Source organism: Dipteris shenzhenensis, chromosome 8, assembly GCF_047967505.1.
Source record: "Dipteris shenzhenensis isolate YYH24624 ecotype China chromosome 8, Dip_SZ_1.0, whole genome shotgun sequence".
NCBI classification, from domain to species: domain Eukaryota; kingdom Viridiplantae; phylum Streptophyta; class Polypodiopsida; order Gleicheniales; family Dipteridaceae; genus Dipteris; species Dipteris shenzhenensis.
In genome coordinates this window covers 2,456,989-2,529,077 of record NC_141603.1, presented here as the reverse complement: position 1 = coordinate 2,529,077, position 72,089 = coordinate 2,456,989, and the positions used below count along the sequence as shown (strand labels likewise).

At 42.2% G+C, this 72,089-nt stretch overlaps 3 protein-coding genes and 1 pseudogene across 3 annotated transcripts; 1 reads left to right on the top strand and 3 right to left on the bottom strand.

The window, feature by feature from the left end:
* Positions 1 to 4,813: 4,813 nt before the first annotated feature.
* LOC147898958 (uncharacterized) lies at positions 4,814 to 7,914 on the bottom strand. Its single transcript, XM_087378202.1, has 6 exons — positions 7,716 to 7,914; positions 7,534 to 7,617; positions 7,325 to 7,418; positions 7,099 to 7,187; positions 5,370 to 5,481; positions 4,814 to 5,260 (listed from the first exon to the last, which is right to left on the bottom strand). The coding sequence occupies exons 1-6, from the start codon at positions 7,836 to 7,838 to the stop codon at positions 5,061 to 5,063; spliced, it is 702 nt and encodes a 233-aa protein (XP_087234328.1). The 5' UTR covers positions 7,839 to 7,914; the 3' UTR covers positions 4,814 to 5,060.
* Positions 7,915 to 32,150: 24,236 nt separating this feature from the next.
* LOC147898957 (L-type lectin-domain containing receptor kinase SIT1-like) lies at positions 32,151 to 33,938 on the bottom strand (annotated as a pseudogene).
* LOC147898956 (lysM domain-containing GPI-anchored protein 3-like) lies at positions 33,931 to 45,029 on the bottom strand. Its single transcript, XM_087378463.1, has 5 exons — positions 44,308 to 45,029; positions 34,602 to 34,713; positions 34,327 to 34,503; positions 34,198 to 34,229; positions 33,931 to 34,057 (listed from the first exon to the last, which is right to left on the bottom strand). Exons 1-5 carry the CDS (start codon positions 44,996 to 44,998, stop codon positions 34,008 to 34,010), a joined length of 1,062 nt encoding a protein of 353 aa, XP_087234589.1. The 5' UTR covers positions 44,999 to 45,029; the 3' UTR covers positions 33,931 to 34,007.
* A 17,771-nt stretch (positions 45,030 to 62,800) lies between these two features.
* On the top strand, positions 62,801 to 66,681 carry LOC147898955 (pentatricopeptide repeat-containing protein At2g33680-like). The gene has a single exon (XM_087378598.1). It carries the CDS (start codon positions 63,419 to 63,421, stop codon positions 65,969 to 65,971), a length of 2,553 nt encoding a protein of 850 aa, XP_087234724.1. The 5' UTR covers positions 62,801 to 63,418; the 3' UTR covers positions 65,972 to 66,681.
* The last annotated feature ends 5,408 nt before the right edge of the window (positions 66,682 to 72,089 follow it).

The following is a 72,089-nucleotide window of genomic DNA, read 5'->3' as shown; positions in this document are numbered from 1 at the left end:
GAGAACCAAGGAAAAGAAAGCTAGGTATTGCCTTATTTTGTTCTTTTTTTGTTGGATTGGAAAGAGAGAAAGAGATTTAACATCCGAGGGCTTTAGCCCAGCACTCCAAAGGGGGCTAGGGAGGAAGGGAAGGATAGAGGATAGGCAGATTGGAAATCTCTCGAGGAGGGTTGTGTGTAGCTCATGTGGACATGGTTGTATGGGCTATAGCCAACCCAAAAAAGAAAATAGCTAACCGAATAATCCATGAACTTAAGAAAAAAGAACCCCTCAGGGGAGTCATCAGGTTGTCAAGCAATGAATGACATACTAAAGGAACTAAATGAACAAGCAAAGGATAGCAATGAATCTGGGAGTGAAGAATCTGAAGGACCAATGTGTAGAAACAAATCAACATGGTCTAGGAAAAGTTTGGGGAACTCAATGTGCTGATCTCCATGTTGGCTAACTATTGGAACTTGCTCCCCATTGTGCAAATTTCTTTCAAATTCCAATGATTGACCAACAACCTATTAGCTACACCCCTTGCAACAAGGGTGGTGACCAAAACGTTGATCTAGGATGAATTAGTGCCCACGATCATTATCAAAATTTGGAATCACACAATGAAGGGAGTGCTCATCAATGGAGGCTTAAGGGTAAACATCTTTGAACAAATCCAAAAGGAGTTTAAATTAAAGAACTTGAAACCTTCACCATTTAAAATTTGTATGGTAGAGTAGAGGCTGGTGATGCCTACAAGCATGCTCGAGGATGTTTGCATTAAGATTAGGATAGCCTATTTCACGATCACATTCATCATGTTCAAAATGGAGAACAAACAAGGGAACCCAATGCTATTGGAAAGACCATGGTTGAAGGGTGCTAAAGTTCTTTATGATTGGGAAGGAGAGACCCTCCATGAAGGGCAGGGTGTGTCGATATCAATGGGTAGCTACAATCATGATCCAAATGCACTACAAGCCTGAATTCCTAGAGGTGGAAGAGGCCCATGCCTCACATGAGGAAAAGCTATATGCCCTCAACATTATACAAATTATAGTGATTGATGCAATGTAGATAGCAACCAAAAGGCTAGTTGAATATGTAGAGGTCCACATGTCCTTCTTGAAGGGTTCACCAAAGATGATGAAGGACAAAGAAAAGTCCAAGAATAAGTAGCAAATTCAATTAGCTGAGCTAGCATTAGTGGGAAAAACATCGAAGGCTAGGCAATAAGTCAATGTGCGTTTGTGAGATGCACCAACGCTGATGCAAACCACCAAAGAGCTATCAGACAAATTCCTCAAGGAATCCAAAGCACTCTTTAGGGAGTACAAATATGTATTTGCCTAGGAATACATAGATTGAAGGGGGTACTACCAAGTTTGATTAAAAAATGCGTCTCTCATTCCAAAATGCATTCCTCTCATTCCAGATGCAAAACTTGTTCATCCACAAAGATAGTTAATGAATACCACAATTATGCCATGTTGGTGAAGGTCAAGATGTTTAGAGATGGATGCAGTGGGTATAACCAAATAATGCTAAATGAGGAATATACAATGTTCATCTTTGAATGTTGATGCCATTTGGGTTGAACAATGCTTCATGGTGGAAACTTCCAAGAGTACATCAATGAATTTGTTATGATATTCTTTGATTATTTCTCTTTTACAACATGAAGGAAACACACTTGTAATGCTTGTAAGAGGTGTTCCAAAGATGCAAGGAGACCCCTTGATGATCATGGCAGACCCCTTGGGACTTTTGTTTACACGATGATCATGGAAAACCTCAGGGAGAGAGGACCTCATTTCTTTGTGGGCTTTGGGTACTTCTGGTTACATGTAGTGGAGAGAGGACCTATTTACTCTATTGGATCTTGGAAGAATTTCAAAAACCTTTTAGATGATTGTAAGATTCAGTGTAGGGCAACTCATAGCATGTGAAAGAAGAAGTGGATAGATTGATGCAACCCTATCCTTGGATTTGGTTCTTACAAATGGTAGGCCTTATCATTGCTTTATCCTTGGATTTGGTTCTTACAAATGGTAGGCCTTATCATTGCTTCAATTTGGCTTGGCCATTTTATGAGGTTAGGTATACCACTCCAGGTTATAGCGCTTCAACAAGATTTAGATGGAGATGGCTTGGTTCTTGATGTTCATTGTAGGGGCAAGGTATCTAGGTTTAGGGATGAGGATACCCTTGCTGAAGTTGTTTTTGAGCTTGTCAAAGTTTTACATCATGTGGAGTAGTGTTTATTGAGTCCAAGTTGGCACCTAGAACTAAGCTGAAATCACACTTCACTAGACTCATGTATGATTTGGATCTGTGGAGGTGTCCCCATAAAGTATTTGCGGTGAGGACTCGAGGAGTGGGAGTGATTGATGTAGGGAACCATAAGAAGATATTCTACATGTTTAGAAATGCTAAATGGTTTTACCTCTATTTTAGGGGTTGGAATCACATTAAATCTCCTCATTGGGAGAATTTTTAGAATTCTACATTCTTGCAAATTTTATTTGGAGAAGAGATTGGAAACTGGTTAGGAATAGAAAAATCACTATTTTCTTTTATCTTTCTACTCACAAAGAGATTGCAATGACCTATGAAGGTCCACGTTTGGATCAGCCCCTACTTGCCCTTGTTACCTTTCTACTGAGGAATCCATTCAACATTGTTTATTGGATTGTAGATAGTGAAGTTAATCTAGAAGGGGATTGCTAATCTTTTAAGTAATGCCATTCAAAAGATGATGGGGCCAAATAATTTACTTATGATCACTAGAACATGTCAACCAAGACTTATGAAGAATTGTTGATTGGAGTAGTCACACTAGAGAAAAGTGGACATTGCCAAGAAGAATATAGGTTGAAGGGGATGATGATGAAGATGCTTCCTCCAAGACAAACTAGCTAACATCCATACTCAAAGAGACTTTAAAGGAGCTAGGTTATTGAGGTAAGACAGGTTCAAATTCAAAATGCTACAATAAGTGCAAGTAGTGAGGATGAGAGAAATTGGGGTGTTACGCAGGAGGGAGAGCGCAAGAGTGATGGAGTGGAGTGCACTCCTAAGAAACCTTATGTATCACGTGCTTTCAAGGAGTATTTAAAAATCCCCCCGCCCCCCTAAAATAAATTCACCCCTCTTTACCTATGAACTATTGCATTTTCCCCTAAAATTGAATTAAAAAACCCCTATTATTGTAAATACTTGAGAAAATGAAAAAACCCTTTTCAACCAGACACTCAACTATGCCTATGCATGGATTTGCGAGTAGTGATAAGCACACAGGCTATAATCCCTCTTTGTACAAATTGAGACTATCAAGCAAATCTTGATAAGCACGCATGCTATAATCCCTCTTTATACAAATTATGACTATCAAGTAGATCTTGTCCTTGCAAAGAGTAGGTCAATGAAGCCAATACATTGTAGAAGAGAGGAGATAAGTGCCTTTAGAGTGCTCTTATAACTTATGTTTTTATGTCCTAATGGCTCGTCTGATTTCAAAATTTTGTGAATCACAAATTAAACACTATTTCCAAACGAACCAAATGTAATTTTACGTAGAAAGCATTTGGGTGGAGAGGCCTAGGTGGAACGCTACCTCAGAGGAAAGGGAGAGGGTTTAGTTGTTTGCATTGTTTAGGTGGAGAGGCTTGATTGAGCTTAATTTATCATTCATTCAGAGCTTAATCGGCCATCACAATCAATTCCTTCGATACGCTTATGTTAATTTGGCATCATGCTCCCTCCAATTAATTCAAAAACCCATTTTTCCAACATTGTGGGCACCTATTCATGACTATAACATTTCTGTCCACTTGTGGAGAACAAATTAGGCTGCATTGTAAGTTCAATCAACAGTGCCGATGAATAAAAATTCCATTGACACCACATGCATCTTCTCTCTGTATGAACAATTGAAATTCATTGTAAGGGATGCATGTTGCTTAACTTCATGTACACTAACAAAAATATTTTGCTGTAATGTTAGAACAAGCACTTCCACTGTGCTCAAGTATAGCATTTGTGAGTAAACAACGCACATGCATTGTTGCTCCTATGTAAGTAGTCTCGACTCGTTCTAGTACACCTATATGAGGTAAAAGTCAGTAATTCACCGCCCCCCAACAAAGAAAACAAAGGTGTGATTCAAAGAATTTACCTAGAAGAGACCAACACGGAACATAGGATAAGAAGCAAATTGGATACAGTGGAAAGGCCTGACAATCCTTCTCTACACAGTTGAATCTTAATACGAGCAAGAGAAGACAATTTGTCCCCTTATCCCACATAGCTCTCAAAATTTCAGATGAAATTGTCATTGTTTTTGTTGTTGTATACTCCATGTGAGTTAAGATGAGGCTTGACAACAATCGTATATCTAGATGAATCTAGGAACATACCCAAACTCATCCTCTGAAAACACAACATAATGTGCAGTCTCTATCTCCTGACAAATGCTCTCATGCATAGATATCCACACACCCACACATAATTGAGCATCCATGTATACAAAGGTCTTCGTACTGAGCTTTTGTCAACACTCTAGGGCTTGACAACAATTTTGTTGTTGCCAAATGTATACAAGAAGCATCTAGGCTCTCTTGGAGCAGACATTTTAATTTGACTGATCTCATAGACCATTTATAAAATCTCCATTTGAGGAAATATCTCCACATTTACAATGTTTTATTGTAGGCGCTCCACCCCTAACTATTTTTTTGCTTGCCTCAATCACATGTTAAGATTTTCTTGCCACATGAGGCCAGAGAAGTTATTCACAAATATGATATCCAAGATGCTGTGTAAATCTATCTTTTTAGCAACCATTGTAGTATGTTTAAAGTGTGAACATGTTTGAAAAAGCATGCGTTCAGGACAAACCTCCCTTACGTGCACACAAGAGTTCACAAAAGGAGAAACCTACTTATTCCTCTTGTTCAATCGTAAATCTTTCCAAAATAGATAAGAAGCTCCATACATGCAACGAATAGGAAAGTTCTGGTGACTCTCATTGAAACACTTTTAACATTAAAAAGCTTGCCTCAGAAACAAGCATAACATTAGCTCAACAATGAAGTTCCAGATGCTTTCTTGAATGGATGGCCTCTCTTGTTTATATCATTCATTGCAAATGGCTTGGCAGTAGCTTTAAGAAATTCTGGTCCTTCTGTGTCTATCCTCTTGTGAAGAGCCTCGTAATTCTCAAGTACCTCTTTCAACTTACCCTTCATCTCACCCAATTCCACCTTTGTGGCATGCACTGGAAAAAATATTTAAAAGTAAAACAAGCTCAACATAAAACTCTGAAGAAAGTACTCAGCATTGAACATCGGACTGAACTGTAAGGGGAAAAAAGCCGCTCTACATACCATCCTCTAAATCAGCTGCACTTGTTCTCATTACGCAAAGTGTAAAATTCAAACGCTGAAGCAGTTTCATTGCCAATGCTTCCACGACATCTATTTTGTTTCCTAAATCCTCCTGCATGAAAGATTACCACCAACTGTCAATATGAAATCCATAGACAAGCTTTTGATAGAATAGTGTATATGCCTAAAATTCAGCATCTTTAAACTGTGGTGCTACCACCAGCAGGTAAACACCACCAATCAATGCAACCCTCGTGCCTTATCTCCGTCCCCTCAAACCCCCTTGTACCTGTCACATGCTATGACAAGACAATCATGCGATAGGGAGGAAGCAGAAGACCTGTTGTAGACCCTCTCTCCTTTGTCCAATTGTACCACTAAAACAATTCAATACCTTTTCTCCATTTTCAATCTGTTCATCCCTCTCTCTCATCTGTACACCCTTTGATTGCTCTAGTTGGAGATTGCAAGATCCTTCATCATAGCCAACAAAACTCTGGCGGATTTTATTCCTCCTTTTCCTTCTCAATGCCACCATGTGTAGAAAGTTTTTTTTAAAAGCATGTCAATGCTGCCATGTGTCACTACCCAGCCACTGCCTTTCCCATCCAACGCTATCAAGATTGTTTCTAACAAACTTCTAACTTATGCATTAAAATTACATGGAGGATCAGCTCTCTGCAAGGGCACTGACAAGAAAGAGAGACCAGCTGCTTTGCAGGCTGCTTCTCAGAGTTTCGGCTCACTACCTAACGTAACCCAAGAGAATGTGCCAACAGCCAGTGTGGTGGACTATACAATCAATCTTTTCATTGATCCGTGAGCATATCAAAGATACGTGTAGGCCAACCCTTGCAGTAAATTGACAATGCTCCGTGGTCGTGCCTCCCATCAAAAGGTTGCAACATGCAACCTAAATATGCACTGCTGTGACTCCAGCCATTATCTCCCAGACATCGTATTCTGGCAGTGATGCGAGACCCTCATGACAGCTTGGTTCTCTTGGCATGCAACTCTCTGTGAACTCAGGCCCTTGCCAGAACTTATACTGTAGAACATATGTGAAGACTATAGAAGCACCAAACCTCTCCCAGCCTATAGCAGTAAGCAATGCATCAAACTCTAGGAAGGACTCCCATCCTGCCCAAAGTGTCCCATCCTGTGCCATAGGCCCTCTCTCCAGGCATCTAAGATGGTGCCTCAGTCTCCTCTATACGTTGTTTTGCTCCTTTCACATGCAACAAGGCCTTGTGATGCCCCTCAAGCAGCTGACATACTCTTGTCCATGACCCCCAAGGACATGGCTAAGCCACAATCCCACTATGCCCAACCAATGTACTTCTTGGAACCAAAGATGACAGTCAGGTGCCGTATCACTGCCTCTCTATCTCCTCGCTACACCAAGATTTATGGCTTTAGACCTTGTGGGTAACTGTCACGAAGTTAAAACTAGGCTTTGTGTCAAGGAGGCAGGAAGGCGTTCTCATGCCCTGAAACATACATGTGTCCGTTTTTGAAAGGTAACTCTCAGTAGGTCAGTGTCGCTCGCTTCTTATACTAAAAATAGAGCCTGGCTGCGAGCTCATGTACACAACGCACGTAGGTCTCACTAAATATCTTCATCTGATGAAGGAATATGAAAACTCGTCTTAAACCAAAGACCCCCATGATTCAAAATAATACCGCCAACATTTTCTGCACAATAAAAGTGGCAATATGTCAGAGCTACCTGATTTTTGTTAATCTTTTCAGAAGTGACTCTCTGCCACTCCTGATACAAAGTGAGTAATGATGCTGTAGTTGTTGGGTCCAGAGAACCTGTACATTAAAAAGTAACGTACAACCTCACACGCAGTCGAACCACCAAATAGGCAATACGGATTGAAAGAATTACCAAATGTTGGTATGGTTATTCAAAGACTGTAGGGTTAATGAAATCAAGCCCAAGAATGTACCGTATTCACCAGCATGCGTTTGTGACAATGGGCGTCTTAAAAGCAAGTTGTTCAGACTATTTTCGATTGGAACCGATTTCAGAACAGGTGCAGCCTGGAAAAGTCTTGTGCATGTCACATTTCAGATTGCTAATGCAAAATCTTATGAGAGTTAAATTAAGAAATTATGTTCGGCTTTTCCCATCTTGCAAGGCAGATTATATACTTACAATTTGTAGTGTTTTCAACTTCTCCAAGTGAACATTGATTTCTTCAGCCTTATCGGTCACGGTTGTGATGCCATCGGCAGAACCCTGCCATGCCACAATAAAACGAATAAATAGTGCGACCACTCATGGCCCATTTCACTCGGATCGTTCCAAGACAAGTTCACATTCTTGCTTCTGCATACCGATTCAGGAGGGTTGAACTTCGAATCCGTGATGCCCATTCTGTGTAACTGATCGCTGCTTGTGGACTCACTGGAGTTGTAAGTCAGCGAATAAAGCTCATACTGTAATGCCCACAAAACCATTGACCCACCAGCTTAACAATAAAAAGTAGCTCCCTGCCTTTATTAGCATGGCTCTCCTTTAGGATGGTGTTGGGTGGGAGTTTTGTGATTATTCTTAGGTTTTAAGGAATTTTTATTAGGAATTTCTAAAATTTTTAACCTCTACTTTTAGATGGCTATTAGGAGCCTTTAGCTTGTGTGTGCTTTTAACCCCCCTCCAACATGGCTATAAATCAATTGAGTGGCTCCACTCTCCCTTCATGCTTGAGCTTTCCCTAAAATGATTGCCTTGGCTTCCTCCAACTCTTCAAATGACTTCAAGCTTTCCGATCGCTCATCCAAGTCTCACGTGTTCGTTTGTGAGCAAGGCGCTAAAGCCGCTTGTGTGTGCTTTTTACCCTCCTCCAACATGGCTATAAATCAATTCAATGGCTCCACTCTCCCTTCATGCTTGAGCTTTCCCTAGAATGATTGCCTTGGCTTCCTCCAGCTACAAGTCTTCAAGTCACTTCAAGCTTTCCGGTCACTTATCCAAGTCTTGCGTGTTCGTTTGTAAGCAAAGCACTAAACCCGATTTGCTTGTTAACTGCTGAAGCCATTGCATGAAAAAAAAATTGCTGTCCAGAAAGCCGTTTGCCAAAAAAATAGGTTCGCCTGTTAAAAAAAATTCATTTTCTTATTGAAAGGGCTTTATGCCAACCAAACGGGCTTTATGCCTACCTATCGGGCCAACCTTGGCAAAGCCTAATGGATCTTGCGAGTCCTCAAAGCGTTTCTTTTTTATTATTTCTTACTAAACAACCTTCTTCTTCCTATTCATGTGCACAATCTTTATGGGTAGGGTCAAGAAAGTTATAAACTCTTCAGGCATGCCTCCATTTCCTAGGTCCATGTCATCATTATCTCAATTGGATAATTCTTTCGTTCCCTCTTCCTTCAACTCAAAGAATTATCAAGGTCCCTCCTTAGTGAATGCATCTAGTTCCTCTTCCAATTTAGCATCTTGTACTCCACAATGTTCAGATAAGGTTCAATTGATGCTTACATGTTTAGAACCTCTAGCCATGTTGTCATTACCATTGCACTGCCCTCTACCCTCCCTAACGTTCAAGTGCATACATCTCCATCTTTTGCCTTCAGAGGCTACCTCAGCTGCAAAATTGTAATAGGAGATGAGCAAGCATAATCTGCGACTATATTCATTGCCCTACCAACCCACATGCATTATATCTAGAGTGGATTCCTATTAGATGGGCCTAAGGGGTAGATAACAATTGTCCTAAGTTAATTGCCTCATGGTGGTTCTCTAACAGGTGACTACCGATGCACAAGCAAGCATCTTTTTCAAAAATCAGCTGTTGCAACAAGCAATGAACCTCCTCCAAGGATGGGTGATAATTTGCGAGGATTCGGGATTTAATTTGCATGACAATGAACTAAGGTCATTGCGTGGGCACCCTTACCCCATTGTCAAACACCTTGCCACATAGAACATTATCAAATTGAGGACCATGTGTGACCATGATCTAAGGATGAGCTGGCTAGTTGTCTCCTAGCTGTACTATGCCATTGGAGGACTTGCCCTTGGAAACTTGGTTTTGTATTTTAAAACCTTCATAGCAAGTGTTTTGCAAATCATAGCTAGTGGTGTCTAAGGAAGGGTTAATCTTAACCCTATTTAGCTTATGACTTGGGATCTTAAGAGTCAAATACTTGTCTTGATTTGTATGTAATCACCACAATAGACTGTCAATAATTTATAGAGTGACAAGTTCTCTGAGCATCCACTTCTCAAGTGTGGTGGTGGTGTGTGGATACCACATAGTCACCAAAATAATCATTTACAAATTTTCAGCCACCACAAGTTTAGCATTTTAAATTAATGAAAACATTCTTTTTGGAGAAATATTTCATGCCTTATCTATTTTTTAAAACTATGTTTCATCACTAATAATCATACTTTTGCCTTCTTGTTGAGGGATATGTGGATTGCTCTGATTATATAATTGTATATAAGCTTAGACAAGAGTAGCTATTTAGTTCAAGCCCTGCTTCTACCTTGTCAATTGGCCATGAGGGAATATGCTTATTTGACCCCAAGACTTAATGGTAGGAGTATTAAGAATGGATCAATGGTGTTGATAAATATGAGACATCATAGATTATGTAAGCATGCATTGTTCTACAACTAGAGGAAAAACATGATGACATGACTCAAATGCCAAATATAATGAACTAGGTGATGGATGTTAAGAGTGTAAGTACATGTTCTTATGAGTGGAGAATAGCATGTGATTTTTGTTGTAAAAGTGGTCTTTAACTACCCTAGTGTTCTTAATATAGGAGTGTCTTTTTATTGTTCGTGCTTATGTTTTTGTTATTTTGTAGATTGTCATACTAGATAAGCTATCCACTATGGAATGGGTAGACCAAGCCCCTGCGGGACACTTTATGAACTTCTCTGCTCATTTTCTAGATGAATCCATGAGCAAAAGGAAGGATCTAATTTGGGGTTTATAAGATATCTTTCTTATGATATGATTGGAGGCCAAGTATTTCGAAAGGGTTCTTGATGCTCATTAGTCATCACTTTTCAATGGTTTGATTGATTTTTAAAAATTGATAGTCTATGTAGCACAATTACGTTTCTATTTCAAATTAATGATAATGTTGAAATTATTTCCGTGATGGATTGGTAAAGTCATTGGATTGCATAATGAACAAAATGGAGACAATATATTGTCTATCATAGCACATTGTTGATGCTTTGGTTCACTCACCTATTAAGGTGCGCAGTGCTAGTTGAACCTTGTGTAGTGCTCAGTGAAGATTCTTACTCTTGTAATCTTAAGCACAATGTTCTCAAGTGATAGAACACATGACAACATTAACACTCAGAGTTTGGGGTTAGTTGTTTACAGGAGAACCGTATGATGATGGGAGAATTCCGAGTTACACACACACACACACTTAGAAAGTAAACTGAGTGCAATACACCATAAAGGATAAGAGTTAAAGGAAATCGACTTTTATTGAACTTGTATTACAACCAAGACACCTCAACTTGCAATAAACACCCAATAAACTTCCTAACCTAGCAAGCTTAGGTGAGAGGGGGAGAACTCGGCACACTGTTCTCTTGTTCTCTCTACTCTCCTTGTTATAACCACGTCTTTTCTAACCACGCAAACTTGCCTTCTAAAAGCCATAGCACTCAGTGCCCCACATCGCTACTTACTACTGATTGCTTTGCCACAATCTCTTGCACATTCAACCGCAATAAACTATGCTTGGTCCATAATCTTCCACTGCTTTCGAGCAAGTCCTCACTTGATGACTGCAGTTTGAACCTTGCCCATGTTAACCTGACCTAAGGGCTAACATTTTGCCTTGGCTATCCTTAAGCCGGTGTCCTTAGGATTGTCAAGAACCAGCCACCACTCAAACACTAAGGCTCTTAGATTGAAACCATGGGGGTGCTACGAAGGATGGGTGGATTGGAGGGACTAGCTTCGTCCTGTAGGTGAGGCTTGGGAAGGAGAGACTAGAGTCTCGGTGATTAAACTTTGCTGCCCTTAGGTAGGACACAGATAAAGTGATTTGATGCTGATAGGGGGCCACTATAGTGTTGGGGAACTGAAAGGAAAGCATGGAGTAAACACAAACTGAGAATTCTTGCTTATGGAATGAAGAAAGGTGAGGTCCTTGAGTAGGCACCTCTTACATGATCACTGACATCACTGATGACCTCTGAGCTCCACAATCATCTCCTCAATATGCTCCTAGATTCTCTCAATCATCCTATGTGGCATCTACCACCACCTAACAGTGCTTATGGGCACCTAATTGTGCCTCTAGCACACACACATAGAAACCAAGGTGTGCCTGGGGCATACACCTTAAGATATCCCATCATACCCCCCCTCAAGGGAATGCCTCAGGCTATGTCAAGGATACATCTATTCTCATAGTTTCTCATGCCATCTCATGGTGGTCAAGGATAAATCTATGGCTAGGTTCTCATGCTAGCAAGGGGTTCCGAAGGGTGTGAAGTAAACAAAAGGGATACAAAAGACCTTCCAATGGTTATCTCCCCTGCATGTACATGCACACAATGTTTGCAGGAGGTACCATGGAGCGAAACACATACACATGGCCTACATCATATGGTGACGAGAGGTGTTTACAAAACACACAATAGTTTATTTCATTCATTTTGGAGGACTATTCAGGCTGAGTACCTTGACTCAAAATAAAAAGAGAGATCTGGAGATGATTCAAAAAGCATAATCTTCATAGGATGCCTCATCTTGTGGAGGCACATCAACTGAAAGTAGATTGGCAGTTTCTAACTTTGTAGTTGCTTCCTTTTTGGCTCTACAAAACTTTTCATGGTGATTGTTTTTGCCACAGTGTTTGCATGGATTGATCTTGAAGTAGTCTTTTGAGAGGTGATTAGTCTTCCCACAATGTTTGCAAGGTGAAAAATTGCCCTTTTGAATTTTTATGGCATAGGCTGTGTCATTGCCTCTCCGGAGTTCCATGTGCCTTTCTTCTTCTTGAAGAGCAGTGATAAGACCTTAAGATTAGGATTAGGAAGATTTTTCAAAGTGGTAACAATAGGATCATAATCTTCAGGCATACTCTTGAGCAACACTGCCATTGCATCATTTGTAATGATTGGAGAGTTGATAGAAGCAAGTTGAGTCATGAGACTCCGCATGTAATTGACATGGGTAGCCAAAGGAGTGCCACTAACCATCTTCAATTCAAAGAAAGCAATCTTAAGTGACAATTTTGAGATGTGAGAGCTAGCACCAAAAATAATGTCAAGCTTCTGCCAAGCTTCTGAAGGAGACTCTAAGTTAGAGATGTGATGAATATAGTCATCTCCTAAAGCAAGAGCAATGATGCCATAGGCTTTCTCCTCTCTAGCAGGATCTCTTGCCGGGCGTGTCGGAGCTGAGGATTCTCCAGCATTAGAGGCTGTCAAAGAAGAAGTTGAAGCGGGTTTGACAAGCCCCCAGAGGTTTTCCCTCATTAATGCAAACTTGACCTTCATCTACCATGTGTGAAAGCGTTTACCATTGAACTTATCCAAATTCAAGAAGGTAGCCATGAGAGGGTCTAACCCAGAATGGGCAGTGTCTACTTTTTTACAAGGCTAGAAAGAGTTGAAGAGCTTCAAAATACAAGCATTTAGAGTAGCAAAGGCTTGCAACCAAATTCCATGCTATAAAACATAATGGAAATGATGTTTTCACTTGCATGCTTCATAGAGGTGGCTAAATGAAAGCATTCCAAGCAAATCCAGGTGTAGAAACTTAAAGAAAAGCTGTAGCCACAATTGTACTGATGCTATTCAACACTTTAAAACATCAGAAATGCTAAAGTAGCATCTAATGTAGCATCAAACTCACAGCCTTATCAAAACTGTCCAAAACAGAGGCCTAAACTTGGAGGGCTTGTATCTCACTCTTCAAAGCAAAGAAAATAGGGCTTTCTGAAGCAAAAGAAAGCTCATATACCAAAGAAGATCCACTAAGGAGGAGAGGCACAATTCCACGTCACGTCGCCATAGCTAGCTGCTTCAAAGTCAACTGGTTTTTCCTCGTTTTCTCCTTGAATATGTAGCCATTGCTACTCAAATTTCAACACAAGATACCCAAGGTATGGAGAAGCTTCCCCTAAAAGGAATTAGAGAAAGATGGAGCTGAAACAGAGAAAACGCAGAAGAAATGTTCGACGATGTTTGGGAAATGGCGACCAACAGCAACATTGTTTCTTCAATTCCTTGTAGGTGAAGGTTCACCCATTTGAGAGGTATCTCTAGCAGGAAGGGCTTGGAGAATGGCTGAGAAACGAGGGAGAACAAGCTCTAGCAAGATTTGGGAAGAAAGGGAAGAAATGGTGAAGATGAAGAAGAAGAAGATGGAGAAGAAGAAGATGATGTGGCACAAATGGGCTCAAGGAGGATCAAAGGGCTCTAATACCATGTTGGGGAACTAAAAGGAAAGCATGGAGTGAACACAAACTGAGAATTCTTGCTTATGGAATGAAGAAAGGTGAGGTCCTTGAGTAGGCACCTCTTACATGATCACTGACATCACTGATGACCTCTGAGCTCCACAATCATCTCCTCAATCTGCTCCTAGATTCTCTCAATCATCCTATGTGGCATCTACCACCACCTAACAGTGCTTATGGGCACCTAACTATGCCTCTAGCACACACACATAGAAACCAAGGTGTGCCTGGGGCATACACCTTGAGATATCCCATCATACGGGTTGGGTGATCCAGTTTGTTTTGACAGTCCACGTCTCGGCCACCACTAGATCCTCACGTGGGTGAGTGATATCTAGTGCTATTTGCATAGTGATGAACCAAGATCACCCTCTCCTGCCACTTGGTTAGTAGATCACATAAATCTCAAACATTATTTTGCATGGCCACTGCGTCGGTGACATGGCTACTGATTAATTTCTTGAGCTCCCACAAAATCTTTGAAATTGGTCTAGCATCCAAAACCTAGTCGGATGTCTAGATCCCCACGTGTTTGCCAAAATTGTGGTGACGTCTACAAAATCACAGCAAGTTTGGTTGGCCATACTCTTAGACTTCACTCAACCACCATGGCCCTGGCTAGTTGTAAGATGGTGATGCAACATGTAGAGTTGAGGATCGATCTTGAATTGCATCTGTCCCTTGCTCACTACCTTCAATTGGGACTTGAATGCCTTTTCAAAGGTGGTGAACTAGTCCACTATCAAGTTGTCCTCCAATGCTGCCACCAACCGAGACACAAACTATTGTGTAATAGAGCCCACACTCTTCTTAAGACCGATAAACTCAGATAGGACTTTGCAAATGCCTTCATCAACATCTTGCTAGCCCTATGAAGTCGAGTAGCTATCCTCATTGAAGTATACATCAAACCTTTTAGTAGAGGCGAGCTATCCGAGGCTTGCGAGTTCTTTGAATCAGAACACTTCCTCCAGCAACTCTAAGCTCAGGCGGACATGTATATCATCGATCATGATGCTGTGATCGTATGAATCCAAGATCTCCTCCGCCAAGGCTTCATTCCACACATGCTCCCACAAAAGTCGTGCGAACTTTAGCAGCTTATTGCTCCTCAATTCCTTTGAGGCTATCATTCCCAAAATTCTCAATCAGGTATGGAGGCAACACACGAGAGAGTGCTTTCTACTTCTTCTATCGATTGGTTCGATCCCTGCACTCCTCTATGGTCATGAACACTGCGTAGAAACTGGTTGGGAATGAGGATGATGAAGAAGAATAGGAAATACAATAGAGTTTTGAGCACATTAAGAAGAAGAGATCTGTTGTAAACAATGGTGATGCAAGAGCACTATAAGGTTGTATAAGTGAATGGAGAAGACAATGGAATGCCACAACCAAATGTATCTAAACAGGATCTAAAAATAGAGTGTTGTCTAGCTGCATGATAGTGTAGAGAACCCCTTTCTTGGGCATGATTATCCTACATTAATGTGCCCATAACGTTTAAACTACTACGTGTTGGTATATGACGCATCTCTTCCATTGTCACTAAATAGCTAAGTGGCACTCTTGTTGGCATAAAATTCGCCAAGGCATTGCCGACCGAGTGGTCTGCATCCGAGTCCTCCCTGACCAAGGAACCCATTGCTCGATATGGCTTCATCTTACTTCCATTAAACAGCTCAGGGAATACATTCCTTGCAAGTCTTCAAGTTGAACTGTCCCATCCCATTGGAGAAAACTTTAGTTAACCGGTAGGGACAATTCCATCTCAATTTGAAATTTGTATTGAGAGGCCCCAACTTGGCATTGTATAATATTACAAGCATACCCTTATTCAAATGCTTAGGCACAATATGCCTACTATGCCATGCCTTTCTCCTATGATGTATGTCCTACTGTGTCTAGGCTGCTTGGAGGCATAACTTATCCAAGTGGCTAGTTGATGCAATCACCCCTTGATTGCTTTTGACTCATCCAAGTGATGCTCGGTAGTAATACAAATACTTGGAACAATAAATTCTAAGGGGACGACTGCTTCCAAGCCAAATGCCATACGAAAAGGAGAAAGATTGGCAGTGACATTATAAGCAGTTCTATATGCCCATAAAGCAGAATGAAGCTTTGGTATCCCATTGGCTCTTGCATGACTAAATTGGTTGCATGAGAAAAAGCTTGAGTTTTTTGTTTGTGGACTTAGCTTCACCATTGCCACGAGGAAAATAAGAGGTGGAAATTGTATGCATGATTTTGAATTCAGTCTTGAGTAACTACATGACACCATTAAGGATATGTGAACCTTGGTCACTGATAAGCTATAGAGGGCATCCATATTTGTAGATGATATTTTCAAAAATAAATTTAGCAGTGTTCCGAATCGAGTTATCTTAGAGCGCTTTAGCTTCATCCCACTCAGTAGCATAGTGATAATCATGTATTTATTATGTGTAGACTTGGTAGGTTTGAAAGGGCCAACAAAATCCAAACTCCATCTTTCAAAAGATTCCCCAAGACGAGTAGGTTGCAATGGCATAGGCTAATTGGGCAATAACCATCCAATGCTGCATTGACAAACATCACAATGCATACAATTAGTTTCAACATCCTTAAACAAGGTTTCCCACCATAATACTAATTACAACACTTTTCTAGCCCTTACCTCCCCTTGGAAATGTCCTCCTAAAGGACCTGTGTGAGCTTCCTACAAAACAACTGCTCGCTCGTGTGGCATAACCAATCTGCAAAGAACTCCATCTGCATGCTGACGAGATAAAGGTGTCCACCAATTAAAGTGTATTCCCAAGCCTTCAAGGCCAGTTGTCTGTGCTTGTTATGAGGCATTATATCAGGAAATGTACCTTTAGACAAATAATCCATCAACTCGGCATACTCATGCTCACAATAATAGTCAACTGCAAAGAGTTCAGCATCTAAAAGTTCAATAGTGACTCCTTGAGTATCCTCAGGTGCACAAAGTCTGGATAAATAGTCAGATTCTATGTGGGTTTTCTTGGATTTATGAATAATTTTAAAGTTGATCTCTTCGAGAAGAAGCATCTAACGCACACCCTTGAATAAAAGTCTTATTGATCAGATAAAGTAATTCTTGATGGTCCACAAAAACACAAAAGGATTACTGAGTAAATAATGTGTTAGTTTCTGTAAACTATATCATACCCAAGGCTTCTTGCTTGGTAGTAATATAGTTGGACTCAGTAGGCATCAATTACCGACTGGCATAATATATTGGATAATCTAGCTGACCATCTCAATGCCAAAATAATGCCTAAGGCATACCAAGAAACATCTACATGCACATGGAAAACAACATCCCACATTGGTTGCCTTAAAATAGGTGTAGCCATTGCTCGGCTCTTAAGATCATGGAAGACCTAGGGGGGTCACTCAAAAAACATGTAACATAACACATTTGTGCACAGAGGGGTTATTTTTTAATAGGGGACTTACATGTTGTTTACATGCATGCCACTTATTCATTTGATGAAGAGGCACTCCCAAAACTATTTCAAGATAGTAGGAAGCATAGCCTTTAGAATTTCAATGTGTAGAGGGACATCGAGGATCTACGTCTCAACTGTCGGTTGAAATCATTGAAGTGAACATGCCTTATGCTTATGGTAGGAAGAGATTACTAGAAAACAAGGGAAAAGAGAAGCTTCAAGAATCTAGTCCTAATCCAGGAGTCCCTAATCATGTGAATCATACTCTATCCAAGAGGCTCAAAGATGTGGTGAGAGGAGCGAGTTAGGGGAAGGAAAAAAGGTTCAACTTTTTCCATGATGCCTACAAAGCAATCACTCAATAGGATAGAGCTGAGGGGGGCCACGATGCGATGAGGTGGCTCCATGGAACATTAGAGGGAGTTGTGACAAGGCCGAACAAAAAGGGTGCATGGATGTAGTTACCAGAATTAACCCGCCAATCATTTTACTACAGGAGCTAAAGTGTAGAGGGGATGATAGTTGGTGGGGAAGGTGGAGGAATTTGAGTTTTCTTATCTCTGTAAATAGTCCCAATCAGAGGCAAGAGAGGGGTGGCAATCTTGGTAAGGAACTCCTTCCCTTCGAGTGAATTGCTCACAGAAAAGGAAGGCTGGTCAATCGCCATGGAGGTCAAGATTGATGATTTTGTTCTGAGAGTTAGGAGTGTGTACGCACTGAATGAGTTGTGGGATAGGGAGAAATGTTGGTAGTTCTTGAAGGAAATGATTTTGGGCAATCACTAGGTGTTGGGTGGTGATTGGAATTTTGCAGAGGATGTTGGTGATCATTCCCATCTAGTTAAAGCCCCTCTTGCTTGGAGTAGAGAAAGATGCCTGGGAGAAGTTACTCTTGATGCATGGTCTCATAGATTGTGCCAAGCTTGGAGATAATGGGCCGGATTGCTTCACATGGTCGAACATGAGAAAAGCTGAAGAATTTCATGTAGGGAGGATAGACCATTTTTATGCCTCAAAAGAAGCATGGTGGATGTGTGCACCACTGCATGGTGAAACTTTGGTGCATACGGCCCTATCGGATCCCATCACTCCTTGATAACCTACCAACTTGGCCTCCCCATGAGTAGCTCTAGGTCCAGAGATTCCCATTCTGCGTCAACAATTTCCATCTCTCCTCAAAGATTTTCTCCACCGAAGTCTGGAGGATTTGGTGGGTAGCGATGGCAGGCATTCAAGATCCCATGAGTGATGGGATAGAGTCGTGAGGGAAATTTTTCGCTACGCCAAAGACTTTGATGCACAGTACCGGAGGAAGACCAGGATGGAGCATGACATCTTGACAATTATAAGGGCTACAATTAAAGCAGGTTTGAATGAGAATAGCTCAAACCCAGTGACGGGGACGTTGCAAGTTGAGATTTAGTCAGAGACGTTGATCAGGGGACGGTGGGCGCCAAAGACTTTGATGCACAGTATCAGAGGAAGACCAGGATGGAGCATGACATCTTGATGGCTATAAGGGCTACAATTCAAGCATCTTTGAATGAGAATAGCCTAGACCCAGTGATGGGGATGCTGCAAGTCAAGATTGAGTCAGAGATCTTGGTTTGGGAATAGTGGGCTGTTGAAGTAGCCAAGCTTAAAAATTGTAAGATGCAACTTAGTGTTGGGGACTATCCCTCTAAGGTTTTTTTCCGCTCCATCCATAGAAAACATCAAATGGATACAATTGATAGGGTTCAGAATGCAAATGGTACTATTGTGATGGAATATTAGCATATAGCAGATGTCTTCTACAAAGAGCTGGGGTTGATCATCAAGGAGGAGGCAAGTCAAGATGCAGAGTGGTTGTAGAACTTTGAGATGCATGGTCTTAAGCCACCTATCTCAGAGACCCTTCTCGGAGAAGGAACTGAGTGAATTGCTTCAAGAAATGGAGGAGGAGAGAACACCAAGCCCGGATGGTTTGATGGTAGAATTCTTTAGAACCTTCTGGCCCTTGATATCTCACAGCAATGGCGAATTCGACAGTAGCTCATGGGTCGCTCACTGAAGATGTTAATGTGGGATTTGTCAAACTTTTTTCAAAGCGACAGAACCGAATGTGTGTTGGGGACTAGAGGCCCATCTCCATGCTCAACACGTCATATAAACCAACATTCTAGCACATAAGTTAATGATTATATCAATAAGAAGCATAACCTAGAAAAAGTTAAGTACTATTAATGATCTAAGAACAAAGAGTAACTTATAAACATAATATTTTGATGTTAAAATGCTCTAGAATTTTATCAAAGTCAATCAACTTTGTAGGTCATTGAGGCCTAGGAAAGGCATACATCAGCCAATGAAACACAAAAAAATAGAGACATAGTAATAGTACTTCATCATAAGACCATCATAGGCCAATAATGAGTATTGTGGCTTCCTCCTATCCATGGAATACATTTCATTAACAAACACAGGTAGTCACTTCTAGAAGCTGGGAAACTATGCGCATGAAGAAGAACTAATGCATAAATCAGCAAAAGATAGTGCAAGAGCCACATTTCTTCTATGTGATCCTAAACAAAGATGACCATAATGGAGGAGAAGGGAATTTGGTAGTACTAATAACTTGCAGGGTCAAGGGAGCTCTTTGCTCTCTCTCTATGCTACATACATGAAGTAGGAAGAAGTTGTGTAAAAGAGTGATGCATTGCATGAGAGGCTATGTCTTCACAAGCTTGTAATAGTATAGAGGCTCAAATATAAAGAGGAGTGGAGGTCAGGTATTTGTGTTTAAATGGGTAGAAAAAATACCAAGTTTCTCCAAACTAGAGACTATAGAAGAAGACCAATATTTAGTTGGTTTAAAAAACCAAGCATTCCAAATTCTTAATAGTGGTCATGCTTCCCCTAGAAAAGAACCTAATGTGGACTAACTAGCCTTGGTGTAGTGGACCTTTAATTATAGGAATATCTATAGTCTATCTTGTATGATAACACTTAAAAATGTATTTATAAAACTGCACCAATGCTCATCCTTCATAAAAGCCTCCCCTTTTTTTCCTTACAATTATAAATAAATGCAAATGAGGATTTATAAGTTTAAACCATTAATTTGAAACTCCTCCTTTTTCTTAAAATTACATATCAATGAAAATAAAGCATAAGAATTTTAAACAAGTAATATTGGAAGTATACTCAATATCCTAATTTTAATGTTATTTTGAGGAATGATTCAAAACATCATTAATATCTACTAAGGTTTTAATTTAAAAATATGCAAACATATGCCTAATTGGCCAATAAAAAATAAATATTAGGTAATCACATGATAAGAACACTACCTTGGGTCTCTACAGGATCTCAGATTTGGCATGATTGAGTAAACCCTCCCCCCACTTAGTCCTTGGTATCTAATAGTCAAAGGGGTCCAAGCTCTCCCTAGATGTTGGGCAACATTGTGCGTATGAGGGATTTGTTGTACTTGATAATATTCTTCTCCAATAAGTCCATCCAATTGTTCAAACTTGCAAATACTTGGATTCAAACCACGGAATCCTCTTATCTTGAGACATTCTAGTGGGGGTTTGTGAGTATGTTGTACTCCATCTATGATGTTTCTTCTAGGTCCTTGATAGTTGACATTAATTCACCAAAGTTGCCATCTATAATGATTCATCTTGTCTCTAAACTATGCTTACTATCTTTAGTCCCTAGTTTTGTATCACCTTTCCTATAGCAATCCAAGGTTTTCCCAATAGGGTTGCATGAGTCTCAAGACCTCTGCCATTTCCATGGCCATAAATGTGATTTTGAAGATGGAAGCATGTTTTTTGACAAGCGTGCACAAAAATGGTGAGTGCTCTCTCTCTCTCTCTCTCTCTCTCTCTCTCTCTCTCTCTCTCCATGTGCCTTTCCTTCTTTGTCATCTTCCCTATACTCTCTATCTTCTACTCTATTCTCCTCTATCTTTCAACATTGAAAGAGCTACAATCGGTTTTGTTGAGTGAAGAATTAAGGACCTAGGCAATTCAAGCAAGGAAAGGACAAAAAAGTAAGAAAGACATTACAACTTCCAATAGATATAGATGAAGAAATAGACCCTCGTACAAAGTGGTGGTCCATCATCATTCGAATCAAATCCTATAGAGGTGGTGGTCATCATCATTTTAGGATCAACATTAACAACAAAATAGAAATCCTACTCAAAAACTAATCAGAATTAAGAAACTTAGCACATTAACTTCACCAGTCCTACTTAGAACATCCACTACATGATTTTGAATGCCTTTAAGATATCTAATATAGAAATTGAATTCTTACATTAAGTCTACCTATCGTACCTCTCTTCCCATCACATCAAGCTAACAACAAAAATAATTATGCGGTCCATGATTAAGTAAAACCTCAAAATTAAGCCATGTACATAATGTCTCCATACCTTTTAGGCATGTATTACAACATATAATTCCTTCTACTGTATGATACTTTCGTTGAGCATCATTTATATTTTTAATTTCAAAGGGCACTAGTTTTCCATCTTGTAATAAAGCAACACGTATAGCACAGTCATTGGCATTTGTTTCAATTACCAATGGTTTATTAGGATCCATTATAGCTACCATAGGTGTAGTACTACCCTAATGTTTCAAAGTCTCAAAACTATAACTCAAATATCTAATATAGATTATGGGCTTGTTTCTATTCTTTGTCACCCCTTGGAGAATTTTTGTTAACAAGAGAGAGCTACATGAGCATAATCTCAACTATGATTCCAAAAGAATACCATAAAGCCTAGTAAAGATAGGAACCTATCAAACCATCTAAGAGAGTCCATTCTGATACCTTTCTAACCTTGTCATTTATATGTTTACGTACTAGAAAAGCCAAAATAGCTTGAATGTTATAAAAATATTAAAAAACTAATAGACGTGTGTAATCAAGCATGAGCTTGCAGAATGTAGTAAGATCAATTTCAAGGTGAGCCTTTAATAAACTCATTTAGGTGATCAAGAAAATCTATTTGCACTATTTTGGTGCCAGAAACATGCATCATTTGACCCATATAATACACAATTTGACTCTTGTAGATGCCAGACTGAGATGATGCCTTCAAGTTAGTGGCTTACACCATGAAACTGCAAAAGCGATGTTCGCAACACACATGTGGAACTCTTCCGCTTCTGTTAGCCATCACAATAGTTGAAAGAGCTATAATCGATTCTAGAGTAGAATCAAGTTCCTTTCTCCCATAAATTAAACATAAATAAAATTTAAATTGACAAACCTTCCCAAGAAATCTCTTAAAAACTATCGTTTTTCATCAAATTAAGCCTTAATTTCTTCCTCACTCCATGAGATCCTCTTGTTTCCTACCTAGAGATAATCATAAAAGAAGAGACTAAAAAACAAGATAGAAAACTCTCAAAGCAAATAATGACCAAGAAGACACAACCACTCATAGGTTCAAGGGACTGTTTCATGGCAAAACCTAAAGTGACAAAGCTTCCAAAGGAAGCTTTTGAAAGCTATGTCTTTTCATAATATTTGTCAAGTCTTAATATCTCCCTCCACTATGAGATCCTCTTGTTTACAACCTAGGGATAATCATCAAAGAAGAGACTAACAAACCAGACATAAAATTCTCAAAGTAAACAGTGATTAAGGTGACAAAAATCACTCATCGTCACTGATCGAAGATATTGCTTCACAAAGATCTTCTTAGATAACACTAAGATGACTCCTTCCTTGAGTATGCTACTAAGATCATCTTTACCAAACCATTGAGTTCATAATTTAGAGCCACCACCTAACTATAGAGGCATTGTCTCTTTCTTGGAAATTGGAGGTCATAGGGAAGATATATGGCTCAAATCTAGGTTAGTAGACCTCCACATTCCATGCCATTGAAGCCCCATCCACCAAATAGAGGAGAAACTATTCAGTATTGACCAATGTCCCCATCACCAATCCCCCTTATGCCAATATATAGCCACTATCCACAGGTATAATTCCCTTTTAGAACTCCTTCTAGATGTAACACTCTAGTTAGGATTACTCATCCTAACCTCCTAACTCAACCCATTAGGCTCTCCTCTAGCCCATAGGTAAGCCATTAGGTTAGCCAGGGATGTAACAATTAGTGAGCCTTAAAGGCATCACTTTGTAGGTAAACACATCTTGTTCAATTGCACATTGCATCTTGTGCATGTCCTTGGGATCACCAAACACTTGATTGTAGCCAAATAATCCATCTAGAAGGCTAAAGACTTTCTTTCCTTTTACTTGTTCCCACATATGCTCTATGAAGGGTAAGTAATAATGATTCCTAAGTGTGGCTGAATTGAATTTCTTGAATTGAAATAAATTAAATTTCTCAAGGAGAGGTCTTTGAGAAGAACAAGCCATGAATAAGGCTTTTGTATAAATAATAGAGTAACTTTTCTCAAGGTAAATTTGCATATGCAAGTCCAAAGCCTCTAGCAAGAGCCAAACAAGGTTAAACCAAGAACCATAGTAAGGAGGGGTTCTATACATGCAATGTGTGTGTGAGTGAGAGAGAGAGAGAGAGAGAGAGAGAGAGAGAGAGAGAGAGAGAGCATATATTTTCTTGTGAAGCACATAGGGTGACATTGATTCAATCAAATCATATTCTTCACCCCCAATAATGTTTTTCCCTTGCTAGAGTCATATCTCAAGCTTTCATGGCCTAAACAAGGTCTTATATCTCTAGCTATTTGCTTGTGCATAGTGGTAGAGGTGCTAAGCTAGGAGGGATATCTCAACACATACATTGGCTTGATAGAGTTTAGTAGTTCTTAAAAAAAAAGCATCAATTTAAGTTTCCTTCTTGGATATTAAAACTCTTACTCAAGTCCTTGCCAAGCATAAAAGATATTGCAATAATTTGAGGAATTTCATCTTTTTGCATAGCAATTTCATCTAGATGATACTAAGCCTCAAATATTAAGCTATTATGGTAATTCAATGAATGATTAAATTTTTTTCTATAAACTTTTTACTTGCACCCCTCCCTACTACTTGATTCACATGCTGTTATAGTAGCTAGTGCCAATGCACTAGTAGTGTATGCAAGCCTAAAAGGTGATGAAACTAGACCAGGTGTTGTAGAGGTTAAAATCAATCTATGTGGGAGGGGATTTCTAGAGAAAATTCAATAATATTGAGCATTTTGTAGCTTAAGTACCCCTTCCCTTGTTTGATCCAAGCTCTAGTACATGTGTAATATTGAACTCATGGGACCTAATGACAAGTAAATATTTGCGAATGCAAATGAATTAAAGTGATACCCATCAACAAGTAAGGTTGTTTGTGATACATTGGGTATAAAAAAATTCAAAAAATAGATAAATCCTAGCTCAAACCTCTTTTTCTTGCTCAAGCCATAGTCTCCCAACTTGTATAGGCTTTTCATTGGAATGCACAATACTTTGACATATGTATGCAAGTGCAATGAGGTAATCCAACAACTAAGTACCATCTTGATGCTCCTAAAAGCATGATAAATCTATAGAGAAAGCATGTATGATTTAAAATCCAATGAATTTCAAATTATCTTGCTTGAGTAGACTAACCCTCAATTGAGTCCATCACAGTAGAGGCAAGAGACTCCACCAACTTGAATAAAATAACACTTCATATTCACTTGATCCCACCTTGTGCTAATCATGGGACTTGAGCCCACTAAGCTTATTGTTCTTTGAAAATGCTCCTTTCAAGCAACGCATGTAATGACACCTAACACCTCCACATAGCATAATCCAACTTTCCATACTATACCAATCTTTGTTATTTATTTAAAAGTCACATATGTTTTGGATTTGATGCATATATATCAAGAATGAGGATAACAGTGTATGATTGGTGATAGAGACACAAGCACCTGTAGACTTAAAGGAGATGGAAATGAAGGACAGGTGTAGCCAATGGACCGAATATGCCATTAAAATAAGTGAAAAGCACTATTGTTGATGTGAAAAGGTAAACACGATATATACATTCCTAAAGGGCACTTTTATAGTAGATGGAAAACTCAACGGTTTGAATTCAAAAAATGGGGCACAAGCTATTGCACTTTTGTATTCTTTACAATATTTGTTGATTCCATTTGAATTAATATCAAGCCTTGGATCACCCATAGTGGCACATGTTCATGTAACAATGCACTCCCAATTGCATTTCATAATAAAAGCAATAAAAAATGCCATCAATAAATCGAACATTTTGTTACATATAATGTCAAAGTTATGTTAGTGCATCATACTACATGTAGAGGCTTTGTTTCCTTTCCGTCTTCTTCCTTTTATGCATGAGCATAAGCATATGTCTCCTTCTCTTATGCTCATGCATAAGCATAAGCATGAGCATAAGCATATGAGCTTTCATATGCTTATGCTCATGCTTATGCTTATGCATGAGCATAAGAGAAGGAGACATATGCTTATGCTCATGCATAAGAGGAAGAAGAGGAGACATATGCTTTGTTTCCTTTCCGTCTTCTTCCTCTTATGCATGAGCATGAGCATAAGCATAAGCCTCATTCTCTTATGCTCATGCATAAGCATAAGCATGAGCATGTCTCATTCTCATGAGACATGCTCATGCTTATGCTTATGCATGAGCATAAGAGAATGAGGCTTATGCTTATGCTCATGCATAAGAGGAAGAAGAGGAGACATATGCTTTGTTTCATGCAGCATAAGAGAAGGAGACATATGCTTATGCTCATGCATAAGAGGAAGAAGAGGAGACATATGCTTTGTTTTATGCTTATGCTCATGCATGAGCATAAGAGAAGGAGACATATGCTTATGCTCATGCATGAGAGGAAGAAGAGGAGACATATGCTTTGTTTCATGCTTATGCTCATGCATGAGCATAAGAGAAGGAGACATATGCTTATGCTCATGCATAAGAGGAAGAAGAGGAGACATATGCTTTGTTTCCTTTCTGTCTTCTTCCTCTTATGGATGAGCATAAGCATATGTCTCATTCTCTTATGCTCATGCATAAGCATAAGCATGAGCATAAGCATATGTCTCCTTCTCTTATGCTCATGCATAAGCATAAGCATGAGCATAATGCATAAGCATATGTCTCCTTCTTTTCCGCTCATGCTTAAGCTCATGCATAAGCATAAGCATGAGCATAATGCATAAGCATATGTCTCCTTCTTTTCCGCTCATGCTTATGCTATATGTCTCCTTCTTTTTCGCTCATGCTTAAGCTTAAGCATAATGCATAAGCATATGTCTCCTTCTTTTCTGCTCATGCTTATGCTTAAGCATGAGCGGAAAAGAAGGAGACATATGCTTATGAATTATGCTCATGCTTATGCTTATGCTCCAGCATAAGAGAAGGAGACATATGCTTATGCTTATCCTCTTCTTCCTCTTATGCATGAGCATAAGCATATGTCTCCTTCTCTTATGCTCATGCATGAGCATAAGCATGAGCATATGTCTTCTTCTCTTATGGAAAAAAGAAGAGAAGCAAAGGAGGGAAAAAGAGATTGAAAGAGGGGGAAAAAGAAGAGAAGGAAGAGTAGAAAAGAGGGGAAGAAGAGGGAAGAGAGGGTTCTTACGCCCATCACTGGCGCTAGTTGTAGGGCAATGCAAATAACAAAAATAACAAAAGGAAAAAAGAGGAAGCACTTTCTTACCTGGAATAGTCCCGCTCGGTGATTTGTGGACTGGCCCTACAAAAGAGAGGAAACATACCATTTTTCAAATAACTAGTTAGAGGAAGGAGGATTTAAAGAAGCAACTTCTCAAAGGGATTGAATTGAGGAGACAAGGAGAAAGAGGAGGAAAAGAAATACAAACAAGACTAGAAGAGGTGAGTCTTCTCATTTTTTGTCTTTAATCCTTGAAAATCAAGCATGAAAACTAGTACATAGCCTTAGCAATACAAGGAGAAACATGCTTCAACACTCACAAAACGAAATCTCACAAAAAACGAACCTACATTGCTCAAAGAGACTCACCTTCTTGAAAACTTCTTTTCACACAAGCAAAGAGGGAGAAGGGTGGAGAGGGAGCACAAGTGTTGGGAGAGGGGTGAGTAGTGGTGAGGAGTGGAGAATAGAGAGGAGGAAAGCGAGGTCTTTGGATATAGGTGGGAGGAGAGATTGCTTTCCTCAGAATAGAGATTGCTAAAGAAAGCGCCGTGTCACGTGGTTCCAAGTCTTAGCCCACAGCATCACTATATAGCAACGTTTGTATTTAAAAGCCGATCGCTATATAGCAATGGAATAGAGCAAATCGTCGCTATATAGCGACGGAACAGAGCAAAACATCGCTATATAGCGACACCTCAGGACACTTATTCTTTAAAGTTAAAAAAGAAGCTCATAGATGCTATTTTATTACTGTTAATATATTTCCTTGCAACTTATGTTGTGATTTTATAAGTGTGCAGATGGAAGGGATGAGTGGAAGCTCATCAGATGATGTGCCAATGCTCGGGAGCACAAAGTGGCTTACAGAGAGGTTGTATTGTCATTGCACTCATTGCAAGCGAGAAGTACAACATCAACATTGTATTATCATGCGCCTCTTGTGGATGTATGGGGAGGAGCCCGAACTAGTACCCACCGTTGGTGTTGCACGTGTTGATGGATTATCGGTAAGTCAAAGCTACTTAAGTTCGTGGTTAATATTGGATACTATTATGATACAAAACCTTGAGACAAGATCTTATATTTACACGAAATCTTAAAACAAGATGAGGAGGCTGACGAGGGTACGCATATACCTTCACACTTTGAGCAAGACTATAGTCTCCCGGATGATGACGAGGGTATGGTCGACATGATGGATTCTATTTTTAGGGGCACTACATCGCATGTGCACGTGATGTCAGAGTCTGAGGTCAAAATGCGAGAGTTGCAATCAACACTATTATACGAGGGTGCTAGGATGTCTAAACTACGTGCTTGTCTCTCAATCTTGAATCTACAAGTAAAGTATGGGTGGTCGGATACAAGTGTCTCCGCCTTAATGAGGTTAGCTCTTGCATTAATTTGACTCATTATTTGGATATTGTTTGTTTTGAGAATCATCATGTATGGATTAGTGTACCAAATCATCATTATTCGAAGCCTATGTATGTTTGAATTATGATAGGTTGCTCCAGAAGATGTTGCCTGCACCAAATACCATGCCCGCATCAAGAGATGAAGCGAAGAAGATGCTAACAACAGTGGGTATGGATTATGACATGTTTCGATGCAAATCCATAGCAGAGTTGATGACATGGCATGCATCTCATCGATCCACTGATGACACATTGAGGATTCCCGCAGATTGTGCAGCTTGGAAGCACATAGACAATCAGTGGCCGGACTTTGCGAGGGAGCCATGCAACTTACATCTTGGGCTCGCCATGGACGGCGTGAATCCTTTAGGGTTATGCTCGACATCTTGGTCAACATGGCCCATAGTCATGGTGAATTACAATATCCCACCATGGGTAACAATAAAAAAGGGACACCTCATGCTTGCACTACTTGTGCCAGGGAAGTACAAGGCAAAAAATATGGACGTGTATGTGGTACCTTTGATAGAGGAGTTACAGATATTATGGAGAGGAGTGCGAGTCTTTGATATTTCCAGAGCTCCTAGACATACCAATGATATTTTGGTCAGGGGTATCTTGATGTGGACCATGCCTGACTACCCAGGATATGGAGAGTGCGCAGGTACGTGGTTGTGTCTCTACATGTATAATATAGGATTATGCTTTTATGACTCTCTTTCGCATGCATGTCTTATACTAACACATTCATGCACGCGTGCATGACTTGTTACAAGTGGGTACCATGCTTGTCCTGTTTGTGGACCGCGTTTGAAATCGCTTGCACGATACTCCAAACATATGAGGAAAAATATTTATGAAGGTCATGCTCGATACCTTCCACTGAACCATCTCACACATGGAGGTTAGCTTGATCCACCACCATCATATTTGAAGGCAAGTGACTGGATTCAGGCTTGGAGGGCGAATGGAGAGGAACCTCCTCCTAGTATGAAGAGGCTATCAATCTTTCACGAGCTTCCTTATTGGGGTCAGTTACAAATCAATCATCTCTTGGATCCCATGCTTATCTTCAAGAATGTGGGGGCTACTACTTGGGCACACTTGGTTGGTTCCAAAGACTCGAGAGGAGTGCGAGAAGACTTGCGTGCTATGAATAGGATGTCTCATTTGTGGCCCCAATTGCATGCTTCGGGAAAAGTTGTCCTCCCGAAAGCAACGTGGATCCTCTCTACGAGGGAGGAGGCAGCGGTCAAGGTGGACATTGCCTCTTTTCAAACACCGACAGGGTACATGCGTTGCTTGAAAGGAGCATTTTCAAAGGACAATAAGCTTAGTGGCCTCAAGTCCCATGATTGGCATAAGGTCTTATAGGTATTCTAAGCTATAGAATTAGTGTACCGATAATCGTGATACATTAGCGTAATTATGATTATGTTATATTGTTGACATGACTTCTTTGTTGCTTTGATAGTTCATCCTCCCAATTACAATAAAAGGGTGTTTACAAGAAGATGTTACTAAAATATTCAAGATCAGTGGTATTGTGAGGTATGCTTACTATCAAATCGCATTAATTGCATTTTTCTCAATTTAAGCTGAATAATCTGTAGACTAATTATAAAAATATCTTACATGGGCATGTGAAATAGGTGGATATTTCAAAAAGAGATCTCCATATCGAGCATCGAGAAGGATAAGGTGGAATCCATTGAAGCCATATGCTTGCTTGAGAAGCACTTTCCTTCGCCGGCATTATGACAACTCAAGTCCACTTGCTTGTGCACATAGTTGATGAGGTGGCTATTGTAGGTATCGTTCATAGTCGGTGGATGTTTTTTCTCGAGCGGTTTATGAAAACTTTGAAGGGATTTGTAAGACGAAGAGCAAGACCAGAAGCAAGCATGGCAGAGGGATGGCTTGTGCAAGAGTCATTAGTATATATCACAGAGTTTCTTGCATCCACGGATCCTGATATGCCACAAGCTTAGCATAACAAGGATGATGATCACATCGTTGGCGAGGTTCTCTAAGGAAAAGGGATTGAAAGAAAGATGAGCGAAGAGCAAATGGAGAGATTCAATAAGTTTTGTATCCTCAATAGCAAGGAGATGCAGAAGTGGATTGAGAGATATGAAGCGGCTAAAGCAGAAAGAATAAATGCAAGGACGAGATTCAGAGTAATGTATAGGCGATCGCAACCATATCCACAAGATCTGGCTCTTCTCCCCACTCACATGTCACTTGATTGACTACAACTGGCTCTACGTAAAGCCGAACACGATGGAGAGACAATAAACGAGCGCGAGTGAGAGTTATCATCTGGATGTATGATGCATGTAAGTTTCTTACCTCTTGATGTAATTAAGTATTATTTATGGCAATATACACTATAAAATAGATGCATCTTCATTGTTTTAATGATGCTCTTTTACAGTACAAAAAGTACAGTGCATTATGGTCATATGGATGACATTTTCGCATGGAACGCATCGATTCAAAGAGAGTCACTTATGATTATGGAGTCATGGCTAACTTCACACAAGATAGCCAAGCAAGTGCTTCGGATACCAATCTTCTCTCCTCACAGTTGGATTATTGTGGAACCATACCCGAAATCTATGAAGTTGATTTCAGACGATTTAGTATTTTCATTCTTGATGTAAACTATTTACAACAGTCCCCATGTGACAGTGAGAAAAGATAGTAGCGATTTCTTTGCAATAGACTCCACCAAACTTTGGACTGATGAAAGTGATACTTTTGTTCTTCCCGAGCACTGTGTGCAGGTGCATACTAATGATTTAATTAATCGAAGCTTTCGTTTTTAAAGATCCATTGATACATGTAGTTAAGCATAATTTCATATATATAATTGACGACATTTGGCATCCATCTTCAATATAGGTGGTTTTTCATCCGGATCGTTCTGATCCAAGATAGTGGTACGTGATCCAAGTTGCACCACGAAGTAAGCAAAATTTTGAAGATAGAGATGTGGATATGGAGATGCCACTACCAATGCCGGATCCAATTGATCTAGATGAATCTAGCAAAGAAGATGAAGATCACAATATGAGCCAAGAGGAAGATGCACATAATGACATCGCACGGGAGGAAGATGGAGATCACGATATTGAGGAAGAAGACAACGATCATCAAGAATCACCACACTTTATTGAAGAAGATGATCAAGTACTTTTAGGTGAACGTATGATGCTAGAGTACGATGATGATATAGGAGATCAACTCGGTATAGAGTTAGAGATAGACTTGTTTGGCGTGTTAGACTTGGAAACCATTGATGTAAATGCTCTTCATTGATTTTTTTCATCTCAAACTTGAATATATGAGCTTCAAAGGCTTGATGTACATGCTCTCGTACTTTTATTCTCTCAAAAGATCAAACATGTATGAAAATTTAAAAAAAATTGCCATTGGAGAAAACTAACTTTTAAGGTTGATATGAGAAAAAAAGCTCTTTGTAAAATGTCGCTATAAAAAAGTATCTCAGTGTCGCTATATAGCGACACTTACAATTCTGATAAACATCGCTATATAGCGACTTTAGAAATCATCGCTATATAGCAACATTTATTTAAAGTCGCTATATAGCGATGCTTCACGAGGCGCGCTTCCGATACCGATAATTAGCGCCCTGCGTGCGCTAAACGTCGGTACTTAAATGTCGCAAAGTGCAACGACATAAGCTCTGAGATTACAAACACTACACCTTGCAGGGCTTGCTAAACCGCATCAAAGTTGTGATCAAAATGCGAAGTGCCGTAAAGGAAATGATGGGTGAAGTGTAAAGTGCGTTGAAAGAGGTCATGGGAGAATCACTAAGGAGTTACCCAACCTCGTCTAAGGTAGCCGGGGCTTGCTTTGTTAGAATAGCAAGAACTTGTCTCATGGTTGGGCGTTTCTCTGGAAAGCCAGACCAACGAAAAACAATCGTTCCATTTCATCAACATCGAAGAGTCCAGCCAGGCGTGGATCAACTACTTCCATTAGTCTCCCTTGCTTGCTCATGTCCCTCACCTTTTCCAATAAGAAAAAGAAACCGGATTCACATGCTACTCGAAAGCTCTGTCGCCCGCATGCCACCTCGAGAGCAACGATACCGAAGCTGAAAACGTCAGATTCTACAGTTGGGAGGCGAGTTGTGGCAATCTCTGGGGCAATGTAACCGATGGTGCCTGCAGCAGTCGTAGAACGTGGGATAACATCACGATCGACAACACGCGCCAGGCCGAAGTCCCCGAGTTTTGCCACAAAATTGGCATCGAGCATGATGTTACTAGGTTTCACATCTCGGTGGACAACCTGTTTTTCCCCTTCCTCGTGAAGATACAAAAGAGCTGTGCCCAAGCCGCAAATGATCCTATATCGAATGTGCCCGTCAATAACAAATTCATTGTTTGTTGCGAATAACAACTTATCTAGGCTGCCTTTGGGCATGTAGTCATAGATGACCAGGAGCTCTCCTTTGTGTTTGCACCATCCTTGCAGCTGCACGAGATTACGGTGCCTCAATTCACTGATGATGCGCAATTCAGAAACAAGATCACGCATTGCCCTGCCACCTTTCTCAGCTGCCACCTTCTTCACTGCTAATTGCAACCCGCCCCTCCTCAAAATGCACCTGTAAACTTCTCCTTGTCCCCCTTGTCCCAGTAGTTCGGAGGGGCTGAACCCCTTGGTGGCATCATACAGTTCCTTGTACTTAAACCTCTGCGGACCAATGCCCGACATGTTTGGTTCTCCTTCCTTTGTCCGTCGATTTCTCCGAGTCACGATCACACACGCAAAAATGACTCCCACATTGACGAGAACCCCTAAACATACAGCTCCCGCAATAGGGACTGGACGAATCGAGTGCCCAGATCCACTAACACGTTGGAGTGCATGCGATGGAGGTACGCTTCCGCTTATTGGGCTGCCGATTCCAGATTGGCCCTTACGCGGGCAGAAGGTGACCGTAAAATCGACACCTGCAGCGCAAACCTTTGTATTGAATGCAGAATCTGATGGAGAGGTGCAAGCGGTAGGGCAGAGTCTCCTGAAGATTTGAGTGTAGTTGTTACAAGCGCTGGTGACGTTATCAATTCCTGTGCATGGGCTGGAGCACGCCACGACTGCGCCATTATCATAGACTCGGAGCGCGGGAGGGCAAAAGTCAAGGGACGTATCGGTTATATTGCAAGAGGTGCTTTCGCATGAACTGACGTTCTTGAAGGTCGAGTAGGGAGATGCGGAGATCGTGAGAGGCAGATTGAAGCCGCGAACGACAGATACATCGTAGTAGTTGAGATTGGTGGCTCCTCCTAGCGTGAATTCTGCGAGGGTAGTGGTGCTCAAGTTCTCGCTAAAGGTCCAAGATTGATTCTCGACTGCAAAGAATTTCCCTTTCCATTTGGAATCAACCACGACGGAGGTGGAGTCGCCAGTGCCGATTTCGTAAGGTAGACCAGTGTCTACTAGTCCTTCACAGCTTGGAAAAAGGGTGTAGGAGCATTGATTCAACAGAGTGATTGTCGTTCCTGCATCCGCGGAAACCATCAGGAGTAAATCCTTTCATTCATCTGTCCAATCGTTCGAGGCTGCCTCCTGCGGATGATTAACCAACGGGACCTGATCCGGTTGGCACTATTGAGTTACCTGACAAAAGGGGAAGGCGAGTACAGCAATGGAGGAGGCGGAGATGCTGCAGTGAGAAGATGACCGTCCATCAGACAAACATATGCTTCCAATCTTCACAAAGCCATGCTCTCGAGAGGTAAAATTCACAAATTTTGGCTGTTCTCACTCCCCACTAAAAATTCAGACAGAAATTATGCGCCATACCTGGACAGGTCGTGTCGACCTCGGTCTCCAGCCTGCACAGAGCCATATCCAACAGAATCAAAACTAATTAGCCTGCAAAATTAGAAGGCGATGCAAGGGAAAGTTTCGCAGCCCCGGCAAAGTCCTTACGTTGCTATGATTCCAGCGCTGGTGTAGCCCTTGTAGATGCACGATTCCACTTGGCATCCGTGGATTCCGGCAGCAGCGCTTGAAGCACCCATAGTGAGTATGAGATTTGAGCTGTTGCAAGTGATGGTGGAGCAGGAGCTTCCGATTGTTGCGGCCGGAGCTGCAGAGCAATACAACCTGCAAAAGCCCGAATACAAATCGGTTTCAGGCACAAGATTTCGGCCGGGAATTGGCCGATGCTTACTTTAAACGATGCAAGAACCGCGAGAACCTACGAGCCATTGGAGCAGCCGCACTGTACGCAGTTATTGGCAGTGAAGACGGAGCTTCCATCAGGAACAGTGAGGTTACCGTCGATAGCAGTTTCCGAGAAATTAGCTTTGCACACTGCAACAAGATGAATTTTTTTCATTAGGCCTGCTCTAATGAAAGTACGACAACGGAGAAGATGCAGAGAGTTCTCAGTGAAATTCTCAAGCCACTAGCAAACTATGTCAATATCGCCAAGAGTCTGCACGGGGGATAAATATCGGGGCCTATGGTTTGTCGACATGCGCCGGTAAATATACTCAGATCAAAAGATTATAAGTGGCGTGGTTTGAACCCGTGTCCACAAACTTCTGCTCGTAAGCCTCTGCCAATGCAGGAGATGATAGTCAAGTGCTTATAAACATATGTGTATAAACACATGTCTATAATCGCCGCTCCGGTGCTGTGAAAATCCACCGGCCTGCATGGGTCCCGCCTCCACTCGCCTCAAACTATATACCCCGAAATCTATCGTAAGGCCAATTCTCTCTGAAGATGTAGAGAATCCACAGCACAATTCTCTCTGCAATTCTCTACGTAAGAATTCTCACCATCAATTCTTTATCTAACAAGTACAAGATGCCGCTCCAAATCTGATGAACAAAACACACACTAGTGCTCCAGAGGCAACCATAGCGAATGGATCAAGGACAAAACAAAGCCAAAAGAAGAAACAACCCAATAATAAGGATGTTCTGTAGGAGATCGGGATGAAGGTAGATGACTTGTTTGAAGTTGCCTCTTATATTCATTAGGAGACAGAAGACGAGACAAAAATGTGGAGACAATGGAAGTCAAAAAATAAAACCCAATGCAATGAGATTAAACAACGGCTCGCATGCATAAGTGAGTGACTCTTGGCTGTCAAGCTTTTGGTTACCTGAATCTACTGTCTATTATTTGCAAGTTCAATCGCAACCGAAAGCAAGTTTTTACCTTCAATGCAAGTTGGGCAGTGCGTCGAATCCAAGCTACACATATGTTGCATAGAGAAATGCTAGGAAAGTTTAGGGCGTTTGAAGAAAACCATCAATCATAGATTTGAGTTGCAGAGATTGAAGCATTGGAGGGATGGAACTTGACACTAGTCAGCCCACAGATTTGAGCTGCAGCTTGGAGGGAGGCCTTGTCTTCTGTGATTCTAGTAACGTCAATTACATATTTGAGGCGCAGAGCTTAGAGCTATGGAGGGATGGAACGCAAACGACAATCGAAGTCAGAGTCAAGCAATCTTCAATTACATATTTAATCATAGATATGAGGAGCCGGGAGCTTTCATCAAGAACTGAGCTGCCAAATTACAATTGATGAGAAAATTAGTCATGGACGAGAGGCATGGTTGGACCCTGGAGGAACGACGTGAAGAGCTTCAAGGCTCGAGCAGGGCTACAATTGGGCAGTGTCCCTCATAGTCACAAGTGCTAGATTGACATATCCCTGCTACCATCCTCCAACCTACACAAAACAAAAAATTATGCTCATAAACTTGTGCTCCGGGCCAGAGTACTGGCTGCTTAACAGTAGCCATTCAAATTCGTTGGCCTGCCCCCCCTCATACCACAGCCTGTATGGCACCGTTGTTTTGAGCTTCATTATCCCAACAAGCTCATGGGCTTGTTTACTTGACCTGAAAAACCATAGCACCATATCTTGATTGCCACTGTATAGTTTCGAGCTCTAGATTAGCTTGCACCACACGATGCAGAAGTGCATAGAATACAAGATGCCAAAGCATAGCTGAAATCACCCCATTAATTTGCACTGGAATAATCAAAGTTTCCAAGAATTAATGCTTGCCGTCCCAAAAATTTGCTATTAAAGTGCACGGTAGATTCATTAATTCAAGGACATCCTCATCCCGAGCCTACTCAAAAATCGTAGGTCGACGATAAATGAAAACCCACACTGCCTGCAACATCTTACTATTCTTCTTATCTTATCTTACTATTCTTTAAGGAGAGGATCCACGTGGAGCGTTGTGGAGGTTTGGGAAGAGGAGGAGGGAGCTTCGCAAGAGGTTCGGGAAGCAAAGGAGGAGTTTCTAGGCTTGGAGGAGAAATTCTCGCGGGGGGGGGGTTGCCACGTGGAACAATTCTAGAGGTTTTGTGAGAGCTTCGAAGGGGTAGGTAGAGGAGCATCCCACGATAGGATGACATGTGGTGATCACAGAAGGCAAAAGCAGACTGGCCTCTGTACCATGATCTGTGTGCCCGTCGCTAAGGAAGCACGTGGTGCCAGTAGATTCACGGGTTAGAGCACTCAGGGAGTCAACATTCAGACTACTGGCACGCAGCTGAAGCGAACTTGCAGACCATCAATCAACGGTCATAGAATTTAAAAACTAGCAAGACATAAACATGACGTGGCATGCAATAGTGCAGACGATAACGTGGCACAACGGTGTAGACGAGGCGCACAACCATGCACTCTGACACGTGGCACGCACAGACATGTATAGGGACAGACACAGTTGTGCGTAGGGTGGTGACATGGCTCAGGTTGCAGAGCAGAAGGTAGTGACATGGCATGGCCACACGGGCTGGGTTGACTGACAGCACAACTAGCGTGGTTGACGCAAGCAGAGAGCAATGACGTGGCCACAGTTGCTGCACATCCGAGGCAGATGCAGACACAGAGTGACTGAGGTGGCATCGCCATAGTCCGCGAAACCTAGAGGCGCAGTGCAGAGGGTAGAACCCAGAGTGTGTGGCGCTAGCTTGGCATACTGTAGCACACTCCAGTCCAGAGTCTAAGTAGCCGTCACGCCGAATCATGCGCGCTAGACATAGGCAGAATCATGGACAACGTAGTAAACGGAGACTGGCGGGAGATTTAGAATGCATGACATGGCATGTGCGAACCTGATGACATGGCAGCGTACAGAAGATGGCGCTCAGAATTGATGATATGGCATGCATGTGGCACAAAAGATGGGGCAGAGACCAATGAGCCAGGTGGCACGGCACATGTCAACCTCGCTTCGAATCGCCCTTGCGCCACGTGGTGCCATTAGGGGGTGCCCGTACCATAGGTGATGCCATAATCAAGAGTGCCCTTCACATACCTGAGCACTCGCATCCCTACATTCCAATGATTCTCCTGGGGCTTATCTCGGGCTTATTGGAGAACTTGCTTAAAATGCCAACAGCAAAACTGATGTCCGATCTCGTGTTGCATAGATAGATGAGACTGCCGACCAACTTCCTGTACCTCCCGATGTCTACTGGTGGTGAGGCATTCTCCATACACAACCTCACATTTACCTCCATAGGTGTAGCTATCTCCTTGCATTCGGACATACCAAATGCCTTCAAGATCTCCCTTGCATATTTTTGCTGAGAGATAAAGATCTTGCTTGGCTCTTGCCAGACTTCAATCCCCAAACAGTAGTGCATCAAGCCTAAGTTTGTCATCTCAAACTCTGTGCTCAACGCCTTTCTAGTCTGCTGGATCATGTCTTCATAGTCACCTGTAATAAGGAGATCATCCACATATAGAACAATAATAGCAGTTTTTCCACCTTTCCTGTACACATACAAGTTAGCATCTGAGGCACATCTTTTGAAGTTTAATTTATGAAAGAATTTGTCTATCTGTTGGTACCATGCTCTTGGGGCCTGTTTCAGCTCGTATAGAGCCTTCTTCAGCTTACATACCTTGTTCTCAAAATGGGGGGCCTCAAACCCAGGTGGCTGAGCACCTCCTCCTTGAGGTCACAATTCAAGAATGCTGATTTAACATCCATTTGATAAACTGGCCACTTTTTATGAGCAGCCACCAATAGTACTGTGTGAATAGTGGTCATTCTGGTAGTCAGAGCGAAAGATTCCTGAAAATCAAACCCTTCAACCTGCGAAAATCCTTATGCAACCAATCTGGCTTTGTACTTTTCCAAAGTCCCATCAGCCTTGTACTTTACCTTCCAAACCCACTTGGTACCAATAACCTTTCTGTTAGGTGGTCGATCTACCAGCTCCCAAGTTTCATTCTTCATGATGCTGTCATATTCTACTTGCATAGCATTTTTCCAATCTCGGTCTGCAAGTGCTTTCTCCAAACTCGTAGGCTCCTTTACTTTTGCAATAATCTCAGCCATCAAGGCCATATTGACTATGTGAGCAGAAGCCCTCCTTTGCTCCTCGATTCTCTGAGACGGCCTTGGTCCATCTGCATGCTGCTCAACAGACATAGGCATCTGGTTATCATGGTCGTAGAGCTACCTTACCCATCGCGGCAATGGCTTTTTCGGTGGTGTAACAACAGGTTGGTGACTTATACCTTCATCATCTGATATTTCCTCCTTTATAGCTCAACGAGTCCATGCCAAAAAGATTTTGAATGGACTCAGATTTATTGATTTCGGGATCTATGGCTCAAGATAGAAGAATTGTTGATTAGAAAATCGATTTTGACAATCCAATCTTATCACGAGTTGTGAGATTGTCCTTCCCAAATCCTGAGAGTGTTTAGTCATTTGTTTTGGTTTTGTTTTGAGAGTAGGCATGGCCACACACCCACCCACCAGACAGATCTCATGGAGAACTCCATTTTCCATGATCCGAAGGTGTGCACACTTGGGCGGTGGTTTCGCTACCTCTGCAATTCATGCATGGATCCGTTTGAGCAATCGGTGGCCCTTGCAGAAAAAACTTTCTGGGATAGTGCCCCATCCAATTGATTTGTGCCACCGGCTATATTTTCGTTCTCTGCTCTGCCTGAATTTACTCCATGTTCACTCGCATCTACTCCTTGTGTAACCTATGCACCCTATGTGTGGCTTGGATGGTCCGTTGTAGATTCATCATCCCTCCTAAGCAACTTCTCACACTTGGACATCGTGGGAATAGGCCCTTGGATGTGTGTTCCGCAATAGACAGAATTTCAAGAAGCCAAGGCTCAACTTCGCTCAAGCTCTTAGTAAACGTCTCTAGTCAGTGGAGATTAAATCTCCGCCATCCAATTAGGACACAAAAAGTGGCCTTCATTAACTGTGCCATCAAACTACCACGTGGCACCACTCGCTACGCCCGCCTTCTGCGAGCCCTTCACATCTTGTGGTCGGGCATTCTGAGCAGGAAGTGTCGGAAGCGATCACAAGCCAGATTTCGAGCAGTTTCGTAAGCCATTTTCTAGCCGCTTTCCATCCCGAAATGTCCGACCACAGCCCATTCTCCAACATGGAGGGGCTTTTAATGCCACGTGTACACTTTTGGATCATAGGATGGCTCGTGATCTGACACTACATGGAGAACGCCTCTTTTAGATCATCGGATCTACCGTGAATCCAAGGGCAGAGGTTCGTCGCGGGCAGAGACATTTGTAGCCGCTGGATGCAATGAGATCCAATGGATCTCAAAGCAAGGGAATGATTTCTCTTAGATCCAAAGGCTCTAGTGGGCCGCAGCAAGGGCGAGATATTGATGGGGGGCGGCATTGAAAATTGGGGGACAATATTCCCATTCCGAAAGTATCACAATTGGATGGCTCAGAGCTGCCATCTAAGCCAATCCGGCTGCTTTAGGTGCTTGGAATGCCCTCCCCTGAAGAAATCCCCTATACGTGGACTTAAACAATTTGTACAGATGATTTAACAAGTTCCATTGATCTTTTTGGCCTGACCTGTGCGAGAAGGGTATAGAAACGATTCCTCTCTTTCCAAATGTAAAATATTTTATTTTTGAATCTTTTATGCTTCCCACATGGAAATATTTGATTGTGTTTTGCATGCATCAGTTAATTGAGGTTATAGGTTTTGACAGAGAAGATATTTCTGAGCTGTGCATGTCAGTATGTGTAGGTGTAGACTCTCAACAAACTCGATACTGTCAGGCGTGGATTTTTGAATAGACTATAGGATTCACTTCTCAACTATTCCCGAATGGAATGCTACAAATGAGGCAAATCCATATTATTTGTTTTTATTGTGTACGAGCAGCATGGCCCATCTACGATGGGTTAGAGTCCCGCTCCACTGGGTCTCAAGAAATAAAAATTCAAGTTTACACCATACGCATTGCTTGGCTTGGCTCTATGCTTAGTTTACTTAAAGAATCAGCTAGGTGAGGTTGCCATGTGATGTTGATTGAGGGGTAATCATTTGCACACCCACCCCCCTCTGCCCCCTATCTCTCTCCTCTCCCCACACACACATGCACTCTCTCTCTCTCTTCTTTTTCTTTGATTGTCTTCATCATGCACTAAAACCTTAAGGAAATAGAGTACATAAAGATAGCTGTCATCTAGCTATTATTCATGGGCAGTGTACCAACCGCATCTGCAGCTAAAAGTCAGTTACATAAATGCACAACGGTCACCCTGACATGTCACTTGTGGACTAAAACCTTAAGAAAATAGAGTAAAGAAAGATAGTTGTCATCTAGCTATTATTCATGGGCAGTGTACCAACCGCATCTGCAGCTAAAAGTCGGTTACATAAATGCACAACAGTCACCCTGGCATGTCACCAGTGGAGCTCAATATCTCAACACTCCCCCTCGAGCTCAATCCATGTACACCAAGTAGGTCTCTGAACTTGCGCAGCTTCTCTGTACCCAATGCCTTCATGAATATGTCAGCTACCTGCTTCTCTGTGCTGACATAAACTAGAACAATTAAACCTACTAGAACCTTCTCTCGCACATAGTGATAATGCACCTCAATGTGCTTTGTTCTAGTATGATAGATTGGGTTATTTGCCAAGTGTATACTGCTCATGTTGTCACAATAAATGACAGTTGGCCCATTTGTAGACTGATGCATATCATAAAGTAACTTATGCAACTCGGAGTAACAGCCGATTCAACAGTTCCAGCTCGTACTTTTTCCCTCATCCTCCATCATATCAAGACAGTAGAACAACACCCCAGCAAGATGGCTATCTATTAGGCGGTTACCAAAATTGAAGGAATGCATCAACAAGGCAGTGGCTGAGATGCTACAAAAGCAGGTAATACGGCCTTCATCCAGCCCTTGGGCAGCAGAACCTCATCTCACAAAGACATCAAACCATGATCTCCTTTTTTTTATCGATTTTTGCCCCTTGAATGTCGTGACAGTTCATGATGTTTACCCTCTCCCACACTTGGATGACTTGTTGGATCAGCTGGGATCTTCATAGTTCTTCACGTCTCTCGACTTGGCATCCGGATATTGGCAAATACTTTTGGATCCACATGATGCCGAAAAAATAGCTTTTCGGACTCTTACTAATTTATACCAGTTCGAAGTAGTGCATTTCAGATTGTCAGATGCAGCAAACACATTTCAAAGAATGGTTAATAATCTATTCCACGATTTGATACAACAGAAGGTGCTCGTTGTGTACATTGATTCACATGGATTTGTGGGAGCAACATATGGTTGTGCTTGAAGAAGTCCTAAGGTGACTACAACAAAATAATCTTACTGCAACTCAAGAAATGCAAATGCGATGCTACTGAATTCAAGTTCCTTGGTTTCATCATTTCACATGCTGGTATCCAAATGAATCCAAAAAAAGTCCAAACAATCTCTGACTGTCCAAAACCTCAATCAGTGAAACAGTTGCAGAGATTTCTAGGGATGGTAGCTTTCACAACCAGATTTCTACCCAGATATGCAAAGGTGACATATCCGTTGCACCAACTACTGAAGAAGGGAGCCAAATTGATTGGACACCTGCTTGTGCAGCTTCATACAAAAGATTGAAGCAGATGTTGTCTTCTACCGCAGTACTGAAGTATCCTGATTTCTGGAAGCCATTCTTATTACGAACTGATGCCTCTAACGAAGGTTTAGGAGATGTTTTGTTGCAACAAATTCCAATCGAGAGGCAATTTGCTCTTTTTCATTGCTACAAACCATGAACCCCGCCTTTACGTAGCCACCGTTCTTTGTTCTCATTTTTCAAGCAATTTCCATGCCCATCCATTGTTCAGACATTTGGGAATATATAGTGTCCTAGAAGCCCTTAGAACCTATTACTATTGGCAAAAAATGTGACCTTTCATTACTGCACGTTTACGAGCCTGTCAAGTTTGCCAAACCACGAAACCGCCAACTTTCAAGCCGCTTGGTTTTCTTCATAGCATATAGGTAACTGAGTCTTTTGAATTAGTCGCTTGGGATGTTGTTGGTCCTTTTCCGCAATCTTTGCAAGGAAACAAGTATATCATAGTTCACAGAATATTTAACCAAGTGGTGTGAAGCGCTTGCAGTTCCAGAGATTTCAGCTGACACTATGGCAAAGCTTCTATTAGATAATGTGACTTTTAGGCGTTCTTGTCCAGCCACCATTATTCCGGATCAAGGCACAAATTTCACGTCGCAAGTGATGGAAGTTTTGAGCAAATGCTTAGGAGTGGATCTCTCTTTCTCGAGCCCGCATCATCATCAAACGGTGGGCCTCACCGAAAGATTGCACAAGACTCTTAAGCAGATGATCAAGGTCTACATCAACCCGAATCATGATAACTGGAACCAGATTTTGCCTTACGTTCTTCATGCCTACCATACCACCGTTCAGGCATCAATTCGCATCAGACCTTTTCGAGCCTATATGGACGTGACCCTCAATTCCCTCCCCAGCTACCAGACCTACAAATTTAGGCCTGGTTCAAGGACGCAATCGACTGGTACCACCATCTTCAACAGGTTCAACCAGTTCTGAGATCCGCAATGCTCAACAATCTCCGGATAGCCCAAGCAAGACCATATCGTCATTATAATACTGGCCGTCAAGACGTGCAGTATAACGATGGTGATCTATTATCCAGCGCGCAAGAAGGGCATTTCCGAAAGTTTTATTCACAATTGGCTCAAACCCTATAAGGCATTGCAACAAATTCGAAAGTACACCTACAAGCTCCAACGTCTACATAATAATTGGGTGATGTTCGTTCATGTTAGTCGCATGAAACCCTTCATGGGTTCTAGCTAAGGGGTGTAGGTAAGTCCTTAGTGGCAGTCGGGTCCTACATGTCCAACTCTCTCTCTCTCTCTCTTCACAGTATCTACCATTTCATATATATGGATTAGGCAGTGATCGTTTAGGGCCCTGAGCCTCTTTGCATTTGCATCATCTTGTATTTCGTTCTTGCTTCCGTTCAGTGCCCTCTTGTTCGGTTGAGCTTGCTTTTTTGTTCTCCTCAACCTCACAGGAGCCTGTGTCGTAAAGGAATCAGGACATGGGCTGACAGCTAGGACCAGGGAAATGCAGATTGATCTATCGAGCGGTTGTTGAACAGGTTCTTGCTGAGTGAGGGAGAAGCGGATCTGCTCTGCACGGTCCTGGAGAAGGTGCCACAGACTTGGCCTTCGAATTGAGTGCTGGCATCAGGATACAAAGTGAACCCATGGGTACTGGGCGAAATGTCCCTACGTAAGCTATCAGACAAGCTTGTGTACCGGACGACTTGATTCACGGCCAATCCTTAATCCCCGGGGTACTGGGCGAAATGTCCCTAGACAAGCTTGTGTACCGTCGCTTGATTCAGGGGCAATCCTTAATCCCCGAACTGAATTGGAGGTCGGTTGCCCCGCATGGCGCACTATCAGGAAATGCAAATCGAATCGATACATCATTCTGCAAATTTTAAAATCCAACTTGGTTGCAGAAATCATGGCAATTCGAATGCAAGGAACCAAGTGCTAAGAAAATGCAAGCTGAGGCTAAAACAGGTCCGGAAACTGAACCTGTTATAGGAATGAAGAGCGTCGAGTACGGTTGCAGTGAAAAGTTGGTCCCCAAACTATTAATAGTCGCCAGAGCAGTTGTTGTTGTATTGAAATCGCTCGCAATCGCGCTCAGATTGTCCTCCGTTTGAACAACGTAAGACAGAAACTCGGCTGCATGGCCCTCGTCGGTGCCGTTGCGGCAGGCACAGGGAATGGGTATCGTAAACACGTCCCCAATGAAGATCAGATTGGGATTGGAGATATTGTTGGCGGCCGCGATTTCTTGATACGTGACGAGAAAAAAGTAGTAACTATTAGCAATGTATGAGAGGGTGTCTCCGGCATGAACAACAGTGTAGTTTACGGAGGTGAGGATACGCTGGCGCTGGGGGCCACAACCGCAGCTGGTTTCAGGGATGCGAAGCAATTTGCCGAAGGGAACAACGATCTGGGAAAGGTTCAAGGAGGGATTGAAGTTGTTGAAGGAGAACAGGGTGAGGGGGGAGACTGAGAAGAGGGAGGAGATGAAGGAGAGGAGGAGGTTGGAGCGGGTAAGGTAGGCAACGAGGGAAGGGCAAGGGGGGTCGGAGGGGGAGCAAGTTTCGGGAGTGATGGGGCCAGCGGAGGAGGAAGGGAGGAGGAGGAGGAGGAGACAAGTGAGGAGGAGGAGCAAGGAAGGAGGAAGAGGAGAAGGTGGTGATGACGCCATAGCCAAGAGCTCCAGAGCTTACGGATGTCATAGCCAGAGCTTACCACGTGACGAAGAAGGTGAAAGCTAGACACGGCTCTAATTCGTCAAACACGTCCGCCTCGTGGGGTATCAACGTAATGGGCTGTTTGAAAATAACGGCCAAATTCGTGCACTCCGCACGAAAATCATGTGAAACCATGTGGTGCATTGTAAACTCTTAGGGGCTTAGCACATGGGAAGAAATAGGATGGGAATGGGAAAAGGTGGTCCCAAGTAATCCCATGCATATTTCTATCCTATTCCCATCCCACCATGTGCTAACAAAAAAAGAACTAGGGATGGGTTTAGGAGGAAGAGGACACATGGCATCATTTCATGTGTTTAAGAGGTGGGGACCTTGTGGGGACAAGGACACATGTCATCCTTCCATGTTTTTGAATCCCTAAAAAAGGGGAACCCATTCTTGCTGCCAAGGTCTAGAGGCCATGGTCCAGGATGAGAGAAAAAGTGGCTACTCCCATTCTAAATCCATCCTAGACCACTTGGTGTAGGATGGAAGTAATGATGACAAAAATAATCCCATCCTAAACCCATGCTAGCCCCATCCATGTGCTAAGGCCCTTAGATATGAGGTCTAAAATTGAGGGACTTCCGAAAACAAGGCACTTGCCCATAGTGTTGGCCACCAATAGCCTTCGAGAAAAACTTTCCTTGTCGCTTCCCCTTGGAAGTGTCGTCTTGCAATGCCCTCATGGACTTCACCCAGGACCGCCACGATCTCATGAGGCATTACACATCTTCCCAACATTTGGTCCTTGCCCGTCCCGCACAGTTGTCCTGCAACGAGTCGACAGGGTGCAGCTCTCAGAACCAATCCTCTGGCAGCTACCGCTTCCATCCCAAGGGGCGGTCTTCCTGCCATTAAGCACCCAACGACATCTCCACACCACTCTAGCATGGCATCCAGCAAGCCGTCTTCTACTCTAGCGGCCCCTCCTCTCGACTTGACACGAGACATGCGACCGGCAATGCAGTGCTGGACATCTTTGCGGACCACTATCCTGAAGCTGAATCCCTGAAGCAAGAGGAGCCACCCGACCACACAAGACAAAGCAATGCTTGATGGCCGGTGCAGAAGACAAAACCATTTGCCAGTAAATAGTTACATCATTGCCAGGGCTTCCCGTTCTGTGGTAGTATAGTCGATCTCTGCACCATTGAGCCACTGACTGGCGAAGCAGAACGGGCAGCCTTTCTCACACCCAGCAGGCTGACAAAGCACACTCCCAATTGCATACTTGGATCCATCAGCACGAACATAAAAACCAATATCCCAATTGGGAGATATAAGGATGGGCGCTGCGACCAGGCGCCACTTCAAAAGCTCAAAGGCTCAGTCGCACTCTTTGGTCCACAAGCATTCCACCAACAACCCGCAAAGTGGTCTAGCCATCATGGCATACGGTAATATAAACCTCCCATAATAGCCGACATGTCCCATAAAGACCTGTACACTTCGAAATTTGTAGGAGGAGGCAATTCCACGACGACCCCGATTTTGTCCATGATAGTTGCAATCCCATGTTGAGAGACGACGCGTCCCAAAACAACCCCGTGGGTGACCATGAATTGGCATTTTGCCGGATTTAGGAGGGATTTAGGGAGATGATTTACTCCCCGCACCTGACCAGCACTGCTTCAAGACATTCGAAATGGTCTTTTTCATCCGAGTGGATGCACAAACCATCCAAGAGCACCCACAAAAACCCATCTAGAAATGATTTGAAGGCGATGAACACGACCCGCTAGAATGCAGCTGGGGCATCACAAAGGCCAAATGGCATGACTCTACATGTAAAAATACCCCATCCTACAACAAACGCCACCCCCGACTGGCCTTTAGGAGCAATTTGCACTTAGTCATAGCCATTGAAGCCATCCAAGAAGCCACACATCCCTGAACCTGCCACCTTCTCCAACACCATTCCAGCCAAGGGCAAGGGACAGCGATCCCCAACCGCGGCGGCACTCACACCCCTTAAGTTTACGCACATCCCGAGCTTCCCGCTGCGTCTAGGCACCATGACGATGGGTGAAACCCAATCAGTGTGCTCTATCTCGTAGATGAATCCGGCATCTAGAAGTTTTTCTAGCTCATCGTAAACCATGGTGCCATACCTAGGACTTGCGCAACAAGGCCCACATACCTCAGGGTGAGCCCCTTCCCTTATAGGCACCATGCATATTGCCACTTCTGATGAAACCTCTTCCACCCCTCCGCATGACCATGCCAGGCAGTCACGGTATTCCATTAGGAGTGCTTTGAGCCTGGCCCCATCTCCTTGCCGAAGCCATTTCCCAATGAAAACTGGCCCTTCTTTCTCCCCTTCAAGGGCGAGGTTATTGTACGCATTTTTGCCGGTCCCTCATAGATTGGAGTCCCTCCAATGCTACTGGTTTCTTAAACTTTAAATCCTCTTAGTGGTCTTGGCATCGCCATTGGCGCACTGCCACTTGTGTAATTCTTGAAGTATTCTAGCACTTCCCGAAGATCGGCCTCTGATGGTGTTGAACTAGCTTGACACGTGCCATCTGTACTGGGCGGAATAGTTGCACTTACCAATCCGTCAGGCTCTTCTTGACTTCTTTTTTTTTAATCCTCTTGATCGAGCTTCATCCGCACATGCGGATCATATTTCCAAAACTTTTAATGTCAGGAACTGTGGCATAACCTTTCCACCGGCAAGGTGTTTCCAAGTAAGGGCCCATTTGCCGTGCATACTCCTTCTAGTCCCTCAGGGGACCATCCAAGAGGCGGTGGTCCTGACCTTCGTTAGGCTCTTCTTGACTTCCCTTTTCTGAAGCCTCTTGATCGAGCTTCATCCGCACATGCGGCTCATATTTCCAATACTTTTTACGTCAAAAACCGTGCGATAACTTTTCCATCGGCAAGGTGTTTCCAAGTAAGGGCCCATTTGCCGTGCATACTCCTTCTAGTCCCTCATGGGATCATCCAAGAGGCGGTGGTCTTGACCTTGAGTGGAGTGGTGGACCTGAAGGAGGTGCCTATGCCGATGGTGGCTTAGGTTTTCCTTGGGACCTTGGAACAGAGGCTGAGAATGCTAGAATTGAAGTTCGGGTCTTTGATAGTGTCTCTATGCCAACATGGAGCCAGGATCACTGCACAAGCAAATCCACCGCCAAGGTTGTGGTGCCGTATCTGCGTCGTCGATGGCCATGATGAAAACAATTGCATCTTCAACATGTGCGACAACCCGCCTCAACCTTAACAATACCATACGGCATCCATGCAAGTGTACAGGCAACCGCCGGCACTTGCATAAGCGCCCCCAGCTCCAAGGCTTAAATCCTCTTCCCATTTGGACACAAGTCCCACAACTACTCAGGAATCCAAATCCACGACCATATCTAAGAGCACCAAATCTAGCTCCTCAGGCAGTTCCAATACATCAATTACAAGCTGAGGAAGTAGACTCGTCATTTGAGTATGAAACAAAGTACCCAGTGTACTACGTAGAAGGTGTAGAGGATCTAATACCAGTTTATGCAAATCAAGTACGTCCCAACACATATCGAGCACCAATCAAGTGCTATGGTAGTGGAGAAAATCATCGGATCGTAGAGTGCCCTCATCGTGGTAGCCCCGCTACATTCCAACCACTCTATAGAGATTGTGGCATAGGACATGCCTGTATGGATTGTCCTATGAAAAATAAAGTCCCACAACAAACAGAGGTTAATCCTGACGTCCCAATCGGCATCATTGGGGTGGACCATCAAAGTCTGGGTCCGCCGGTAAGTGTAATATCACAACCTATAAATGTAATTACATGCCAACAGAAAGAGGCCACAAAGGACCCTAACATTCCAATCCAACCAAAGAAACTTCTTAAAAAGAAAGCACAAGTGCCTCCACCTCCGCCAAGCAATGAGCAGCCGAGCTCATCCACATCAACTCCCGAGCCTCAAATAAAAGAAGCTCAATACCCAAATGCAGAGGTGGAGAAGGCTCATTTTCAGGCACTTTAACAATGGGTACAAAAGGAATAAGCTCAATTTGAGGATGAGAAACAAGCTCAAGACCCAATCCATGACTTGGCCCCACAAAGTATTGATACTGTACTTGTGCCTCTATTCCAACAACAGACTCCACAACATAATATACCGCCACGTCAACTTGAAGGAGCCGTACTCTCTAGCATCCTGAAATGCCCTGTGGTGTCAATTCCCATCGGAATCCTCCTACGAAATTGTCCCAATCTCTGGGAGAGTTTCAAAGGACGGATTGAACTCGCAAATCCTCCTCCACCTATGAACGAAACCATTTTGTCCAATTCTTGAATCCTATTTAAGCCATGTGCAATGTTGTACACAGTTAGATCGCTACATTATTAACTTCAGTGGTTTTTGTAAAACCCACTCGTTCCAAAATGCCTCAAAGATAAGCTCTTTCTCTACCACAATCCGCTCTGTATTATTAATGAGACAACTTGAAGTAGGGATGCTTTTAGTTTTATGCCTCCATTATCTTTTTAGGTCAATATAATGATCATACTCATGAGATTTGGTACGCATCCTTGATTCTAGTTGATAGCAGATGTTGTGTGACGATACTTCCAATCTTCAATATAGCTTTTGGATTTCGGATTAGCAGCTAAGTATGCAAAAAATGTAGACACCAACCTTGACAACTATGCCTCCATGGCTCCACTTGAAATTTTATATGAGTAGATCTGTATCAGAGCATGGGTTTCATATTCTCCTTAGAAGGTGACGATCGAGACTTTATCATTGAGCTAAAGTTCTTGGAATTTTGTTTCCTCTATTGCACAACGTATAAAGATGCCAAGATCAAGAGCCACTGCTCTTTGTGCTTAGAAGTCAAGGGTAGTCCACTATCATATAGGTTTTTCCACAAATCTTAGCTATGCCATTAGCAAATCAATCACTAAACTTGTCAAGCTTGGATGGTGAACGTCCACCACAATCTGATAGACCATTCAGAATTGAATGCAGAAATGAATTCACAGTATGTGTTGATAGATCGAAGTTGTAAACATTGGCAGAGAAGTGGAAATCTAAGCTTTGAGTGAGATCTTTCGTAAGCGGCAAGTCCAAAGCTACAATAACCCATGACTAATTGGCCTCCAAAGTTAGGAAAGGAATGATCGAGCAAAAAGGAAAAGAGTCAGCTAATTACGTGCACTTGGAATCGAGAGCAAAAACAATAGCGCAGATATTTGGAAATTGCAACCAGTCTAGTGACCATGCAACTGAGTCCACGACGAGGTTCAAATGAGAAAGGGCTTACGATAAAACCGAGAGAAGTATAACAAGATCATCAAAGAGATTACAACAGCTAGAATCTACATGTTCCTTTTACACATGCATGCACTATGTTTGCTTACCACACTTAAGCCTACGTCTCTCACCGGAACACGACTCGATGTCCTAAGCTACACGTATACTACAAACGACAACCCCGATATATCTATAGGTGACAAAAAGCCTCGGAACCCTGCATACTGAGAATACCCTACTCTTCCTACGAAAGCCGTGGGAAAGAGCCAACAAGTACTTCCACTGCATCACTGGAGTGTTGTCATGCATGCTAAACTGGTAGTGTGGATTTGTGTGTCCACATAGTGCATCATCTCTTTATTTTAAATGAGGCTCTATGAATGCTCTCCACTCTACCATCCTCTCTAAGATAGCCACTTCTAACTCTTCCTTTCAAGAACCTCTGATTTTTTTTCCAATTTGACGTTTCATGTCATTCATTGTTAAAACATCCCTAGACTTCAACTCTCTAAAGATAACGCTAAATATTTGATCTATGTCTTCGTGTGTATGGCCGACAAGAAGAAAACAGACTTCCACTTGTTCAAATATTTTCAAACCAACTAGCATAGAGCACAAAGCAAAAATGTATCTATTCTTATTTTCTCTCCATCAATTATCAGCCTATATACGCAAGATGCGAGGTAAACGTCCACGTGCATCCTTGACCTTTTGTATTGCTTTCATGATGGATGTTGCTACTTGGTTACTATCATGTTCATGCAAGCAATCAATCCATAGATCACAAAAGAGTCTGAATCCGTGTAATAATACTCCACACAAGTGTGTTTTAAGTCTGCGTTTACCCTCCAATGGAGGTGGGGTGCGTTTGAATGTAGGCAAAGTTGTTGTATTCTGATCCATTCCCATCAATGGTGATGCACATAGACTTCCTAATATCTAAAACAGCTTCCTCTCTCCATGAAGCATACACCATTCTAGCATCTTGCACATGATGCAAGTGGATTTCTCTCTTCCTCGACATTTCTCGCATTTATATGCTCAATGGCATTTTTCAATTCATCGCATGTTTTGCATTTTGACATTCTTTGCTTTGATGGAGTCTTCACATTGCAAAATTGCCCATGCCAAATTTTATAAAAAGTAGCTCTAGAAAATTTTCTCTCTTCTCTGTCTTGTAATGTTCTGTTAACGGACTCTAGCACCACCTTCTTTGTCATTCCTAGAGGAAGATGATGTTGGCACATGATACTTCCATCTGGCATTGTTTGTGAAAGATGAGGTTGTGGCAATGTATTGTCTTCAAGGATTTACTTTAAAGTTGCGGCTGCATTCAAGGCGCTTCTTTGTCCTTTTAACTTGCATACATTTCCATGAACTCTATGAATCACCTTATCTTTGACCTCTGCCCATATGCCCTAGTAGGTACCATGTGATAATGCACTAAACAACTGGTATTCTCGGTTACATATGACTAGTCCATTAACCATCGGCATCAACCGAGGTTTGCATAGCGTTGTCTTCAGGTTGTCAAAGGAAGCAAGAAAACTCTTGAAGAAGATAATTATGTCTATTTGGCCCTATCTTGCTCCAAATACCTACACGTATAGCCTCACAATCTTCCTTTGTAACTCATCTAAGGCAAAGTTTCTTGCAGCAAACTTTCATTATAGTTTCTTGTATATTCTGTTTGGATAGCATTACATGCCTCTTGGCTTCTGGAATTGGTGCCATGATTCATCGCCTCTTTACACTTACATACTTTCTTTTTCAGCCTAGCAGCTTTCTTTTCCTGTTCGACATGACATCGTTGTCCATTTCAGACTGCATTTCTCCTGCATCTTCATTTGTGAAGTCAAATGTGGAATGGTCTTGAGAACTATTTGTCGACCTGTAATACCTTGGAAATGGCAATCTTTTAGACATTGAGTTCATTGAAGCCAATAGTTTGAAACCAAAAGTACGTTGTTGAATTGGCTCCATTTTAGTGCGAACATCATGACCAATGTTTGAAACAATGTCTGAATCAATCCATGTCCCACAAATTGCATCTATGTCTTCCAGCCCAATGAGAACTTCATGGCCAATATCATTATTATCATCGATCCCAGTTATTGCCTCGCTTATCCCACAAATGGCATCGATATCCTCTACTCCTATAAGTGCTTCATGACCAGTATCACTAAATTTATCATTGACTCTTGTTACTGCATCGCTTATCCCACAAACAGCATCAATATCCTCTATTCCAGTAAGCACTTCATGACCAGAATCCTGTTACTGCATCGCTTATCCCAAAAATATCATCAATATCCTCTATTCTAGTAATCACTTCATGACCAGCATCATTGCTTTCTATTAGCACATTACTTTCAGTTTGGGTACCCTTTAAATGTCGTCTTCTATTATTTGGGTGGTACATTAGACTTGTGTCATCCATCACATTGAAAGATACCTTTTTAAACACATGGGATTTCATGAATACTACCCCCCAAGTGATAGTTTTCTGTACCTGTAACTGTGATTCACCATCCATTACACTTCAAATAATTCCTTCACTTGTCGACTTAATAAACTTGATCATGCATAGCCCATAAATGTGCCAACTCCTAGTACTTCTCCTGACCAAGATAAAATATCAACCTCCTCAAGAAAGGTCTGAAATGTAATATTATGATTATGAAGAAGAGACTTTGGGATGATCTCATCCCGATCCCAAAGCATTCGTTGTGCTTGTATGTCAATAATTTGGCATTCTAGTAAGTCACCAAGTGTTTCAAAATCTCCTTGCGGATACTTCAAATCCACTTCGGGGTGAATCACCTTAGTGCTTATTATCACACACCTCTCACCATAACGTTGAAAGTGACACAAGCTTATGGGATCACACTACTACACACGGATCCTATTGTGATGTTTATGTACCGACATTTAGCGCGCACAGGGCGCTAATCGTCGGTATGAAAAGCGGGTCCCGTAAAGCACCGCTATATAGCGACGTTAGGCAAACGTCGCTATATAGCGACTATTACAAAGGTTGCTATATAGCGACTTATCAGTGCCGCTATATAGCGACTTATCAGTGTTGCTATATAGCGACTTATCAGTGTCGCTATATAGCGACTTATCAGTGTCGCTATATAGTGACACTGATATACTATTTTATAGCGACGTTTTCCAGAGAGGTTTTTTTACTCATATAGGCCTTAAAAGTTAGTTTTTCCAATGACAAATTTTTTTAAATTTTCATACATGTTTGATCTCATAGAGAATAAAAATATGAGAGCATGTACATCAAGCCTTTGAAGCTCATATTTTCATCAAAATTCATCTTCTGAGCCTGAAGCTGGCTGAAAATAATATTGAATTCATTCAAGTGAGAAGCAATGGAGACCCCTTCCTTCATCTGCAGCTCAAACAATCTCTTCATGAGGTAAACTTTATTAGAGGCAGTTTCCTTCTCATAAGTGGCACACAATTTCTTCCACAAATCTTTCGTAGTCTGCTCATTTACTACTATGAAATAAACTGACTCTGTAAGATGAAGTCTAATACTAGACTTTGCGATGCATCCAACTCATTCCAATCATCCTCAGACATATTTGCAGGCTTAGCTTCAATACCTGCCAAGGGTTTAATCTGCTTCTTTTGAATAAGCACATCCCTTACTTGTTCTTTCCACAGAGAAAAGTTTGTCCCATCAAACTTTTTAATGTTGAAAAACTCCTTTTCAGACATGGAAGAGGATGCCATGATGCAAATAAAGCAAAATCCCTATTTGTTCTTTCCACAGAGAAAAGTTTGTCCCATCAAACTTTTTAATGCTGAAAAACTCCTTTTCAGACATGGAAGAGGATGCCATGATGCAAATAAAGCAAAATCCCAAATGCTAGTGCTTGTAAGAGAGAATCACACCAAATACCAGGTGCACCCAAATGTTCATGCCACAATAGACTGAAATATCACCAAAACTCAAAGCTCAAAGCATCAATGTGCAGCTGACTCATGTGCATGTACTATGCATCCATATGAGCAAATCTAGCCCAAAAGAAAATGCCAACTGCAATGGCAATCCAAAATGCCAATAAGTGCCAAATGGCTCAAGCATAAACACCGTCCATGGGCATATGCATCAATAATATCTCATCCAAGAGAGCATAACACTATCAGTTTATCACCTGCAATGTGTCAAAGCTGTCCCTCAGCATAATATAGCATCCATGTGCAAAGCGTCCATAAAAATAGAATCCCACAAGGCAATCTGGGCCTATCAACGCATCCAATAAGGATGGCAATGCATCCAAATGGCCTATAAATCATCCACTGCAACCCAATGCACACCACAAATGAGCGCACATGGCTCAAACTGCAACTAGAGTGATCTGCATAAGGTATGATCAAGAAATCATGGTCCCATGAAAAAGATCGCTACTGAAAATAGAACCTGAGATGCCTCAAAACATGGGCGCCATTGCATAATCGGACTCAGCAAGAAAATCTGCAAATATCTCTCTTCTGTCGGAACTCCAAAATCCCAACCGATGAGTGAGAAATGGGAGTGAACACTTATCCACTACCATGTGGCATAAATCTAAGGTTTCAAAACCTTAGAATGAAAAATGCATAACAGAGAGACGAAATCGAATACACAGAGATCTATAACTTTGAAAATACTCTGCCGAATCATGCAAGAACTGACAAGTAGGGGTTTTTGGGCGTCCGGAACGCAATGGGACAGACGGTTTTGGAAACCGTGGTCTCAATCACTGGGTCCAACACATGGACTGAAAAATGTTTTTAGAAACATAGCTATTTGTAAACTCCACCGGAGTGCGAATGATGAGAAATATAGAAGTTTTAGGACCTCCTGAGTCCAGTCCATCGGAACTAACAGATCTGCAAATGGTTACTCCAAACTTGAGTTCCAACACGTGGGCAGAAAAACGTAGAAACTGACACAGTGAGTCAAAAATCCAATGAAATGATCCCAGATTCAAGAATGAAGGTGTTTCTAAGCTCCTGAAGTGAAGTGGACACCAAAAGCAAGCAATAGTTGCCTCTACAAGTCAATACAGAGTCTCTGTCATCGAACGGAACAGGGAAAAGCTCAAAAAATGACTTTTTCTTTGAAAACACTTAACAGGCTCTCAAAACCACTTCGCAAAGCCAAAGTGACTTTTCCAAAGGTTCCTCCAAGGTCTCTGCACACTCAGATGCAAGTAAATTCACCCACAAAGCTTCCCACAGAGCTTCTCCTTCCTCCCACAGAGCTGCTGAGCTTCCAGGCATTCACGCACGCTCAGCTAGATCACTCGAGCTCTGATACCAGTTGAGAGTGCTCTCAATGGAAGTAAGAACGAAAGAGGGAGAGAGAGAAATAGAGAGACACAAGTTTTTGGTGGGTGCAGAACACCCTAATCTTCTTTTTCATTCATTTATATATGCATTTGAGTATTATACATAACTAGGATAAAGGCACACTGACCTTTAACCCCCACAAAAGTCACCTTCTGAGACATCTGCTTCTCGTATCGCTCAAAAATCCATTTGAGGGTGGATGCCATCAGGTGCATTGCAACTCCAGTGGATTGAGATGACAATTGGGATTTGCCATCCATGCAATTCTTTAGGTTGGTTAACACGCTCTTGGGGATCGCCCTTGAGAAAGATACATCACGTCCTTTCAATTGCTCTACTGCTGCTTGAACCTACCAAAACTTGCAGGTTCCTCTCATATCAGGAAAGAAGTGAATTATCTTCTTCAGTACATCTTGGAGGTCTGTTGGCAAGCTCAAAATCTTGACTCCACCATCTTTACTAATCTGAGCGTTGGGGTATACATCTAGAATATCCTGTCTCTTCCACTGCTTCTCGAAAAAGTGTGCTTGCGTACTGCCTCCCAAATTCCTAGAGTCTTTTCAATCATGCTTTCATTGATGGTAATCTTGTGACCTTGACAGACTAGTTGCCCCTCCTTCACGTTCACCTCCTGCACCATCTTGGTGAAGTTTTGGAGAGCATCCAAATTGGGCCTTTGAATAGCGAGAGAGGAGCTCCCATATGTCATGATTTCAAGATGAGTGGAGGAGGGGCTCTGGCACTGTGTTGCAAAGGGGGCCCTGCACTGTCCAGGAGAGGGATAGAAGATGAAGCAGTGAAGGAAATGGAATAGTGGAGGCTTGATATTGCAAGGGAGAGCGAAACGTTCAAGAGGGATATAAGAGGAAACGGTTAAGGGAATGGAATAGCCAACTACACTATCAAGGTGAGAGCCCCCGTGATGGTTGGCCCGAATTTCGAATAATTCAAGGCGGCAATACTAACTTGCATGGTGATGAATGATTAGAGGTGGTGGCATCTAAGATTCCCAGTCATGTTTGTGGTGGCGGCTAAGATCCACCGGGCTGTCAATTAATTACCAGCCACCGCAGTGGCCCATAATTACTCAGCTTCTAGTTACCACCACCGGGCTTGCATGCATGATCACTACGAGTGCAGTAAGTTATGGTAATGAGGGATTAGAGGTGATTAGGCTTCATGATTTACTTTTGTGGGAATTACTGCCCAATGGTGGTGGCTGTCATCAGCCACGTCTGTCGTGGCTACGATTCCACCGTGCCACCATTCACCCACCACCGCACTTTAGCATGCATAATCACTACGAGTGCAGTAAAAATTACCAATCACCGGGATTGCATGCTTATTAGAGAGCTATAGTGCATGGTAATGAGTGATTAGACATGGTAGTAAGAATTATTTCCCGGTGGTCGTGGCTCTCATCAGCCACATCTGTCGTGGCTAAGTTAATTACCAGCCACCAGAGTGGCACCACATGGTGTCTTCTTCATGCTTGGGTGTCTGGGGGATTCCACCGCGGTGACCTACAATTAATATCGATGGAACCCCGGGCTCTAACTGCCATGGTGGCTCAAACTTTATAATATATATAAGATCCATGGCATTTGGCATTTTACTACGTCACTCTGATCTGCCCTTGCTCTGCTACTTTGCTCCACACCCCTCCTCTATCCTCTATCTCTTTTTCGCCCCTGCTCTACTTTGCTCCACACTCCCTCCTCCTACTCTCGTCTCACTGCATCTGCTTCCCTGCTCATCTTTTGCTCAACCACTCATCTTTAGCATTCCTAGTTGGTCCCCCCCTCAATGCTCTACAATCCCAATAATATCTACCTTCTTATATAAGGTGATTGTGTTGCACTCATGTGGAATAGAAATGCTCGCACTAGTGGAGACCCTTCGTTCCCATAGACGACTCCCCACACATCTGAATGTCATCACCTTGGATAACATGCTCATAGAGGGCCTCTTTATAGATGTGCTGTATGGGTTCCCCCTAGATGTCGACGAAGCCCTCAATATTTCAGAGCAGAGTACACTCAACTTGCTGGGGGGTGATTAACTGTCCTGGCAATGTGCATGGTCTTCGGCCTCTCCATCGTATCCTCCTTTGGCTCCCTAAAAATTTTTAATGCAACAAGCTAAACTAGCTGAAAACTGAGTTGTACAAATTCCCTCTTGCTCAGACGAGGCTCTTAGTAATGGTTGGATGTAATCTTTTAGGCGAGCGCAACGATCTTTTGGCTCACTAGATGTAATGTTTTGGTCTCTAAGGCATTTATGTAATCTCTTTTTGTTCAATTTGAGGCTCTCAGTATGCACTGTTGTTAGCTTTTATATTTATATTTGAATGGTTATGGGCGCTACCTGTAATCTTTTGTTTAAGGCTCTCAGCAATTGCCGAGTTTTTATAAATGTAAGATCCTCTGTTCAATTTTTGCTCGGTATAAGTTGATAATTTTTTTATAACCTGTTATTGGACGTAAATGTACATTGTAATCTCTTTTGCTCAATTTTCACTCGATAAATTGTAGTTTTGTCATCATTTATATTTACTGCAATAAGGACTAAAATACCAGAAAAGGACTACAATTTCCTTGGTTTATGACCAAAATAGCGCTAAAATAACTCCAACGACCCCACCGTTGTGGTTGCATGGAGATAGATCTTAAAAAATAAAATTAAACTTTCAAAAAATGCAATTGGCGATATGGCCCTTGAGGGGTCCCCTTTAAGAGTAAGGGCCATATCTACGTGCCACTGGACAGAAATGGCATGTCGATATGGCCCTTGCCCCTAAAGGGGGCCCCTCAAGGGCCATATCGTCAATTGCATTTTGCTTGGTTGCACAATGGAATACATTTTCCTTGGTAACACAAATATATAACCATAAGAACCAGCACGGTGGCTTTCATAGATCTCTTCTCGTAATACGTAAAAATAGGTAACGGAGCTATAACTCCAAGAACCAACACGGTGGTCTCTCCAAGACAACCTTGAATTCTAAGCGATGACAGGTGGTCACGCTAGAGACTGCGCTGAGGCGATGCTTAGAATAATAGATTGCATCTCATTAGTATGCCAAAAACTAGCGCGGTGGTCTCTCTAAGCCAACGTATGATTTGCATGGGTTGCGGGCAAAGAAGCGGCAAAAGGCTGCATGATGACAGATGGTCAAGCTAGAGATTGTGCTGCGGCGATGTTCAGAATGATAGATTGCATCTAATTATTACGGCAAGAACCAGCGCAGTGGTCTCTCCAAGCCAACCTCTTCAATTTTAATGATCTGCATGGGTGCGTGCCCAATGACAGGTGGCAAAGCTGCAGCAGCAGCAAAAGGCTGCACGATAATAAGTGATCAGGCGGCGTAGCCCAGAGATTGTGTTGCGCAAAGCAGTGCAAAGATGCCATGTGTTGAGCTATGCGGTGTTCTGAACAAATAGATTGCGTCTCATTATTATGCTAGTGCACCTTCATGACGTTGGAAAAATTCCTGACAAGAGCACGGGTCCACATAAAATTCAAATATTCACCCAAAAGCGCATCACGTCGCGGCCCCAAAATGGACCTAAAAATAGTCTGCGATTGGCTACACCCAAGCTAATGTTGACCCTTGATAGTGGTCCTGCACACGCATTCCTAAAACTGAATAGCATCTGCTTGGTGTGTGCTTGTCTTTACATATCTTCATGTATTGTGATAGAGAGAATATGAGATGAGTTCATATGTGAGTATACCCAAGGAACTGTTACTGCATTTTTCAATCTTAAACATTTATGTTTAAAATCAATACCAGCTTCTTGAGCAAGTAGCCAATCACATCCTAGAGTTAACGGGAAGATTTGATTTGAAAGAATAGTCGTTGGGACAAGGAATGTAGAATTTTCTAACTATATTTCTACGGCAGCTCCACACGGCTTCAGATGGTCTTTTCCCACAACTAGAAAATCAAAATTGGTCATGGAAACTTCACCTGCTTGTACATTTTGTGTATGTTGGAGAAAACCGCAGTACTTACGGACATGCCCATATTGATTACAATTAAAACATCTCAGAGACCCTGTTGATCGCGATCTGGCAAGCAAGCTTTGTCTGCACCTAATTGTGGTCTATTTGTCGAAATTGTGCTTCTCTAAAAAATTTGAGCATTTTGCACACAATCTGGCAAGCGAGCTTTGTCTACACCTAATTGTGGTCTGTTTGTCCGAACTGCGCTTCTAACAGTGTAACATCTAATTCGAGAACTATAACCTCAAAATGAGAACTCTAGAGGAATCTTTCAAAGATTTCCTTATTTTCATGTGAATTTTACATATTTTAAAAAAAGATGACCATTTTGCACAATGTCTTTTGACAAAAGACATAAAAAACCCCTTTTTTTTAAAAAAAAATTGACAATGGTTTTTCAAAAAAAAGGCATGAAAACCTTTACTTAAAATACAATAATGTCTCAAAACCATTACAATATGGACCTATGCATCCAATGCAAATAAAAGGACCATGGCATGACATATTTCAAAAGTCTAATATGCTAGAAATTACATTGCTTCACAAATATACATGCCATTGATTCTACAAAGAATAGTACTCATCCTCGGATCCTATACCTTCAAATGCACTAGAGCTAAAGCTATGTGGGGTGAAAGTTATAAGAGCCTTCCTCCTCCAAACTATCCACCACTAGAACATTCTCTGAGTCAACCTAGCCAAGTTGAGATGCCACCCTCTTTCTTGCATGGCATGTCTTGGCTTTAACTTATGCACTACATCCAATCAATGTCTTTGGAATCTTTCGGGATAATGTTATGTATTTGTGTCACCTTTGGCAATTGCCCTGCTTGTCTCAATTGAAATGCATATATCAAAATATCTAACCCAATTGCTCAGTTAATGATATCATCTACCAAGCTCTACCTTGCTTGCTTTATGCAACCAAGCTATATGCTTGGTCAATGATATCATTGACCGAGTGAGCCAAAACCTTTGAAAGCTCTAAATTATTTGAGGAAAAAGGTAAATTTTTTGTAGATTCATATTTTGGTACTTTTGACATCAAAAATGAGCTCGGAAGGCCCCAAAACCCTAAAAACAACTGTAAACACAGATACCTTCCGATGATTTTTTGAAAATGCCCAAAGGAAAAAGCATGCACCCACGTGCTAGGTCAATATATCATCGACCTGGCACGCGTTTGGTCGATGATATCATCGACCAAGAACATCAAATGAGCTCGGAAGGCCCCAAAACCCTAAAAATGACTACAAACACGGATACCTTCTAACAATTTTTTGAAAATGCCCAGAGGGAAAAGCATGCGTCCACGTGCTAGGTCAATGATATCATCGACCTGGCACGCATTTAGTCGATGATATCGTCGACCAAGAACGTTCTTGGTCGATGTTATCATCAACCAAGTACGTTCTCGGAAGGTATCCATGTTTGTAGTTGTTTTTAGGGTTTTGGGGCCTTCCAAGCTCATTTCTGATGTCAAAAGTACCAAAATATGAATCTACAAAAAATTTATCTTTTTCCTTAAAAAATTTAGAGCTTTTGGCTCACTCGAATAAAAGTTTTCCATTCTTTCTATAAATTGATAACGTCCAGAATGCATAGAATTCTTTTGGATCTAACTTTCAACCTCGCATTCCTTCTCGTACAAATGAGAAAACTAGGTTGCCCGATCGCGTGATCCCCAAGATCGACCTAGATGTTTCCATTGCAACAAATTTGGTCATGTCAGAAAACATTGCCGTTTGTTGCAAAACGTACAAAATGCACAATCCCAGGCTACTATTGATTTGGTGTCGGGAAAAGAACACCTGGAGACATAAGGAGGATACCATCTCCAGAGGTCTTGCTTCCTCCTAAGTCGTTGAAGCCCTTGTCCAAAACAAATCTCTACTTGTTCTAGTCAACTCTGGCAGTTCACTTACTTCCTCTCATCTTCCTTTTGTGAAAGACCACCAAATCCCTCTTTATTTCTTACCCAGTAGTCGAGTCACTTTTGGCGATAATGAAACTTCTGTTCATTTTTCCACAGGCGCTGCTCTTGAGATCCAACTGTCAGACCAAACTTTTCTAGTCCCGACCATAGTTTTGCCTCAGCAAATTTTCCCACTGACCTTAGGATGTGATTGGTTGGTTCAGCAAGAAGCCGTAATAGATTTCAAAACTCAATGTCTGTGTTTCCCGTATTCAAAACCAGTTCCTTGTATAGTCGCTCAAAATCCTGATCTATATATATCATCTACTATGATCCATGAATATATTTTTTACCAAGCTCAAATTAAAAAACATCTGGGACAGTTTTCCTCTGCCTTTGCACATTCCAGACCTTCTACAACGACAGCTAACCGACTGGAGACTCTCGCCCAATTTCTATAGCACAAAGGAGAAGATCGTCTAAAGAAATACAGATTTTGCGGGAGCATGTTTGTGCTATGTTGAAAGATCTCTCATTCCAGAAATCCTTGGGCATCTAGTCAAGAAATCAGATAATTCCTACAGATTTTGTATTGATTTCCGTCCCCTCAACAAAGTCACAGTGAGGGCCGAGTATCCACTACCACGTTTGGATGATATCCTTGTTTCTCTGGCTCATTCCAAATTTTTTACAACACTTCATCTAAAGTCTGGATATTGGCAAATACCCGTTCGTGAAGCTGACCGAGAGAAAACTGTTTTCCGCACCCCTTTTGGTCTTTACCACTTTAATGTAATGCCGTTTGGTTTGAATAATGCTCCAGGAGCTTTCCAGAGATTGATGAATTTCGTGCTTCACGATTTGATCATTTAGAACAAAGTGTTAGTATACTTGGATGATGTTTTAATCCATTCACAGACTTGGGAAGAGCATATGCAAATTCTTGAGCAAGTTCTGCAACTATTCCAGCACTACAATCTACGCCTAAATCCTGCCAAGTGTAAATGGTTTCAATCAACACTCAAATATTTAGGAGCAGTCCACAGATTTTTGGGACTAACTAGTTTTAGTTCTAGATTCATGCCACAATTATCCTCAATCACATCTCCACATACAATCCTATGCTACTCCAACTAAGCCCGTAGGTGATTTGCAACCTATCTCTGTTACTCGCCCTTTTGAATTGGTAGCCTATGATATCATTGGCCCCTTTCCATCTTCTGCTACTGAAAACAAATATGTAATCGTGCTGACGGATTACCTTACAAGATGGACGATTGCACAACCATTGAAGTCAATTTCAGCATCAGATGTCGCAAATTTTCTGATTCAACATCTCATCCTACCTCATGGTTGCCCAGAGAGCATTTGCTGCCTGATCAAAGGGAGTAATTTTAAATATGAAGTCATGAAAATTGTTGCAGATGAGCTAAACATTAAGCAACAGTTTGATGTAATCCCTTGGGAAGCTCTGAATGGAAGGAAAGGCAGGCTATTCGCGGCTATACATTGCATTAGTTTGGCAAGACGCTATGTTTCTGATCTTCAAAGCAGTTGTCGGCGGCACAAGACTCAAATGGAGCAGGGTTTTTCGGGTGGCCCTTTTCAAGTGCGGTTTTGCTCTCTTGTTGCGCCTCGGCAGTTCGCCTGTTCTTGTCGCTCACTCGTGTTACGTGCACATACAAAAGCAAGCTTACGTACAGCGCGACCCGTGGGACAACAGAAGATTAATCAATGAGTCTGCAAAATAGCTAGAGTTTGTAAATGGAGTTTTCTAACATACAAAAACCCAAGGGCAGAGGTGGTTTGAATGCAGGGCAGGCTGGGTGAAAGACATGCTTGAGAAAAAGGAGAGGCAGGCGCGTGTCAAGCCCTGGATAATCTGGCTTGGGAAAGGTCACGTATGCAACGTCACTTCATGTGTAACCGCGAGAGGGGACAGATTGCGATTAGGGAAAGCTCTGGATAGTTTTGACCGCATGGCCGAGCTGCCTTCAGTCGAGAACTTCATTTGCATTCTTCACAGCTGCAGGAGAACGAAATCTTTGACTTATGCTAAACGTGTGGTTGCACAGATTTCCAATAATGGACTGGAAGCTCACAGAGCTGTTGGGAACTACATCGTGCCAATGTTTGTGGAATGTGGAAGCGTATGCGATGCTCAGCAGGCTTTCAACAGGTTAGTTCATCGCAATGAGCATTCATGGACTTCTCTCATACTCGGATATATCCAATGTGGGCAAACACAACATGCTCTCAACCTTTACCAAAAAATGCAAGAGGATAGTGTAAATCCTAGCTCATATACGTTTGTGGGCCTACTAAAAGCTTGTGCTAGGCTCCAACATATGGGAAGAGGCCGAGAGCTTCATGTTGAGATCGCACAAAGGGGACTTGAAAAAGATCTGTTTGTAGGTAACACTTTGGTTGACATGTATGTCAAATGTGGCTCTATTTCAGAGGCACACAAACTCTTTGACACACTGCCAGTTCGAGATGTAGTGTCTTGGAGCGCATTAATTGCAGGATATGCTGAACACGGACCTGGCCAAGAAGCGCTGAAGTGTTTTGATCAGATGCAATTGGAGCGTGTTCCCCCAGATGGTGGCACGTTTGTATGTGTCTTAAAAGCTTGTGCCAGCATAGGAGCCATATTCAAGGGCAGGGAAGTACATACTGAGATCGCTCAAATAGGATTTGAAACAGATCTTTTTGTTGGCAACACTTTGGTTGACATGTATGCAAAATGTGGTTCACTTTCAGAGGCACAGGAAGTCTTTGGCAGGCTTCCAATTCGAGATGTGGTGTCTTGGAATGCACTAATAGCAGGATATGTTGAACATGGTCCAGGTCAGGAAGCACTGAAATGTTTTCAAGCGATGCAACTGGAGGGCATTACCGCAGATGCCATTACTTATTTCTGCTCCTTGAAAGCTTGTGGTAGCATAGGAGCCATATGCAAGGGCCGAGAAATACATACAGAGATTGCACAGAAGGGATTTGAGAAAGATGCTCTTGTCAGCAGCTCTTTAATCGAAATGTATGCCAAATGTTGCTCACTCGCAGATGCCCAAGAAGTCTTTGATAAGCTGCTTGCTCAAAATGTTGAGCCGTGGAATGCACTTATTGCCGGATATGCTGAACGTATGTGTGATCACGAGGCACTGAAATTTTTTGAACAGATGCAACTGGAGGGTATTTGTCCAAATGCCGTCACATTTGTTTGCATTTTGAAAGCTTGTGGGGGTTTAGGAGCTATAAGCAAGGGCCGAGAACTACATGCTGAGATTTTAGAGAAGGGATTTGAAAGAGATCTTTTTGTTGGTAGTGCTTTGGTTGACATGTACGCAAAATGTGGCTCACTTTTGGAGGCACAAGGAGTCTTTGAAAGGCTTCCACTTCGAGATGTTGTGTCATGGAATGCATTGATTGCAGGATATGCTGTACATGGACCTGGTCAGGATGCGCTGAAGTATTTTGAAGAGATGCAGCTTAAGGGTGTCTCACCTTATGCAATCACATTTGTTTGTGCGGTGAAAGCGTGTGGCAGCATAGGGGCGATAAATATGGGCCGACAAATACATGCTGGGATCATACAAAAGGGATTTGAGGGAGATGTTTTTGTTGGCACTTCCTTGGTTGACATGTATGCCAAATGTGGCTCACCTGCTGAGGCATGGGAAGTCTTTGACAAGCTGCCAGTTCGAAATATTGTGGCATGGAATGCTATGATAAAAGGATATGGTGTAAACCATGAGGGTAACTTGGCTGTTCAGTGTTTTGAGGACATGCAAGAGCAGGGTGTGAAGCCAGATGCTGCTACATTCACATGTCTTTTTACCGCATGCAGTCATACCAGATTGGTATTCAAGGGCCAGGAGTACTTCAATATAATGAGAGAAGAATATGGCATTACACCTACAATTGATCACTATAACTGCATTGTTGATCTCCTTGCACGATCAGGACATTTATGTGAGGCGGAGAAGTTTCTTGAAACTATTCAGTGCCCTCCCTCTGAAGAAACATGGAGACCTTTACTCAGTGCCTGCAAAACTTACGGGGAAGCAGAAATAGGACTAAGGTGCTTCCAGCAACTGGTTCAGATGAATGCAGAATCTGCTGCTTCATATGTGCTCATGACAAGCATCTATGCGAGTGCTGGCAGGTGGAGTGATGCAAGTAGATTAGAGGAACTGAGGAAACATGCAGGGGCAAAGAAAAAGGCTGCGTGTGCTTTGATAGAGGTAAACAAGATGGTGCATGAGTTTGTGGTGGGTAACAACCAAAGGGAGGAAGTAGTGGCAGTGCTAGATTTGTTAAGTTCCCGTGTGAACCATGCAGGGCATGTGCCAAATCTAGATCTGGTCTTGAGACCCAGTGCTTAAGAGAAAGAAGGTACGTTATGTTAGTATGCAGAGCCATTTGTTCTAGCTTTTGGGCTTCTCAGTATGCTACAGGGCTCATTACTGCATTTTTACTGAAATTTTGGAGCTGTGCACCAATTGTCACTTTCAAGAAAGATCATATTCTGCATTGAAAGGTAAAAGCTCAGTGTTTGAAATTTCTTCTGCGTTGTAGTGTTTGAGATGTTTTCTGCATCCATCATTTCAAGGATGATCTATGTCCTTAAGCCATACAGACCTGATATACGGAGAAGACTGCCTTGATATGTGACACAAATTACGAAACTGGAAGTCTAAACAAGCAAAGATAGTCTTGAGATTTGCCCTTGTCTGCTAACACTGCAACTTTGTTGGGCGGGCAAAAGCAACACAGGAACAAAGGAAGAATGATACTACTAAGGAGATCATGCAACAAACGAACAAATGATATAGACACAAAGACAAACCAAAAGCATTCATAAATGAATTGGCCATTGGCTCTCAAGGTTGGAAGCGAGAAGTTGAATTGGCCAATTGAATTACCATGTACAAACTTGATGATACCACGGGTTTAAACTACACAGTAAGATAGGTATGGCAGCAAGTTAGGGGTGGGAGGGCACCATCTTCATTTTATAATGAGGTGCTGTTGTTGCTGGTGGACCACCATACTATGTTGTTGTGTATCATTTTTCCATGGACATTTATTTCATTTTCAGCTCATGTATGTATTTTGCACATAATTACTGATCACACATGTGACTGTTTGCTGTGAGTTCTTGTTTTAGGACTTCATACACCAAACCAGCTATCTTCAATAGATCCAACATGTTGGTAATCTTCAGTTATAGTGATATTATTGTTCCATGGTTTATATTGCATGAGTTTACACCATATTGCTACGGTGGTGGTGTCACCACAATGTAAATATCCTAAGTCAAAGTATAGTTGACCATTTATTTGATCATAATTAAAGAGTTTTAAATGTGTTAATTATGGTCAAAGAGTTATTTTAATGGTCAAAGGATTGACTACGGTCAAAGATACTTGACTCTAGTCAAGTAAACCTGACTGCGGTCAAAGAGTGTTGACTTCGGTCAACAAGACTTGGCATGCGCCAAGAGGGTTAACCCCGGTTAACCAAGATGTGCCAACTTCGGTTGGAGAGACTTGGCTATAATTAAGGCGCCTCGACCCTTGGTCAAAGCTCTTTAATTATAATCAAGAGTGTTGACTCCGGTCAACCAGAGAATATATATATTTATTTGTATATATATTTGTTTAGATGTGCACATGTGTTCAGTGGGGACGCCCACCGTGACTAGGGTTAGTCCACAGTGTGTTATTTGCATGCAAAGCGCTAACAATTAATGGGTACCATGGTGGTGCGCTTTAATTAATTGTTGCAGGTACTAGGAAGGATTATTTTTCCTAAGCGTAACGGGAGCCTGACAAGCATCTAGGAGGCGGTTCGTGTGACCGAGAGCTTTGAAGACTCCAGAATAGCCCTTAGTGGCATGTAATAGGACTTAGTTCAGATTCTAGACAAGTGCCATGTTGCCAATTTGAATTGAGCTTGAAGCTCTTGTAATAAAGTGGATTATTCACGTTTTGTAACGTGGAGAGATTTTCCAGACAGCTCTACGCTGAACTTCTGTAACAGATTTTCTCTCATGAATAAAGACCTTCCGGGGGGTCCAGCCCGACGTTTTGTCCTGGGCCCTAGTGCATCTTCAGAGAGAGGGAGTGAGGGAGAGCTTATGAAAGCATAATTTCTGTCGTTTATAAGTGGAAATGGCTGTCTTTCAGCAGCAAGTCGGTAATATTGGTATCAGAGCCCAGAATTCATGGTTCCCTTGAATCGTGACGACCCTGGAAGCAAACTGAGAAGAGAACTCCATTGGGGACATCGACTGCATCCAAATGAAGAAAAAAAGTATGTAAACTTAGGTAGATGCTTCGTGGGATTGATGCGCAGCTGTGGTCAGGCAACTGTGATCGAGGAAAATCGTATATGCCTGTAAGTCGACTGAGTTCTGGTGTAAGGATTAAGGGAAAAACAACGGAATACAACTGCGCTGCTAATTCTTGCGAAATTTGAAGAATGGAATAAGTCGCGATGACAGATAACGCAATGAGGCGATAGCGCTCGAGGAGGCTACGCTATGGTGCGGGCTGGAAATGATTAGGCGTAATGTTTGCACCGAGGTGCTGGCAAAGGCGTGGAGAAGGTGCAAAGGAGCGACGAGTCCCTCTATCGTCTGGTTTGGCCAGCGGACGGAAAGCTCTGCTAGCTCCGTGACGCCGTGTCCACGCGATCTTTGGCGATGCCCTCTACGCTAACGCTTCACGAAACTGCGAAGGTGACGCAACGTCCACGTGGAGGCTGACGTGGCAGGCCTAACCGACAGGTGACGTGGCAGCCAGGTGGCATGCACATGCAGGCACTGACGTGGCAGATGAGCAGTGGGCTTGATGATGTGGCAGTCCATGCTGGCAGACAGCTCAGCAGATGACGTGGCACTGACACGTGGCAGACAGCGCAGTAGCTGACGTGGCTTTGACACGTGGTAGGTGCTGATGTGGCAGGGCTGACAGAAAGCTGATGTGGCAGATGCTGACGTGGCACTGACATGTGGCAAACCAGTGGTTAAATTAACTCTGGTTAGTTAACTCTGGTCAGAGGTCTAGTTAGCTTGACCCAACCAGACCAGTCTGGTCCCTGTAACCAGACTGTGACCAGTCTAGTTAGTCCAGTTGCAAACTAACCAGACCAGAACCAGTCAGTCTGGTTAGAGTAACTAGCCAGTTACTCCATCTGGTTACTGTTCTTTTCAAAAAAAAAAAAAAAAGAACAGTTGCAGAGACTGTTTCTGCTAGTAATTTTCATCTGTTTGTCAGACTTTCACTGTCAGAAAAGCAGCAGAAAAACAGAGAAAGCAGAGAAAACAGAGAAAGTAGATTTCTACTGTCAGAAAAGCAGAGAAATCAGAGATTTGCAGAAGAAGAGTATGCATGCCTTTGAGCAGTAAAAAGAGGAAAAAAAAAACAGATGCCTTTTGAAGCCATCTGCAGCAGCCAGAAAAGGGCAATATAGTTGTTGATGCTTTGGCTACTATGTGGGTATATGCCTTGAACTGACAGCCAGTACTGGCATAGATTGTGAATGCAAAACACCTCTTGTTGAGGTACTTTTTCTGTTGGAAAAATAAAGGTAGTTGTGCATCAGTTATCTACACGGTGTTAGAAATCTGCAGATCTCAGAATATGGATCAATCACCTATCCAGTGGGATTCACAAGATAGGGATGTACATCCAAGACAGAGAAGTGTGCCGTAAACTCAACAAGAATTTGAACAGATGGTACGCACTCGTATACAAGAGCTGGAAAATCTCAAAAGGGATCCAAGGGCTCAGCATTTGTTTCAAGCAGAAGCTATACCTAATCCAGTATATGACGTGACAATGCCAGAGGCACACTCTCGTGTACAGTCTGAGAAAGAGAGATCTCATAGGAGACGGTCCCATATCGAGGCATCATCACCGATCTCCTAGTCCATCACCGTCTACCTCGAGTTCGACTTCTGTGTCTTCTTCTTCCTTATCAGATAAACCATCCAGGAAAAGAAGAAAACACAAGAAGTCTAGAAAGAGAAAGACGTCCAAAGAGACCAAGGAATTTAAAGAGGGAGGAAAATCTGTCAAGTTTATGACCTACAATGGACAGTATGGTCATACAGACAAAGCATTATAGTTCATCAGACAGTTTGATGCTGCATTTGGTACAGAAAAATTTTCAGAATCCTCCAAGTTAAGAATGGTCAGTTTGCACTTGACCGCAACAGCTAGTGCATGGTGGAGTGCACAGACCACAGATGGGTCAGCCCCAAGGAAGTGGAAGGACTTCAAGAAAGCCTTCTACCAACAGTTCATGCCTAAACAGTTTAGAGACCATGTTCTTCAAGATTGGGACAGCTTGCACATGGATGCAGGAGATACAGTGGATGGGTACAACCAAAAGTTTTGGGATGCTTATTTGCAGGTTGCACCTTTCAAAAAGATCTCCAAAGGCACCCAAATGAGAAAGTACAGAGCAGGTCTCACTCCAAGAATTCAGGCAATAGTGAATGCTTTGGGGGCAAAGAATATTCAAGACCTTATGCATTCAGCCTCAGTAGCGAGTCTTGTGCCGCTACAAGATCCATCTACAGTGCCATCCTTGCATGCAGGACGTGCTGATAAAAAGAAAACTGATTTTCCAAAATCAGAAAAGAAAGAGTACCCCAAGGCTGAAAAGAAAGGGTTTCAGCCTCAGAAGCCGAGGGGTACTCAGTTTTCAAGAACTTATAACGGCAAATCTCTATTCACCCTTGAACAGATAGCGGAATTCCGTAGAGATGGGAAATGCTTCAGGTGCGGTAAAGAGGGGCATGTGGCTGCCCAGTGCCCAGAAAAGCCTTCAACTTCGAAGGGAAAAGAGGCAGAGAAGCTACGAGGACCGCAAAATCCAATGGCGGGGGGAATTCCTGACATACTGGGTCATGCTTTGAACCCAGAAGAACGAGAATTGCTGCTATCATGAGGCAAAGTTAGAGACCAGCAAGCGCTAATTTTATTTGATCCAGGGGCTACTGATAATTTCATATCAGAGGACCCTAAGGCTGGGAATAAAGACGGAGGAGTTAGGCAGGGCTTTGGATGCCGATCAGATGTTCTGTGGGAATCCTGTGCCAGTTACTCCCTTGATAGGGAAGCTCTGTCTTGATGTTCAGAGTTATGTGGATCAGGAAGACTTCTTCATTTCTCCACTGAAACATTATGATGTAGTTTTGGGAATGCCTTGGTTTCACCGCAAGGCAGTGAAGTTGACTCTTCCTGAAAGAGTGCTGGAGTTTGTGCATAGGGGGAAAAATCAGCGTTTAATTGCCAGAAATAAAGGGGATACTATCCCCATTGTATCTGATGTTTCATGTGGTAAAGCAATAAAGTCTGCAATTTCTGCGTACATGGTTTTTGTAAAAGAAAAAGGGAATGAAATGTATGCTGAAATGAATGATGCAGACAAAGATAAGTTTCAGCTTCTTGTAAACTTTAAAGATTGCTTTTCTGATACTTTGCCAGGGGAGTTACCCCCAGAGAGACCAGAAGATCATCAGATAGAGTTAATGCCTGGTAGTGAACCACCAAACAGACCACCTTATAGAGTCAGTGCGACTCAGAGAGAGGAGATTATGGCTCAGGTACAGGAATTGCTGTCCAAAGGGTTGATTCAGCCCAGTTCATCTCCTTTTTGTTCCCCTGTACTGCTAGTACAGAAGAAAGATGGTTCATTCCGTATGTGCGTTGATTATCGCGCAATGAACAAAATGACCATCAAGAATAGATTTCCTATTCCGCGCATTGATGATGTGCTGGATCAGTTAAATGGAGCTTCAGTTTTCAGCAGGATAGATTTAAAGAGTGGCTATCACCAAGTGACGATACAGCCTCAAGATGTGCACAAGACAGCATTTCGCACTACATTCGAGTTGTATGAATACTTAGTGATGCCTTTTGTGTTGATAAATGCTCCAGCCACATTCAATAGAATGATGGATCGCATCTTCCGGAAGTACAGGCATTTTACGGGTACTTTCTTTGATGATATCTTAGTTTTTTCTAAGACAGAAGAAGAGCACAGAGAACATCTTGCTATAGTGTTTCAAGAGCTGAGAAATCATCAGCTCTATGCAAACAGCAAGAAAAGTGAGTTCTTCTTGGAAGAAATCCACTATCTGGGGCATATAATATCCAAGAATGGGATACAAATGGATCCAGCGAAGATCCGTGCCATTCAGGAATGGCCAGAGCTGAAAACTGTGCATGAAGTTCGAAGTTTCCTAGGCTTGTGTTCTTACTACAGAAGGTTTATCAGACATTTTGCTGATATCGCAGCTCCATTACATGACCTTACTAAGAAAAATGCAGCCTTCACATGGGGATTATCACAAAAGAAAGCATTCAATACACTCAAGGAGAAGTTGACTACAGAGCCTATTCTTGTAGTCCCGGATCTTTATCAGTCTTTTGATGTTGATTGCGATGCTTGTGGAGAATGTGTTGGGGCTGCATTGCATCAGAA

What these genes read in the sequence shown, in the direction of transcription:
- LOC147898956 (XM_087378463.1), bottom strand. Translation starts at nt 44,998, where the DNA reads ATGGCGTCATCACCACCTTCTCCTCTTCCTCCTTCCTTGCTCCTCCTC. An exon ending in GCTCTTCATTCCTATAACAG is followed by an intron (nt 34,714 to 44,307) that starts GTTCAGTTTCCG and finishes ATCTTGTTGCAG; the next exon opens with TGTGCAAAGCTAATTTCTCG. An exon ending in TGCGGCTGCTCCAATGGCTC is followed by an intron (nt 34,504 to 34,601) that starts GTAGGTTCTCGC and finishes GGGCTTTTGCAG; the next exon opens with GTTGTATTGCTCTGCAGCTC.
- LOC147898958 (XM_087378202.1), bottom strand. Translation starts at nt 7,838, where the DNA reads ATGGTTTTGTGGGCATTACAGTATGAGCTTTATTCGCTGACTTACAAC. An exon ending in AGTTCAACCCTCCTGAATCG is followed by an intron (nt 7,618 to 7,715) that starts GTATGCAGAAGC and finishes GTGGCATGGCAG; the next exon opens with GGTTCTGCCGATGGCATCAC. An exon ending in TGCAGCTGATTTAGAGGATG is followed by an intron (nt 5,261 to 5,369) that starts GTATGTAGAGCG and finishes TATTTTTTCCAG; the next exon opens with TGCATGCCACAAAGGTGGAA.
- LOC147898955 (XM_087378598.1), top strand. Translation starts at nt 63,419, where the DNA reads ATGCTTGAGAAAAAGGAGAGGCAGGCGCGTGTCAAGCCCTGGATAATC.